Source organism: Sphaeramia orbicularis, chromosome 13 (genome assembly GCF_902148855.1).
Source record: "Sphaeramia orbicularis chromosome 13, fSphaOr1.1, whole genome shotgun sequence".
NCBI lineage: Eukaryota > Metazoa > Chordata > Actinopteri > Kurtiformes > Apogonidae > Sphaeramia > Sphaeramia orbicularis.
Window position 1 is genome coordinate 52,326,075 of NC_043969.1, and position 72,089 is coordinate 52,398,163.

The window sequence follows — 72,089 nt, forward strand, 5'->3', positions numbered from 1 at the left end:
TTTATGCCTACTCTTCTCCAGTCCTTTAGACCCCCCCCCCCCATTTTTATTCGTATTATTTATAAAATTTTTATTATTGCATGTTTTTGTTTTTTTTATTATGTTTTCATAATGTTCTGATGAACTTTTATTGCTGCATGTTTTTTTATTGTAAGTTCTTTGTGTCATGAATGTTCTTATTATCCATTTGTTTATTATTTTATCTGTTTACTTATGTATTCTTTATTTACTGGGGGGGGGGGCTAACCCAGACCCAGACTCTATAGAGGGTATGCATGTGACCTCACAGACACCTAACATCACCATGGTTATGCCCACTGAGTGTCGCTTCAATCCCGTCTAAACTTAAGAACAATATTTAATACGAATGTTGAAGAGCTGTTGTGTACGAACAGGTTTGAAAAGCAGGCGGAGCTTTAACAGCTTTAACCGACACAGAACAGAAGCAGACGGATCCACAAACCCCAGAGAGGAAACCTGTGTCAGAAAACATTCATGTACGCTGCACTTTTACATTCAGTCATATTGTTTTGGCTAACGTTACTTCTTATTAAAGCTGTTGTTAAATTCTTTCATGGTGTTTGTTTTTGTTTGAGTGATTACGAATGTTGACATGAAATAAATAAGAGATAATTATAGAAAAAAATAAGAGAAAAATATAGAAATAAACAAGATAAATAAAGAAATAGATAAATATAGAAATAAGAGAAATGTAAAAGTAAATAAAAGATATGTATAGAAAAAAAACTGTAATTACATGAAAAAAGTGTGTGTGTGTGTGTGTGTGTGTGTGTGTGTGTGTGTGTGTGTGTGTGTGTGTCACAGACAGAGCTAGTGTCAGTGTTCAGATCTATCGTACATCGTCGGTAAACATCGTTGGTCTTCTCACCGTCTCTTTCACCTGAACCTGAACTGATCCAAACTGGACTGTACTGATGGAGGAGGGTCTGCAGTCTGTTCCTTCCAGGTTCACATCAGATTTGTTGTTTTTTTTTAAATCTTATATCAGCTGTTATTTCATATTTCGGGTCAATGTGCGCTCCTTCGATATGTCCGTGTGGAACTTCCGCAGATTTAAAGTTCTGCATCAAAAGACATCTTTTGTTCCTTTTTCTTTTTCTCAACATACTGTGTTTCAGTACAGCTGTGCACAGAACCGAACAGGTGTGAACTGAAACGATTCGATTCGGTATGTGGACCGTTACAGGCCCAGTTTAAACCATTTTTTTAATCAGTCATCAACATGTTCCAAAAACTCTTTTTTTAGTAAGACTATAGTAAGACCACCAAAAATGGACATTTAGGACAGGATTCCAAAACTGTTTAAACTGTGATTTAGTACGATCCAAACCCATAAATAAAGACTTGCTAGGGTTTTTCAGGTTTATTTAAACCATTTTTTGATCGTCAGCAACATTTTTCGAAAAAATGTGTTTTTTTAGTAAGACTATAGTAAGACCACCAAAAATGGACGTTTTGGACATGATTCCAAAACTGTTTAAATTGTGATTTAGGACGTTCCAATGTCAAAAATAAACACTCCCTTGGGATTTTCAGGTTGATTGAAACTATATTTTTGATCTTCAGCAACATTTTCCAAACATGTTTTGTTTTAGTAAGACTATAGTAAGACCTCCAAAAATGGACATTTAGGACATGATTCCAAAAATGTTTAAAGTGTGATTTAGGACATTCTAACGTCAAAAATATAGACTCCCTAGGGATTTTCAGGTTGATTTAAACCATATTTTTGATCATCACAACATGTTCCAAAATTTTTTTTAGTAAGACTATAGTAAGACCACCAAAAATGGACATTTAGGACATGATTCCAAAACTGTTTAAATTGTGACTTAGTACGATCCAAACCCATAAATAAAGACTTGCTAGGGTTTTTCAAGTTGATTTAAACCATATTTTTGATCGTCAGCAAAATTTTCCAAAAAAAATTTATGTTTTGGTAAGACTATAGTAAGACCACCAAAAATGGACATTTAGGACATGATTCCAGAATTGGTTAAATTGTGATTGAGGAAATTCCAAAGACATAAATAAAGACTTGCTGGGGTTTTACAGGTTTATTTAAACCATTTTTTTATCGTCACCAACATTTTTCGAAAAAATGTGTTTTTTTTAGTAAGACTATAGTAAGACCTCCAAAAATGGACATTTAGGACATGATTCCAAAACTGTTGAAATTGTGATTTAGTACGTTCCAACGTCAAAAAAAGAGACTCCCTAGGGATTTTCAGGTTGATTGAAACCATATTTTTGAACGTCAGCAATATTTTCCAAACATGTTTTTTTTTTTTTTAGTAAGACTTTAGTAAGACGACCAAAAATGGACATTTTGGACATGATTCCAGAACTGTTTAAATTGTGATTTAGGACATTCCAAAGCCTTAAATAAAGACTTGCTAGGGTTTTTCAGGTTTATTTAAACCATTTTTTGAACGTCAGCAACATTTTCCAAACATGTTTTTTTTTTTTAGTAAGACTATAATAAGACCACCAAAAAAGGACATTTAGGACATGATTCCAAAAATGGTTAAACTGTGATTAAGGACATTCTAACGTCAAAAATATAGACTCCCTAGGGATTTTCACGTTGATTTAAACCATATTTTTGATCGTCAGCAACATTTTCCAAAAATGTTTTGTTTTAGTAAGACTATATAGTAAGACCTCCAAAAATGGACATTTAGGACATGATTCCAGAACTGTTTAAATTGTGATTTAGTACGTTCCAACGTCAAAAATAAAGACTCCCTAGGATTTTCAGGTTGATTGAAACCATATTTTTGAACGTCAGCAACATTTTCCAAACATGTTTTTTTTTTATTTTTTAGTAAGACTATATAGTAAGACGACCAAAAATGGACATTTAGGACATGATTCCAAAAATGTTTAAATTGTGATTTAGGATGTTCCAATGTCAAAAATAAAGACTCCCTTGGGATTTTCAGGTTGATTGAAACTATATTTTTGATCGTCAGCAACATTTTCCAAAAATGTTTTGTTTTAGTAAGACTATAGTAAGACCTCCAAAAATGGACATTTAGGACATGATTCCAAAAATGTTGAAACTGTGATTCAGGACATTCTAACGTCAAAAATATTGACTTCCTAGGGATTTTCAGGTTGATTTAAACCATATTTTTGATCGTCACAACATGTTCCAAAATTTTTTTTTAGTAAGACTATAGTAAGACCACCAAAAATTGACATTTAGGACAGGATTCCAAAACTGTTTAAATTGTGATTTAGGATATTCCAAAGCCATAAATAAAGACTTGCTGGGGTTTTTCAAGTTGATTTAAACCATATTTTTGATCATCAGCAACATTTTCAAAAAACAATTTATGTTTTAGTAAGACTATAGTAAGACCACCAAAAATGGACATTTAGGACATAAAGTAAAGTAAAGTAAAGTAAATTTTATTTATAGAGCACTTTTCACAGACAGAGTCACAAAGTGCTTTATCAATTCAAATCAGAATCAAATTAAGTTTACAGTTTTTAGACCCAACAGAATCCTTCAGGAGCAAACACTTGTGATTGGTGACAGTGGAAGGAAAAACTTCCCTTTAACAGCAGAAACCTGGAGCAGACCCAGACTCCTGAAGGATGGACGACTGACAGGACCAGTTGGGGTTAAAGAGAGAGAGAGAGAGTAAAGGAGGACAAAAGAGAGAGCGATAGAGATATAGAGAGACTGGGGGAGGGGGATGACACATGGAGTACGTTATGATGAATACATAGAGTGTAGTCAGTCTGTGGTGGTCCTGGGTCAGGTGGGAGACTAAAAAGCCTTTTTGAACAGGAGGGTTTTGAGGTTTTTCTTAAAGCTCTGTACAGAGTCCATGGACCGTAGGTGTAGAGGCAGGTCATTCCATAGACGTGGTGCCACAGCTTTAAAAGACCTGTCACCGCGTGTGCTAAAACAGGTGTGTGGAACCATCAGCAGGTGCTGTCCTGAAGACCTCAAGCTACGAGTCGAGCTGTAGGGCTGGATCAGGGAAGCAATGTGTGCAGGGGCCTGGCCATGTAGAGCCCGGAAAGTTAGCACAAGAATTTTGAAATGAAGACGATATAGAACAGGAGCCAGTGGAGAGATTTAAGGATGGGAGTGATGTGGGTTCTCCTGTTTGTGCGGGTCAGGAGCCTGGCAGCAGAGTTCTGGACAAACTGTAGACGTAAACAACTGTAAACTGTAGACATGATTCCAAAACTGTTTAAATTGTGATTTAGGACATTCCGAAGCCCTAAATAAAGACTTGCTAGGGTTTTTCAGGTTGATTTAAACCATTTTTTGATCATCACCAAAATTTTTGGAAAAATGTTTTTTTTTAGTAAGACTATAGTAAGACCACCAAAAATGGACATTTAGGACATGATTCCAAAACTGTTTAAATTGTGATTTAGTATGTTCCAACGTCAAAAAAAAAGACTCCCTAGGGATTTTCAGGTTGATTGAAACCATATTTTTGAACGTCAGCAATATTTTCCAAACATTTTTTTTTTTTTTTAGTAAGACTTTAGTAAGACGACCAAAAATGGAAATTTTGGACATGATTCCAGAACTGTTTAAATTGTGATTTTGGACATTCCAAAGCCATAAATGAAGACTTGCTGGGGTTTTTCAGGTTTATTTAAACCATTTTTTGATCATCAGAAACATTTTCCAAACATTTTTTTTTTTTAGTAAGACTATAGTAAGACGACCAAAAATGGACATTTAGGACATGATTCCAAAAATGTTTAAACTGTGATTTAGGACATTCTAACGTCAAAAATATAGACTCCCTAGGGATTTTCAGGTTGATTTAAACCATATTTTTGATCATCACAACATGTTCCAAAAAATTTTTTTTAGTAAGACTGTAGTAAGACCACCAAAAATGGACATTTAGGACATGATTCCAAAACTGTTTAAACTGTGATGTAGGATGATCCAAACCCATAAATAAAGACTTGCTAGGGTTTTTCAAGTTTATTTAAACCATATTTTTGATCATCAGCAACATTTTCCAAAAAAAATTTAGGTTTTAGTAAGACTATAGTAAGACCACCAAAAATGGACATTTAGGACATGATTCCAGAACTGTTTAAATTGTGATTTAGGAAATTCTAACGTCAAAAATAAAGACTCCCTAGGGATTTTCAGGTTGATTTAAACCATATTTTTGATCATCACAACATGTTCCATAAAATTTTTTTTAGTAAGACTGTAGTAAGACCTCCAAAAATGGACATTTAGGAAGAGATTCTAAAACTGTTTAAATTCTGATTTAGGACATTCCAAAGCCATAAATAAAGACTTGCTGGGGTTTTTCAGGTTTATTTAAACCATTTTTTGATCATCAGCAACATTTTCCAAACATTTTTTTTTTTAGTAAGACTATAGAAAGACGACCAAAAATGGACATTTAGGACATGATTCCAAAAATGTTTAAACTGTGATTTAGGACATTCTAACGTCAAAAATATAGACTCCCTAGGGATTTTCAGGTTGATTTAAACCATATTTTTGATCATCACAACATGTTCCAAAAAATTTTTTTTAGTAAGACTGTAGTAAGACCACCAAAAATGGACATTTAGGACATGATTCCAAAACTGTTTAAACTGTGATTTAGGACGATCCAAACCCATAAATAAAGACTTGCTAGGGTTTTTCAAGTTTATTTAAACCATATTTTTGATCATCAGCAACATTTTCCAAAAAAAATTTATGTTTTAGTAAGACTATAGTAAGACCACCAAAAATGGACATTTAGGACATGATTCCAAAAATGTTTAAATTGTGATTTAGTACGTTCCAACGTCAAAAAAAAAGACTCCCTAGGGATTTTCAGGTTGATTGAAACCATATTTTTGAACGTCAGCAACATTTTCCAAACATGTTTTTTTTTTTTTAGTAAGACTTTAGTAAGACGACCAAAAATGGACATTTTGGACATGATTCCAGAACTGTTTAAATTGTGATTTAGGACGATCCAAACCCATAAATAAAGACTTGCTAGGGTTTTTCAAGTTTATTTAAACCATATTTTTGATCATCAGCAACATTTTCCAAAAAAAATTTATGTTTTAGTAAGACTATAGTAAGACCACCAAAAATGGACATTTTGGACATGATTCCAAAACTGTTTAAATTGTGATTTAGTACGTTCCAACGTCAAAAAAAAAGACTCCCTAGGGATTTTCAGGTTGATTGAAACCATATTTTTGAACGCCAGCAATATTTTCCAAACATTTTTTTTTTTTTTTTAAGTAAGACTTTAGTAAGACGACCAAAAATGGACATTTTGGACATGATTCCAGAACTGTTTAAATTCTGATTTAGGACATTCCAAAGCCATAAATAAAGACTTGCTGGGGTTTTTCAGGTTTATTTAAACCATTTTTTGATCATCAGCAACATTTTCCAAACTTTTTTTTTTTTTAGTAAGACTATAGTAAGACGACCAAAAATGGACATTTAGGACATGATTCCAAAAATGTTTAAACTGTGATTTAGGACATTCTAACGTCAAAAATATAGACTCCCTAGGGATTTTCAGGTTGATTTAAACCATATTTTTGATCATCACAACATGTTCCAAAAAATTTTTTTTAGTAAGACTGTAGTAAGACCTCCAAAAATGGACATTTAGGACATGATTCCAAAACTGTTTAAACTGTGATTTAGGACGATCCAAACCCATAAATAAAGACTTGCTAGGGTTTTTCAAGTTTATTTAAACCATATTTTTGATCATCAGCAACATTTTCCAAAAAAAATTTATGTTTTAGTAAGACTATAGTAAGACCACCAAAAATGGACATTTAGGACATGATTCCAAAACTGTTTAAATTGTGATTTAGGACATTCCAAAGCCATAAATAAAGACTTGCTAGGGTTTTTCAGGTTGATTTAAACCATTTTTTGATCGTCATCAAAATTTTTGGAAAAAGGTTTTTTTTTAGTAAGACTATAGTAAGACCACCAAAAATGGAAATTAAGGACATGATTCCAAAAATGTTTAAACTGTGATTTAGGACGTTCCAACGTCAAAAAGAAAGACTCCCTAGGGATTTTCGGGTTGATTTAAACCATATTTTTGATCATCAGCAACATTTTCAAAAAACAATTTATGTTTTAGTAAGACTATAGTAAGACCACCAAAAATGGACATTTAGGACATGATTCCAAAAATGTTTAAACTGTGATTTAGTACGTTCCAACGTCAAAAATAAAGACTCCCTAGGATTTTCAGGTTGATTGAAACCATATTTTTGAACGTCAGCAACATTTTCCAAACATGTTTTTTTTTTATTTTTTAGTAAGACTATATAGTAAGACGACCAAAAATGGACATTTAGGACATGATTCCAAAAATGTTTAAATTGTGATTTAGGATGTTCCAATGTCAAAAATAAAGACTCCCTTGGGATTTTCAGGTTGATTGAAACTATATTTTTGATCGTCAGCAACATTTTCCAAAAATGTTTTGTTTTAGTAAGACTATAGTAAGACGACCAAAAATGGACATTTAGGACATGATTCCAAAAATGTTGAAACTGTGATTCAGGACATTCTAACGTCAAAAATATTGACTTCCTAGGGATTTTCAGGTTGATTTAAACCATATTTTTGATTGTCACAACATGTTCCAAAATTTATGTTTTAGTAAGACTATAGTAAGACCACCAAAAATGGACATTTAGGACATGATTCCAAAACTGTTTAAATTGTGATTTAGTACGTTCCAACGTCAAAAAAAAAGACTCCCTAGGGATTTTCAGGTTGATTGAAACCATATTTTTGATCATCAGAAACATTTTCCAAACATTTTTTTTTTTTTAGTAAGACTATAGTAAGACGACCAAAAATGGACATTTTGGACATGATTCCAGAACTGTTTAAATTGTGATTTTGGACATTCCAAAGCCATAAATGAAGACTTGCTGGGGTTTTTCAGGTTTATTTAAACCATTTTTTGATCATCAGAAACATTTTCCAAACATTTTTTTTTTTTAGTAAGACTATAGTAAGACGACCAAAAATGGACATTTAGGACATGATTCCAAAAATGTTTAAACTGTGATTTAGGACATTCTAACGTCAAAAATATAGACTCCCTAGGGATTTTCAGGTTGATTTAAACCATATTTTTGATCATCACAACATGTTCCAAAAAATTTTTTTTAGTAAGACTGTAGTAAGACCACCAAAAATGGACATTTAGGACATGATTCCAAAACTGTTTAAACTGTGATTTAGGATGATCCAAACCCATAAATAAAGACTTGCTAGGGTTTTTCAAGTTTATTTAAACCATATTTTTGATCATCAGCAACATTTTCCAAAAAAAATTTAGGTTTTAGTAAGACTATAGTAAGACCACCAAAAATGGACATTTAGGACATGATTCCAGAACTGTTTAAATTGTGATTTAGGAAATTCTAACGTCAAAAATATAGACTCCCTAGGGATTTTCAGGTTGATTTAAACCATATTTTTGATCATCACAACATGTTCCAAAAAATTTTTTTTAGTAAGACTATAGTAAGACCACAAAAAATGGACATTTAGGACATGATTCCAAAAATGTTTAAATTGTGATTTAGTACGTTCCAACGTCAAAAAAAAAGACTCCCTAGGGATTTTCAGGTTGATTGAAACCATATTTTTGAACGCCAGCAATATTTTCCAAACATTTTTTTTTTTTTTAGTAAGACTTTAGTAAGACAACCAAAAATGGACATTTTGGACATGATTCCAGAACTGTTTAAATTCTGATTTAGGACATTCCAAAGCCATAAATAAAGACTTGCTGGGGTTTTTCAGGTTTATTTAAACCATTTTTTAATCATCAGCAACATTTTCCAAACATTTTTTTTTTTTTTTAGTAAGACTATAGAAAGACGACCAAAAATGGACATTTAGGACATGATTCCAAAAATGTTTAAACTGTGATTTAGGACATTCTAACGTCAAAAATATAGACTCCCTAGGGATTTTCAGGTTGATTTAAACCATATTTTTGATCATCACAACATGTTCCAAAAAATTTTTTTTAGTAAGACTGTAGTAAGACCACCAAAAATGGACATTTAGGACATGATTCCAAAACTGTTTAAACTGTGATTTAGGACGATCCAAACCCAAAAATAAAGACTTGCTAGGGTTTTTCAAGTTTATTTAAACCATATTTTTGATCATCAGCAACATTTTCCAAAAAAAATTTATGTTTTAGTAAGACTATAGTAAGACCACCAAAAATGGACATTTAGGACATGATTCCAAAAATGTTTAAATTGTGATTTAGTACGTTCCAACGTAAAAAAAAAGACTCCCTAGGGATTTTCAGGTTGATTGAAACCATATTTTTGAACGCCAGCAATATTTTCCAAACATTTTTTTTTTTTTAGTAAGACTTTAGTAAGACGACCAAAAATGGACATTTTGGACATGATTCCAGAACTGTTTAAATTCTGATTTAGGACATTCCAAAGCCATAAATAAAGACTTGCTGGGGTTTTTCAGGTTTATTTAAACCATTTTTTGATCATCAGCAACATTTTCCAAACTTTTTTTTTTTTTAGTAAGACTATAGTAAGACGACCAAAAATGGACATTTAGGACATGATTCCAAAAATGTTTAAACTGTGATTTAGGACATTCTAACGTCAAAAATATAGACTCCCTAGGGATTTTCAGGTTGATTTAAACCATATTTTTTATCATCACAACATGTTCCAAAAAATTTTTTTTAGTAAGACTGTAGTAAGACCACCAAAAATGGACATTTAGTACATGATTCCAAGACTGTTTAAACTGTGATTTAGGACGATCCAAACCCATAAATAAAGACTTGCTAGGGTTTTTCAAGTTTATTTAAACCATATTTTTGATCATCAGCAACATTTTCCAAAAAAAATTTATGTTTTAGTAAGACTATAGTAAGACCACCAAAAATGGACATTTTGGACATGATTCCAGAATTGGTTAAATTGTGAATGAGGAAATTCCAAAGACGTAAATAAAGACTTGCTGGGGTTTTTCAGGTTGATTTAAATCATTTTTTGATCGTCACCAAAATTTTTTGAAAAAATGTGTTTTTTTAGTAAGACTATATAGTAAGACCTCAAAAAATGGACATTTAGGACATGATTCCAAAACTGTTTAAATTGTGATTTAGTACGTTCCAACATCAAAAATAAAGACTCCCTAGGGATTTTCAGGTTGATTGAAACCATATTTTTGAACGTCAGCAACATTTTCCAAACATGTTTTTTTTTTTTTTAGTAAGACTTTAGTAAGACGACCAAAAATGGACATTTTGGACATGATTCCAGAACTGTTTAAATTGTGATTTAGGACGATCCAAACCCATAAATAAAGACTTGCTAGGGTTTTTCAGGTTGATTTAAACCATTTTTTGATCGTCATCAAAATTTTTGGAAAAAGGTTTTTTTTTAGTAAGACTATAGTAAGACGACCAAAAATGGAAATTAAGGACATGATTCCAAAAATGTTTAAACTGTGATTTAGGACGTTCCAACGTCAAAAATAAAGACTCCCTATGGATTTTCAGGTTGATTGAAACTATATTTTTGATCGTCAGCAACATTTTCCAAACATGTTGTGTTTTAGTAAGACTGTAGTAAGACCTCCAAAAAAGGACATTTAGGACATGATTCCAAAAATGTTTAAACTGTGATTTAGGACGTTCCAACGTCAAAAAGAAAGACTCCCTAGGGATTTTCGGGTTGATTTAAACCATATTTTTGATCGTCACAACATGTTCCAAAATTTTTTTTTAGTAAGACTATACTAAGACCACCAAAAATGGACATTTAGGACATGATTCCAAAACTGTTTAAACTGTGATTTAGGACGATCCAAACCCATAAATAAAGACTTGCTAGGGTTTTTCATGTTGATTTAAACCATATTTTTGATCGTCAGCAACATTTTCAAAAAAAATGTATGTTTTAGTAAGACCACCAAAAATGGACATTTAGGACATGATTCCAAAACTGTTTAAATTGTGATTTAGTACGTTCCAACGTCAAAAATAAAGACTCCCAAGGGATTTTCGGGTTGATTTAAACCATATTTTTTATCGTTACATGTTCCAAAATATTTTTTTTAGTAAGACTATAGTAAGACCACCAAAAATGGAAATTTTGGACATGATTCCAAAACTGTTTAAATTGTGATTTAGTACGTTCCAATGTAAAAAAAAAAAAAAAGACTCCCTAGGGATTTTCAGGTTGATTGAAACCATATTTTTGAACGTCAGCCACATTTTCCAAACATGTTTTTTTTGTTTTAGTAAGACTTTAGTAAGACCACAAAAAATGGACATTTTGGACATGATTCCAGAACTGTTTAAATTGTGACTTAGTACGATCCAAACCCATAAATAAAGACTTGCTAGGGTTTTTCAAGTTGATTTAAACCATATTTTTGATCGTCAGCAACATTTTCCAAAAAAAATTTATGTTTTAGTAAGATCACCAAAAATGGACTTTCAGGACAAGATTCCAAAACTGTTTAAATTGTGATTTAGTACGTTCGAGTGTCAAAAATAAAGAATCCCTAGGGATTTTCAGGTTGATTGAAACCACATTTTTGAATGTCAGCAACATGTTCCAAAATTTATTTATTTTTTTTTAGTAAGACTATAGTAAGACGACCAAAAATGGACATTTATGACATGATTTCAAAAATGTTTAAACTGTGATTTAGGATGTTCCAACGTCAAAAATAAAGACTTGCTAGGGTTTTTCAAGTTGATTTAAACCATATTTTTGATCGTCAGCAACATTTTCTGAAAAAAAATTATGTTTTAGTAAAAGTATAGTAATAACACCAAAAATGGACATTTTGGACAAGATTCCAAAACTATTTAAATTTTGATTTAGGACGTTCCAACGTCAAAAATAAAGACTCCCTAGGGATTTTCAGATTAATATAAACCATATTTTTGATCGTCAGCAACATTTTCCAAAAATTTTTTTTTTTTTTTTTAGTAAGACTATGAGCCTATTTTTTTAGTAAGACTATATATATATATATATATATATATATATATATATATATATATATATATATATATGTATAAGACTATAAGATCACCAAAAATGGACATTTTGGACATGATTCCAAACCTTTTTAAATTCTGATTTAGGACATTCCAAAGCCATAAATAAAGATTTGCTAGGGTTTTTCACGTTGATTTAAACCATCTTTTTTGATGGTAACCGACATTTTTCAAAAAAAAAATTTTTTTTAGTAAGACTATAGTAAGACCACCAAAAATGGACAATTTGGGCATAAATCCAAAACTGTTTAAATTGTGATTTAGGACGTTCCAAAGCCATAAATAAAGACTCCCTATGGTTTTTCAGGTTGATTTAAACCATATTCTTGATCGTCTGCAACATTTTCCACAAAAATTTAATTTTTTAGTAAGACTATAGGAAGACCACCAAAAATGGTCATTTAGGACATGATTCCAAAAAATGTTTAAATAGTGATTCAGGACATTCCAAAGCCATAAATAAAGACTTCGTTTGGTTTTTCAGGTTGATTTCAACCATTTTTTTGATAATCACAACATGTTCCAAAAATGTTTTTTAGTAAGACAATAGTAAAACTGCCAAAAATGGACATTTAGGACATGATTCCAAAACTATTTAAATTGTGATTTCGGACATTCCAAAGCCATAAATAAAGACTCTCTGGGGTTTTTCAGGTTGATTTAAACCATATTTTGATCGTCAGCAACATTTTCCAAAAAATGTTTTTTTTTTTTTAGTAAGTCTGTAGTAAGACCACCAAAAATGGACATTGTGGACATAATTCCAAAACTGTTTAAACTGTGATTTGGGACGTTCCAACGCCATAAATAAAGACTCGTTCGGGTTTTTCAGATTGATATATATTTTTAAAAAACCTGATGATTACAATTAAATACATGTAATACACAGATAATCCACCAGGGGGAGGAGTTCGTTCAGCAGAGGCCTTTCCAGTGGCACTACAAGTCTTTCATTCATGAGGAAGGAGGAAGAACTTTGTCCATTTAGAAAAGGAATTAACAGTTTGTTCGACATGTTTGTGTTATGTTATGGGTTTTTTTGTCAGAAAGAATAATTTTTGAGCATTGAGACCAGATGGATCAAATATGGTACAAACATCAAACTCATTCATTTTGGGTTTTTCCAAAGGACCGATAAAGGCTCCAGTTTGAAAGAACTGGAATTTTCTGTCAGTGATTTAATGGTTAAAGTTTGAATGTGAGGAGTCGTCCCGTCGTCAGAGGACGGCGCTGATCCAATCTGAAACTCCAGACCATGCGGACGTCGTATGTGTTTGAAGGCCTGTCAGACCAGTGGCTCCGCCTTCAGTTTGTCATTTTCAGAACTCTGATGATCCTGCCCGTTCCATCACGCTGATTAAACCCCGCCCTCTGCTTCTATTTCCCAGAATCCCCGGTGGAGCATGTCAACCTGGGCGCCATCGACCTCACGCCCCTCGTCAATACCTTCATAAATTCAAGCCAGTCAGGTACATGGTCATCATATCCGTCGTGTTGGTCGATCGGGCTGTAAATGTTTGATTTGATTAAAGCTGCAGAGGTCAAAGGTCACCGTTAACGAGATGATGAACTCCGTTGACTGACACGTGAGCTTTATTCCACTGGAGTTTGATTTTAATATATAAACTGTGCACAGTTATTCTGCAGAGTCACTTTTATTGTCCAAGAAATTCCATCAAATCATGAACGTTCACCAAAAGAAACACAAGGTTTGAGCTAAATTTTTAGGCAACTGTGGATGAATACGATAACAATGCGGGTAGATGGACACACTAAATAATAATAATTCAAAAAACAAAACAATAAAAAAATGATAATGTGAAAAAACAGCCAAGTAATAGAGTCAAAATGAAGCACAAAAGAATAGAGTAAGCAACAACATGAATAAAAACAGCCAAAGTGATTAATAAAAGTCACTCAAATTACTACAAAATTACAAAATAATAAATAAAATTGAAAAAATAAGCAAAAAAGTTACTAAATTAAATTTTAAAAAATGATTAAAATATGCAACAGCATGAATAGAAATATCCAAAATCATCAAAAAAAGAGACTCAATTGATTTTAAAAAATTAACAAATAATTAAAAAATAACTAAAATGAAACACAAGAATAAAATGAGCAAAAAAAATATCAAAAACAGCCAAAGTGATTAATAAATTAACAAAAAATTACCAAAAAAAAAAATTACAAGATTAAAAATAACATGAAAAAAATAAGCAAAAAATTTACTAAATTAAGTAAAAAAAAAAATTGAAATTGAAATTAGCAACAACATGAATAAAAACAGCCAAAATCATCAATAAAATGAAAAATTGAATAAAAGAAATGTATAAATTAATAAATAATTTTTTTTTTTTAAATTAACAGAAAATTTGCCAAAATTAAATAGAAATAAATAAAATAAGCAACAAAATGAATAAGACAGCCAAAGTGATCAATAAAATTAACAAAATATTTGTTTAAAAAAATGAACAAATACTTTTTTGAAAAATTAACCAAAAAATTAATTAAAATGAAATATAAAATAACAACATAATAAATTTAAAAAAAACATAAGATAAAGTGATCCATAAAATTAAGAAAAAAATTTGAAACAAAGAAAGACAGAAAGAAAAAAAACTAAACTAAACTAAGTTTAAAAAAAAAAAAAAGGAACATTAAAATAACAACATGGGTTAATGTGTGTGTGTGTGTGTGTGTGTGTGTGTAGGTGTGTATGTATGTCTGTGTATGCCTGTGTGTGTGTGTGTGTGTGTGTGTGTCATTATAGTGGTATTACCATAATCCCTCAGATTTGACAGTAGGACATTATGCTGCCGATTTCAACTGACAGGAGAGAATTATCACCACTGGACTGGACAGACATGTGGGATTATTCCTGTTCGTGTCCAATATGAGGACCGTGGACCGTCTGTGGGACACACACAGGGTCCACCGGGTCCACCTGGTCCACCGGGTCCACCTCTTCCATTCTGAACTTGTTCTAATATTCTCGGCCTCTTTTACTCCAAAGCTTCCACGAAATCATCGCAACTCCTAACCTGTATCCACTGCCCCCCCCCCCGGAATACTGGGCCATTAATTTGTCATGTTTGTTCTGTAGGAAAAAAAAAAAACAGGAAAAGTTTAGTGGGAAAAAAACTTGGAAAATAATTAGTGGGGAAGAAATACCAGGAAAAATTTTTTAGTGGAGGAAAAGAACAGGAAAAAATTTAGTGAGCCCCCCCCCCCCCCCCCCCCCCCCCCTAAAAAAAAGGAAAAAATTCACTGGGGAAAAAACTGGACAAAAATTTAGTGTTAAAGAAAAATACCAGAAAAAAGGAAGTGGGGAAAAAAAACTAGAAAAAAATTTAGTTGGGAAGAAATACCAGGAAAAAAATTTAGTGGAGAAAATACTGGAAAAAATGTAGTGACTCTGAAGTTTCACCAAAATTATCAGAACTTCTAACCTGTATCCATTGAGCCCCCCCCCCCCCCCCCCCACACACACACACACACACACACTGGGACAACTGGACCCATGATTCTGTCATGCCCCCCACCCCCACAGCATTTTGCTCATTGTTGTTAATTATTTTGATCATTTTTGTTCATTATTTTGGTCATTTTTGCTAATTATTTGGATCTTTTTTGTTAATTATTTTGATCATTTTCATTAATTATTTTGGTCATTTTTGTTCATTATTTTGGTCATTTTTGTTAATTATTTTAGATCATTTTCATTAATTATTTGGATCATTTTTGTTAATTATTTTGGTCATTTTTGTTAATTATTTTGATCTTTTTTGTTGATTATTTTGATCATTTTCATTAATTATTTTGGTCATTTTTGTTGATTATTTTGGTCATTTTCATTGATTATTTTGGTCATTTTCATTAATTATTTTGGTCATTTTTGTTAATTATTTTGATCTTTTTTTGTTGATTATTTTGATCATTTTCATTAATTATTTTGGTCATTTTTGTTGATTATTTTGGTCATTTTCATTGATTATTTTGGTCATTTTCATTGATTATTTTGGTCATTTTTGTTGATTATTTTGGTCATTTTCATTGATTATTTTGGTCATTTTCATTGATTATTTTGGTCATTTTCATTGATTATTTTGGTCCTTTTTATTGATTATTTTGGTCCTTTTTATTGATTATTTTGGTCATTTTTGTTGATTATTTTGGTCATTTTCATTGATTATTTTGGTCATTTTCATTAATTATTTTGGTCATTTTTGTTGATTATTTTGGTCATTTTCATTGATTATTTTGGTCATTTTCATTGATTATTTTGGTCCTTTTCATTGATTATTTTGGTCCTTTTCACACAAACCCTGTGTCTGTCCCCCATCAGTATGAGATGCACTCAGACACTGGAGGACAGTCCTTTGGACACATGGACATATGGACATGAAACAGCAGATAATATACACATGCACTTTAATACAAACAAATCTTGTATTATTCCACTATTACGTAAAGGGATGAGATTATCAATACACAGATTAATGAACGTCCAATCAGGTTCCAGCTCAAAGCCCCGCCCACTCCCCCCCCCCCACCTGTCTCCACACAGATTAATGAGCGCCGGCTGATGTCCCATTGCCAAAAGCCCCGCCCACTCACCTGTTTCCATGGGAACCCCTCCATCATCCAGATCAAATAAAGACGCTGTGACTCAGTTTAGTTGTTAGATTTTAGTCTTTATTGTACTATTTATTCTTGACAATTTTCTAGAGGACATGTGAAAACTTGGACCAACAAAACATCATTATTATTATTATTTTATTTTTTTTAATTACAGCATATCATCAGACTGCGGTAACAGTGAGAAGATGTGTTTTTAAAAAATAAAACAGGAAAGACAAAAAAAAAAAAATCCAAAGCAAACAGGAGAAAGAAAAAAAAAATATTTTGACTTGTAGTATTTGATGGTGATTCAACTTCTTTTTCAATTTTTATCTTTTTTTTGTCTTTTTCTTTTTTTTTTTTTTTACTCCTGTACACAATATAACAGTCTAAAAACATTAAACACACACAGCTGAAGACATTGCAGTATTGGTTGGGAAGTGGCAGTCCTCAGGGCAGTTTATATACTGGAGCTGTACTGTCAAAGATCTACTGGGACGGACGGACGGACAGGGGGCGGGGCCGGGGGCGGGGCGAAGCGGGTCAGGGGGCGGGGTTACTACAAACCAAAAATGGCAGTTGATAGAAAACTAACAGTCCCCCCCCCCCCCCCCCCCCGTTTTTTTGTTCTTTTTTTGTTCTTCAAATCCACCAATAAGGAGTCGGCAGAGACAGAGAGAAGAAGAAGAAGAAGAAGAAGAAATAAAAAAAATAAATAAAAATTAAAAAAAATAAAATTAAAAATTAACAAAAATTAAAAAAAAAGAAGAAGGAGAAGGAGAAGAAGATGTTTTGTTGTTTTTTGTTTTTTTTTTTTACATTTCTGCCTTTACTTTTCTGTCATAGACAATATAAAATCTCACAGACAAGCAAAGAAAATAATAAAAACTAAACCACTGAATGTTGTCATGTGTGCATGTGTTGGACGGAGGTGGATGAAGGGATGATTAGATGAAATATGAAAAACAGGGCCTTGAATTATTGCTTTCTGAGTAATTATTATTATTATTCTCGTCTACATAAATTGCATCTCTTTCTCTCTTTCTTTCTCTCTCACCGTGGTGATCTGATAACATGTGATTACTCTGTTTATTCAGGAGGAGGAGGAGGAATGAAGGGAGGAAGAGGAGGAGGAGGAGTTGGAGGAGGAGTTAGGGGAGGGCTCAGAGCTCCTTGCTCAGCGAATCCCGGGCAGTTCTAATCCTCTTTGTGTGGCCTCACACGTTTTCCGCCTTTTTGTCTGGTAAATGATAACAGAAAAAATGTATTAAAAAATATGTCTTAGAAAAAGGATGATGATAATAATAATAATAATAATAATAATAATAATAATAATAATAATAATAATAATAATAACAGTCATATAAAAGGGTTACTGTATGTGTGTTTAGTGGTTTAGTCATGTTTGTCTCTGAATTATTGAATTCTTACTAGATGAGTTAGTACATTAATTTGTGTTAAGGATGAACACAAAGCAAACAACAACAACAACAACAACAACAACAACAAAACATTTCCATAATAAATATTCACTAAATGTCCATCAGTCTGTGGACCCGTTGAATCCAGGTGTTTGTGTTCTAACAGGGCTCCGGGATCCAAAACTATAAGGACTAATGTCAGAATAGAGTTTTAGATTATGGGATGGATATCAGTGCATTAGTTCGTTTGGGTTCAATTATTACCTCCACCAGGAGGTACTGTGATCACTTTGCTTTTTGTGTTTGTGTCCGTGTTTGTTTGTTAGTTAGTTAGCAAGATAACTGAAAAAGTTATGGATGGATTTTCATGAAATTTTCAGAAATGTTGATACTGGCACAAGGTAGAAATTATTAAATTTTGGTGGCGATCGGGGGGGGGGGGTCCTGTCTTGGCAGAGGTCTGCACTGTCCGAGTGCTTTTCTTATCTTTGTTTCTAAAATGACTCACAAATGGTTTGGACTGAATTTATTTTCACTCTGACTCTGATTTTCACTGTTCTTCCTCTAAATGTCTCTAGTATTTTTCCTGTTCTGACTGTAAATAATCATTTCCATCGACTGTCATCACATCTGACTGAGGAAGAAACATCTACCATTAAACTCCAGTCAAATACTGATGTTTCTGAACTCTGTGGACATAAATCTGTGGACACATCATGTCTCCAGCTGTTAGATGTCCTGTTCATGAGGATCACACACACAAACATCAATATTAATAATCAATAGGATATCTATCCCATAATATAAAACTCTATTCTGACATTAGTCCTTATAGTTTTGGATCCCAGACCCTGTTAGAACACAAACACCTGGACTCAACGGGTCCACAGACTGATGGACACAGAGTAAATCAGTATGTGTCATCACATTGTATAGGATTTTATTATTATTTCAGTATTTCATCCCATCCCACACGTGAGTGTTTGTGCCTTTTGTTTCCTGTGTGACATTGAATATCGTAGCCCCGCCCTCCATCCTGGCCCCTCCCACACACACCTGTACAGGATGTCATTTGTCATGTACTTTTCTACCTGTGGGTTTTTTCTTTTCCCAGAGTAGAGTCATAGACTCATAGAGACTAGTTAATCTGGTCCAGGACCAGGACCAGGACCAGGGACTCTTTGATTTTAACACTAATCCACTGACGTCAGCTAAACCGTCTTTCCTCTCCTACAGTGAAAACAAAGCTAGCTATGTCATCTCAGCTGGTGAGAGGCAGCGGTGAGGCCAGAAAGGTCAAAGGTCACAATCACAAGTTGAATGTGAAGGTAAAGCTCACCTGTTACAATCACCATCCAACCAAATGAAACCAATATTCAATAGAAAGGAAAGGCTTCAAAAAGTTAATGAACAAAATGAATAAAAATGACCAGAATAATCAACAAAATCAACCAAAAATTATCAAAATAATCGACAAAATCAACCAAAACAACCAAAATACTCAGTAAAATCATCCAAACTGACCAAAATAATCAACAATATCAACCAAAACAACTAAAACGATCAAAGTAACTGACAAAATCAACATAAATGACATTTCCATAACAAGCTCCTTTTTCTTTATTTCCCTGAGGTAAGTCCCCATTTGGAAGACATTGTTGTTCTATTGCTACTAAAATCAAATCAGCGTCTTTTGTATATTTACATGATTTCAATCTAATGTCCAGAATAGTTTTGATTTCCAAGGGTCAAAATCAAACAGAAGACATTTGTGACACGTCTATGTCCAATAAACCACTGAAGGGTCTGTGTCCCATGTGCTTTGACCTCAAAGATCATGGACAGGAAGTGGACAGACACTGACCTACGGTGTCTTTGAAAGGACAACACTGACCTACGGTGTCTTTGAAGGGACACAATACTGACCTACGGTGTCTTTGAAGGGACACAATACTGACCTACGGTGTCTTTGAAAGGACACAACACTGACCTACGGTGTCTTTGAAGGGACACAATACTGACCTACGGTGTCTTTGAAGGGACACAATACTGACCTACGGTGTCTTTGAAAGGACACAACACTGACCTACGGTGTCTTTGAAGGGACAACACTGACCTACGGTGTCTTTGAAGGGACAACACTGACCTACGGTGTCTTTGAAGGGACAACACTGACCTACGGTGTCTTTGAAGGGACAACACTGACCTACAGTGTCTTTGAAGGGACAACACTGACCTACGGTGTCTTTGAAGGGACAACACTGACCTACAGTGTCTTTGAAGGGACAACACTGACCTACGGTGTCTTTGAAGGGACAACACTGACCTACAGTGTCTTTGAAGGGACACAACACTGACCTACGGTGTCTTTGAAGGGACAACACTGACCTACAGTGTCTTTGAAGGGACACAACACTGACCTACGGTGTCTTTGAAGGGACAACACTGACCTACGGTGTCTTTGAAGGGACACAACACTGACCTACGGTGTCTTTGAAGGGACAACACTGACCTACAGTGTCTTTGAAGGGACACAACACTGACCTACGGTGTCTTTGAAGGGACAACACTGACCTACGGTGTCTTTGAAGGGACAACACTGACCTACAGTGTCTTTGAAGGGACACAACACTGACCTACAGTGTCTTTGAAGGGACACAATACTGACCTACGGTGTCTTTGAAGGGACACAACACTGACCTACGGTGTCTTTGAAGGGACAACACTGACCTACAGTGTCTTTGAAGGGACACAATACTGACCTACGGTGTCTTTGAAGGGACACAACACTGACCTACGGTGTCTTTGAAGGGACAACACTGACCTACGGTGTCTTTGAAGGGACAACACTGACCTACGGTGTCTTTGAAGGGACACAACACTGACCTACGGTGTCTTTGAAGGGACAACACTGACCTACAGTGTCTTTGAAGGGACACAACACTGACCTACGGTGTCTTTGAAGGGACAACACTGACCTACGGTGTCTTTGAAGGGACACAACACTGACCTACGGTGTCTTTGAAGGGACAACACTGACCTACAGTGTCTTTGAAGGGACACAACACTGACCTACGGTGTCTTTGAAGGGACAACACTGACCTACGGTGTCTTTGAAGGGACAACACTGACCTACAGTGTCTTTGAAGGGACACAACACTGACCTACAGTGTCTTTGAAGGGACACAATACTGACCTACGGTGTCTTTGAAGGGACACAACACTGACCTACGGTGTCTTTGAAGGGACAACACTGACCTCTGTCCAACCTACATGCAGTAAACCATCTTAAGTTTGTTATTCTAACGTGTATTTTACTTTGTTCTTAACATTTGGTTCAAAAAGACACAACATGTGCCAGAAAACACCATGAGTCCAACAGCAGCTCCTGTCCTCATTGTCCAGTAACTGTCCAGTGTCCGTCCAGACCAGGTTCATGTCATCGCACAAACAAAACCAGTGTCACATGACTGTTGCTGTCCACCCATACAGGCCCTAGTAACCACCTACAGCCCATAATATGCACAGGAACCGACTGACGTCAACACGGTTTTCATACAGTTTGGTTAAAACTTTTTTCTTTTTCTATTTCATCAACTTGATCCATAAACAAAAATACCAAATATTAAATAACTGTCATATTTTAACCCTTTAAAGTACATGTTTGTAACAGAAACAAACTGTATTTTTTGATGCAACCCCCCCCCCCCAATATTTTCATATAAATTGTATTTATTATTTGTTTATTAGTTCCTCCTGTCATCTGTCAGTGATTCCCACCAACACTGGTTCATATTATTATTATTTTTGGTTCTAGGTCAAATGTTAAATGTGTCAGTGTGTATTTTGTACTCACTTGGTAGAAGGGAGTTAGTGTAGGAATTTAACACTGTTTATTATGGGATGGATTTAGTGGATGGATCAGAATTTAAACCAGTGGTGTCAAACTCATTTTCTTCTGGGGGGGGGGGGGGGGGGGGGGGGGGGTGGTGTACATTCAGTCCAGTCCAATTTAATCTGAAGTGGGCTGGACCAGTACAATAATAGCATAACAGCCAATAAATAATGACAACTTCAAATTGTTTTAGTGGAAAAAGTAACATTCATTTATGCCAATATTTACATTTACAAAGTATCCAAACAAAAAGGATGTGAATAACCTGAAAAAAAAAAACCATTAAGACATATAAGTACAATTTTGTCAATATTATACCTCGACTTATCATTTATAGGCTACATGTGCACTGCAGATCAGATCTACGATGGCACAAAACATTTAGTAACAGGCAAAATATTGTTAAAATTGTACTTAATTTTCTGTAGACATTTCAGGTTGTTCATATTTGTTCAGGTTATTCACATTTTATTGTTAAAGGATAGTTTCTTAATGTAAATATTTTCATAATTTAATGTTTTTGCACTAAATCAAAGAGGAAAAAAATGGTGTTGTCATTATTTATAGGTTATTATGATATTTTTGAGTTTGATGCCCTAACTTGCACTTTGTAAATTCATCCCAGGGGCCAGATTGGAACCTTTGGCTTAGGCCCCAACATGGGCTGCATGTTTAACACCTGTGGTTTAAACATTCAGACAAAAAAACTGTTGAATTAAAATAATGTGAGCTTTAATAACAGGAAGTGGAAAGTGTGTTTGATATTTTCACCTGGACACCGGAGCGGTTAAAAACACATTTAAACAGTATTTTTGTGTCATTTCTGAGGACAGTTCAGGTGGACATCTTTGGAAGCGTGTGTGTGTGTGTGTGTGTGTGTGTGTGTCTGTGTGTGTGTGTGTGTCTGTGTGTGTGTGTGTACATCTGGTCCATATTTCTGTTTGTGCTCAGTATCTCAGATCACTGTCATCACACCCGTTCACTCCGTTGTCAAAGCTCAGCTCTCTCTCTAATTGGTCAGTCGCTGCTGACATCACATTCTGAACGATGGCCACCGCTGCCTCACGGAGATCCCTCTTCCTCATTTCCTCCTCCTCCTCCTCCTCCTCCTCCTCCTCCCAATTGCCCTTGTTGGATGACTCCTCATGACATCCTCCATTATTTGGAGACTCCTCCCCCTCCTCCCTGCTAACTGCTAATGCTAACTCAGTTTCTTGGCAGCTGCTGTTAGTTTCGTTCCTATTATTGTTTGTTAGTTCTGTTGCTGGTTGTTTACTGTTAGCATCTCCTTGTTGTTGTCTACTGTTAGCATCTCCTTGTTGTTGTCTACTGTTAGCATCTCCTTGTTGTTGTCTACTGTTAGCATCTCCTTGTTGTTGTCTACTGTTAGCATCTCCTTCTTTGCTGCTGCTGTGTTGACGCTGCTCAGAGTCCTGGTTGGGATGATGTAACTCACCGCTGTTCACTGTTGCCGTGGTGTTGATGATCTTAGCGTTGGCCTCCTCTTTGGCTCCTCCCCCCTCCTTGCTCTTCTTCACAGGGCTGCTCCCCGTCGTCTTCTCCTCCTCCTTGTGATTGTGTGTGGTGTTCTCCTCCACTGTGCCATTGGTGCAGCCGTTCTCGCCGTTGGTCACCGGGGCGTCGGCCGGCGTCTTCTCCGTCTTCTTCTCCGCCTCCTCTCCGCCCTCCTCCGATGCGGGAGTCTTCTCCTCGGTGCCTTTATCGTTGGTCTCACCAGTCGTCGTGGCGGTTTCGCCGTCGGCGGCGCCTTCCTCTGCAGCATCTCCGGCTCCTTCGCCCTCCGCTGGCTCCTCCTCCTCCTTGGCGCCCTCGCCCATGTCCACGCTGGTGGACTTGCCCTTTCGCAGGATGAAGTTTTTCAGGGAAACTGCCCGACCAAAATGTGAGCGCTTGGCCTTGGCGGATTTCCCATCCTTGCCTTCGTCAGCTGTTCCCTCCTCACCTGATGAACACAAGAAGGTTTCAGATTTTAATCACAGATCAAACACACATGGACCACAGTCTGTGGACCTGTTGAATCCAGGTGTTTCTTTTCTAACAGGGCTCTGGGATCCAAAACAACAAGGACTAATGTCAGACTAGAGTTTTATGTTATGGGATAAATATCAGTGCATTGGTTGGTTTGGGTTCAATTATTCTCTTTGTTTCTAAAATGACTCACAGATGGCTTGGACTGAATTTACATCAACACTCTTTTTTTAGCCATGACTAAATGTTCTTCCTCTAAATGTCTACAATATTTTTTGGGCTCTGACTGTAAATAATAATTTACAAGTTGTTTGTCATTTTCATTTGACCAAATTTGACCGAACCCTAAAACAGTGGAGGTCCAGGTGTGAAGGCCACCGGACGCTGAACCTCTCATTACCTTCCATGTGTTGCTCTCACCTGCAGTTGCGTCCTCCTCACCACTGGGGGCACACTCTGTGTTGGCGCGTTTGGACTTGGGGATGACGCGTTTCTTGAAGGAGGTCCAGATCTCATTGGCGTGTTGCGTCACCGTCCCACCTCCCGCCGCTGTCTTTTCATCCTCCGCTCCCTCAGTCTTCTCCTTTTCCTCCCCGGTCTCCGTCTTGGCCTCTTCTGCTCCGCCCTCCTTCGCCTCTTCCCCGCCCTCGGCTCCTCCTCCCTCCACCTCCTCCGGTTTGGAGGTGTCCGCTGACTCCTTTTCGGAGCTCTTAGTCTTGCCGCTGATGCCGACCATGGACGGGTCCCTCTTCAGGCCCTGGAAAGTCCAGGAACGTTTCAGCTTCCACCTCTTCTGCCCCGACTCCTTGGAGTCTAATGTGGACGAGTCTCCTCCTCCTCCTTCTCCCTCCTCCTCCTTCCCATCCTCTCCTCCTCCACTGCTCCTCTTGTGGGCCTTTTGAGCCATGAGCTTCTTGAAGGAGTGCCAGCGCTTCATGTGTTTGGTAGCTGCTGAGGAGGACGAGGCCTTCTGTTCACCTTCTGCACCTCCTTCTGCACCTCCCTCTGCTCCTCCCTCTGCTACAGTGGAGTCTGCGGTGGTGTTAAGTGCTTCGGGATCTTCCAACCGGTCCAGGGACTTGGACCGGACCTTGACCTGTTTCTGGGGTTCTGCGCCGGTACCGTCCTTCTTGTCGGTGCTGCGATGGGAGAAGATCCTGGCCACCGGTTTCCGGATCAGGTCCCTGACGGTGTTCTTGGCCTCCGCCGCTTTGCCCTTCTTCTCCTCCTCCTTCTCTCCATTCTCAGGGGCTTTCTCAATGGCTGCATCTCCTTCTGCGCCTCCTTCTGCTCCTCCTCCTTCAGCTCCAGGAGCCTCCTCTCCTCCTTTTTCGCCCTCCTTCTCTCCTCCGTCTGCTGCTCCCTCCTCTCCTCCTCCTTTCTTCTTCCTCCCTCCCATCACCTTCCCCAGGCCACTTTTGTTGAGGAAGGAGTCCAGAAACGAGGTCTTGGGCTCAGCAGTGGCGGCGTTTTCAGAGCTCTGAGGAGGCGGCGCCGCCTCCCCACTCGCTGCTCCTCCCTCTCCTTCCTCTGCCGCCGCTGTGTCGTTATTGACAGTCTCTTTGTTATCCACAACCTCGCTGTTAACGGCCGTACCGTCTTTATCCACGACCTCGCTGTTGACGGCTGTACCGTCTTTATCCATGACCTCGCTATTGACAGTCTCTGAGTTGGCGTTATTGGCCGACTGCTCTGATTCCGACGCCTTGTTCTCGGGGGTTTTCCCATCTTCCTGGACCACCGGCGCTGCACAGGCCTCTGTCGCCGCCATTTTGGAAAGGGAAACCAAATATCAACAAAAATAAAAGTAGAGTCCTTCTGTCCTTCCCTGGCCTTCTGCCCTCCTCTTCCTCTTGGGTTTGTCGTTCCTCCTGCTGTGGTGAAACTCTCAGGTCATTGAGAGCAGAGCGAAGAACGGTGGCGAGGACGAAAGACACTCAGCATCCTACTAGTCCTGTGGACTCCTGCAAACGGGAGGAGAGAGGGTAAAGACAGAGGGAGGAGAAACAGATGGTTAATAGTCTGAACCCACACCACAGATGCTCAATTAGTCCGGTCTAGACTGGAGACTGAACGGACACTCAAGTGGAACGGAATTGAGAAAACCAGTGGGAAAGGTTCTGCAGTCAGGAGGGTTCTGAATACGCTGCAGATCCGAACCCTGATCACATGTTCAACCTTCTGCACCGGAGATCTGGTGGTGATTCAGTCATCAACAGTAAAACCATTTGAGACCTAAATCTGCAACTAATCGACAACTTGACGTATACTGATGAAAATTCACATTTTCTTCAGTTTTCTGTGTTTTTAATAAAATAACCTTTGAATTTAGTTTGAGCTTTCATGAACATCCACATGATCAGTGAATAAATATAGAAAATACAGGATTTACACTGAAAAGGATACTGAGGATAATATTATGATAAATGATGATAAATGACTTAAGAAAGGTTAGATTTGGAGAAAAAAGAGTGGATGTGATGGATGTGTATGTGATGGACGTGTATCTGCTTCTACTTGCGTCCGTCTGCCTCCTTCAGTCTGACTCAACTTCATGAACATGTGACTGCGATCACTAAATCCTCACATCAACCTGTGACCCACCCATTCACCTGTTCACTTATTCACCCAAACACACACGTACACGCGCACTCACACACACACTGAACCAGCAGTGTTTCAAATATCAGATTTAAAGGAACATACCCATAATTCCCAGGACAGTTGACCTCAGTCTGAGTCCTACTGTGACCTACAGGTCTGTGGTAACCATGGTAACCATGTTCCCTCATTGAACATCAAAACCCAAACAGACGCAAAATACAACCAGCAGGTGCAGAGGGACCAAAAAACAAGTGAAAAATGAAATATAAAGAAAAAAAAAAGAATCTGGTATTTGTGTCAATATTTATATAAATGTAGCTTTAAATATTATTTACAAATCTACATAGATTTTTATTTGAGTCTCATTTTATTCATGTGTTTTTAACCCATAAAAACCCAGAACTATTTTATGGGGCTGTAATAATAAGTAATAAGTAATCAAAGTATTTAAGTACTGACAGCTCCAGTACACTCATAACTGAACTGTCTACTTCATATTTATATTTTATTTTTTCAGGTCAGAGCCAATGATGCAAATGAATCAGCAGTTTTAGGAGAATACACTCACACAGATAAGACAGTTGGACCCAAAATATGACTCAGGTCATTATACCATGCAGAGGTGATTTCTGTCAGACTGCAGTGGAAGTTCAGCTTCCCCTAAAATTACAAAAATTAAATGCTCAAATCTGTTTGGTTGCGTTGACATTTCATTGACTCCAAATGTGTTGGAACACGTTCATCTCACAGACCAGTTGGTTCAGAATCAGTTTTATCTCAAATCAGTGGACTGGATGTTGTTCACTTCTCCTCCATTCTCGTGTCTCTGTTTTCTCCTCCATCTCTGCTCAGTGCATTTGTCCGTAGATGCTCAGCGTCCATGCACTTCAATGGGACTGAGTGGAACTGGTTTGTTCATTGCCTCAAAACTGGACGGTAATTGGATAAATGACACCATATTGTCCCGCCCCCGGACGCTCAGCTTCCACGTGCTGACTGGAGGATTGGTCGAAAGGCTGACTCCTGTTTGATTGACAGCTAGTTTGAGATCTCCTCCTTCACTGACACAGTTCAGTTTAATACCGTCGCACATTCTGCTGTGAAATGGAGAGAGAAACCACTACGAAATTACTTGTTCATTTCTTGCACTGTAAATAAAACACTCATTGTACTTCCTTGTTTCAATTTAACATAATTTCAATGTTTTCTTGTTTCAGTTCCATAATTTAATCATTTCTTGTTCGTGTTAAATATCGTTTTGTAGATAGTTAAATCAATCATACTGTTGGCTAGGTCAGAGTGAACTAGCTATCTAGCAAGAAGCACATGATGGCAGACAATGCTAATGGAACAGAGGGCTGAATTTATGTTTAAATAACTTGACAATTTTTTTGATGTTAGCTGACAATGAGCTTCCCCTGTCTGACAGAAGAACAGCCACCACTGACATGATGAAGATAATAATATGGAGATTTACAATTTCAAAACTCTGACAATCTGATTAAAGCCAAACCCCAACCCTAACCCCATTTATGGCTGAGGTCAAAATACAAAAAAAAAGGAAATGAAAAAAAAAAAGGATGTAAACATTGTGACATCACTATGACACGGTGCAGATTATACGCTTTAGGTGATTAAAGGCATCTATGGGCGGATACCAGAGGGATCAGCCACATTACAAATACCCTCTAACTGTTTTTAAAGCCCTTATCCCACATAAACACACTTATGTTTGAATCAGCTAATTATCACTTTGAACAGCTGTTAAAACAGGAAGTATCAGTCAAATGGTCACATGACATCAAACAACACAGCAATACACACAGAAATAGAAATAGAAATAGAAATATAACAAAATACAAAAAATATGGACCCAAACGTCCGCCTTTAACCCTTAAAGACCCAAACGTCCGCCTTTAACCCTTAAAGACCCAAACGTCCACCTTTAACCCTTAAAGACCCAAATGTCCGCCTTTAACCCTCAAAGACCCAAACGTCCGCCTTTAACCCTCAAAGACCCAAATGTCCGCCTTTAACCCTCAAAGACCCAAACGTCCGCCTTTAACCCTCAAAGACCCAAACGTCCGCCTTTAACCCTCAAAGACCCAAACGTCCGCCTTTAACCCTCAAAGACCCAAACGTCCGCCTTTAACCCTCAAAGACCCAAACGTCCGCCTTTAACTCTTAAAGACCCAAACGTCCGCCTTTAACCCTCAAAGACCCAAACGTCCGCCTTTAACCCTCAAAGACCCAAACGTCCACCTTTAACCCTCAAAGACCCAAACGTCCGCCTTTAACCCTCAAAGACCCAAACGTCCGCCTTTAACCCTCAAAGACCCAAACGTCCGCCTTTAACCCTCAAAGACCCAAACGTCCACCTTTAACCCTCAAAGACCCAAACGTCCGCCTTTAACCCTCAAAGACCCAAACGTCCGCCTTTAACCCTCAAAGACCCAAACGTCCGCCTTTAACCCTCAAAGACCCAAACGTCCGCCTTTAACCCTTACAGACCCAAACGTCCACCTTTAACCCTTAAAGACCCAAACGTCCACCTTTAACCCTTAAAGACCCAAACGTCCGCCTTTAACCCTTACAGACCCAAACGTCCACCTTTAACCCTTAAAGACCCAAACGTCCACCTTTAACCCTTAAAGACCCAAACGTCCACCTTTAACCCTTAAAGACCCAGACGTTAGGTCAGGGTTTGCCATTGTTACCCTTCTTCGTTTGTACAAATCTTATTTTAGTTAAAGTTGATCCAGACTGAACTCAACACAAATGTTACAAACGCCTACAACCTTTAGTTTCATCCCTGAAAAACTAACTCTTGGCTCTAACCCTAACCCTAACCCTAACCCTCTAACCCTCCAACCCTAACCCAGTCCCTGTGAATATCTAAACAATAGTTCTGTGGCTCCAGACCCGACTGTCAGCCTGGTTTATGGAGACACATTGAAATGGGTTTGACAAAATCCTGCACAGAACCCTAACCCTGACCCCAGGGTTTTGTAACCTTTTTTGAACCACGCCCCACTTACGGCCCATCAGTGTACTAGTGCCCCCCCCCCCAAATGCCCCAGACACGTACATAATTCAACAAGTAACGTGACAGACCTGTTTGTGGAGGACATGGTGGGTGACAGTTCTGTAGGTAAAGATGTGAGAAAGAAGTGAAAGTGAGCTCCCCTCCCCTTATCTGACTACCTGCTGCCGAAAACTAATTTGCATCGGGGGGGGGGCTGGATGGATGATATGACCCCCAACACACACATGATGGACCTCAATCCATCTATTAATCAGCTGATCAAACAGTTAATTTTCTATGTGTTCTAATGCCTGTGAATTTTTAGTTATTTATTTTTCTGTTGTTTCTGTGTTTTGGGTGAATCCCCAGAGTGAGGCTGATGGTCCTGGTGTGACCGTCTTCTGTCAGATAAGCAGCTGTTGTTGTTGTTGTTGTTGTGGATTAAAGGCTGGTGTTTGTGCAGCAGATTGAACCAGAACAGCCTTTTAGTGTAAAGGTATTAAAGCCAGGTCTAATCCACATCCAGGACTTCAGCCAATTCACACTGGATCCAACACATCCCTCTGTCCGTCTGAGCATGTGCTGCGTTCATCCACGTCCACGTCACATTAAACAGACCTGACGGGAACGGAACACAGGATCTGGACTGAGGAGGTTCTGTTTATTCACATCTGCACATCCAACCAAACAGAACCAAACAGAACCGACAAACAAGTCCAGCACAGTCGAACATGAGTCCAAACCAAGTTACATGAACAAAAGAGGACACACACTGAAGCAAAAATAATAAAAATAGGCATCAAACTGTACAGGAACAGATAAAATAATAAAAAAAGAATAGAAATGAATAAAATATATAAAAATTAACAAAATACCATCGTAGACACTGGGTTTATGTTCAGGTATGGATCCATTTTGCTGAAAAAGTCACTTTTTCTTGCGATTTAGATGTAGTTGAGTTTGTACGAAAGTCATATTCTGAATAAATGTCATCAGATCAGTACTTTAGTGGCTTTTACAGATTCAATCAATTAAAAAATAATAATAATAATAATGACCTAAACTGCTGTTTTTAGTATTTTGGTTTCATATTAAATGCAGTTGATCCGTCTGTGATTGGATGGATCATGCAGCTTTAATTAAAACATGTTTTTAGATCCAGGTCAGAGTTCAGTCATAACTGGTTTAAGTGTCATTTCTGCTGCGCAATTTGTACAATTAGTTCCCAGAGCTGAAAGACAGTGATTAAATTTAGTCATTTGAGACTGACTGCAGCGCTGGAGGACATCCAACAAAAAAAGACTCAGGAAAATCAAACACACTCATATATATATATACAGGGGTTGGACAAAATAATGGAAACACCTTCACCTCAAGATGATAATGCCCCAATCCATACAGCTAGAATTGTTAAAGAATGGCATGAGGAACATTCTAATGAAGTTGAGCATCTCGTATGGCCGGCACAGTCCCCAGACCTCAACATTATTGAGCATTTATGGTCAGTTTTAGAGATTCAAGTAAGACGTTGATTTCCACCGCCATCGTCTCTAAAAGAGTTGGAGGGTATTCTAACTGAAGAATGGCTGAAAATTCCTTTGGAAACAATTCACAAGTTGTATGAATCAATACCTCGGAGAACTGAGGCTGTAATTGCCGCAAAAGGCGGACCTACACCATATTAAATTATATTTTGTTGATTTTTTTAAGGTGTTTCCATTATTTTGTCCAACCCCTGTATATATATATATATATATATATATATATATATATATACATACACACACACATATATATGAGTGTGTGTGTCAAAAATCATTTATATATAGCAATAAAATCACATAATTTATATTTATGTAAAAAATAATTTCAAATTTTCTATTAAAATGATGAAATAAAGCCTGTCTCAGTACAAATCCACCTCAGACAGAAACACTTTATAGTCACAGGGTTTTACAGTTTATTTTTTCTTAACTCAGCCTAACCTTATCTTAACTCATCGTATCTTATCTTATTTTATTTGGTCTCATCTTAATCTGACACCGCTGTCTAATATTCAAATAAATCAACAATAAAGGGTGAAATATGCAAAATATACAGGAACTACAAACTGTAAAAATGTTTTTTTTTGTGTCTAACTATGACTTGAATTTAAAGTGTTTTTGAGACAAATTATTAAACATTAATTTAATCCTTAGGTGCATAAATGGGTCAATATGACCTGGTCAGGTGGTTTAGTCTAACATGTGTCGAATGAAAAGTTATTATTTCATATTCCAGGTTTTCCTCAAAACCAAAGGACTCACTAAATGAATGTGGACATTGTTCTATTTCTGTTACGTATTATCTGTTATATACTATATATAAGTTGCTTTTCAAAATGTCAAAATATACTAAAAAATAAACTTTTAAAAATGATTAAAAATGTTTAAAAATACAGAAAAAAATAAAATAAAATATTTCAAACATGAACTCATTCTTTTATGGACCAAAGTATTATATAAATGTTGATTCTAAACCCAGAGGTTTGAAGTGGACTCATGTGGACTCATCTGGACTCATGTGGACTCATGTGGACTCACTTAGACTCACTTATGTCACAGACGTTGTTTGAAATGGCATCAGACGTCATTTTTTCCTGTGATTGGACTGAGTTAAACCTGTTAATGTGTGTGGATTCCATTTTGAATCCCCATGTTTGGGCTGTTTAAGCCCCTCCCCCTCTTGTCTGACTGTCTGTTCTTTTATTGGCTACTGTGTCCTCGTTACATACAGACCTATATTTGTCTAATTATCGCTGCTACTGTGGTTTTGTCAGGACGGCTGTGGGCCGAATGATCTGGAACGAATGTTAGGGTACTTTCAGGCTGTTAGGGTTAAGGTATCCCCCACCCCAAAATAAATAAATAAAGATAGCAAGCCAGATGTGTGTGTGACTGAACAACTGCATGAGTCCCTGATTCTTCTAACAAAGACAAAAGGACAGAGCTTTGAATTTAAGGTGGATTTTTAAAGAGTGTTTTCATCAAGAACACTGAGGGTCAGTATGATGTCATCAAACACAGGTCAGTATGATGTCATCAAACACAGGTCAGTATGATGTCATCAAACACAGCTCAGTATGATGTCATCAAACACAGCTCAGTATGATGTCATCAAACACAGCTCAGTATGATGTCATCAAACACAGCTCAGTATGATGTCATCAAACACAGGTCAGTCATTTTCTTTTTATACCCATTATTCCACACCTTCTATTCTAACCATATTCTAGGTGTTTAGAGGTTCTAAGTATTCAGAACCAGAACCAGAACCAGAACTGGTCTGAGTTAACCTGATGCCTTCAGTCACTTCAGTCGCTTTATTCACTAGGATTGGACAAAAACCTATTGAAGAACTAACCTATAGCAGATAAGCCACTCCCACACACAGATAAACTCCTCCCATACTGCAGATAAACCCCTCCCACACAGCAGATAAACCCCTCCCACACAACAGATAAACCCCTCCCATAAAGCAGATAAACCCCTCCCACACAACAGATAAACCCCCCCCCACACACAGCAGATAAACCCCTCCCATAAAACAGATAAACCCCTCCCATACAGCAAATAAACCCCTCCCATACAACAGATAAACCACTCCCACACAGCAGATAACCCCCTCCCACACAGCAAATAAACCCCTCCCATTCAACAGATAAACCACTCCCATACAGGGTGGGGAAGCAAAATGTACACTGAACATTTAGTTGTTTTTTCTCAGCAGACACTACGTCAGTTGTTTTGAACCCAAACATATACTGATGTCATAATCATACCTAACACTATTATCCATACCTTTTCACAAACTTTTGCCCATATGAGTAATCAGGAAAGCAAACGTCAAAGAGTGTGTGATTTGCTGAATGCACTCGTCACACCAAAGGAGATTTCAAAAATAGTTGGAGTGTCCATAAAGACTGTTTATAATGGAAAGAAGAGAATGAGCAAAACTATTACCAGAAAGTCTGGAAGATACTATTAAAGAAGAATGGGAGAAGTTGTCACCCCAATATTTGAGGAACACTTGCACAAGTTTCAGGAAGCGTGTGAAGGCAGTTATTGAGAAAGAAGGAGGACACATAGAATAAAAACATTTTCTATTATGGACATTTTCTTGTGGCAAATAAATTCTCATGACTTTCAATAAACTAATTGGTCATACACTGTCTTTCAATCCCTGCCTCAAAATATTGTACATTTTGCTTCCCCACCCTGTACAGCAGATAGACTCCTCCCAAAAATAGATAAACCCCTCCCATAAAACAGATAAACCCCTCCCACACAGCATATAAACCCCTCCCACACAGGTCAATTTAAAGCCCCTCAAACACACAGTGTCCCCCAGTGTCCTCCAGTGTCCCAGTGTCCCAGTGTCCCCCAGTGTCCTCCAGTGTCCCAGTGTCCCCCAGTGTCCCAGTGTCCCCCAGTGTCCTCCAGTGTCCCAGTGTCCCCCAGTGTCCCCCAGTGTCCCCCAGTGTCCTCCAGTGTCCCCCAGTGTCCCCCAGTGTCCTCCAGTGTCCCAGTGTCCCCCAGTGTCCCCCAGTGTCCTCCAGTGTCCCCCAGTGTCCCCCAGTGTCCCAGTGTCCCAGTGGAGTTCAGACAATATACTTCTTCTGTTTTTACACACACTGTGTTTTGGATCCCAGCTGTAAAACTACAGGATTATGTCAAACTAGTGCGTCATATAAACACAGACGTCTGCACAGACTGAGGTTAGGAACTGTGGTGTTCCTGTTTTTAACTTCATTTCCCATCATGCAGTGTGGTACTGCACTTCCTGTCAACTGAGCAACGTCATTGTAAGGCTATTGGATTCAAAAGGACTGACATCAGCCAAAATATTCTAATCTGATCAACGGACAGAGAAATTTAATGTGGAGACAGAACTACGGAAGTAAATCTGTCTGATCAGATTTTAAATGATAAAAGCCACTGAATTTCAAGCACTGACATTTTTTTGCACTGAAATTAAGTATCTGAATTTTTTGTCTCTGAATTCACCTATGTTCAGAAATTTGAAGAAAAAAAAGTTCAGATGCAAAAAAATTCAGCTGCAAAACATTCAGATCACACATCTGTGCTGTCTGTCTTCCTGCATCGGTGTCACATGACCAACCTAACATAACTTGATTGGTTGGCTGTCGGTTTGACTTGAGATGGAACTGATTACTTATCCTTGGTGTCCCCGATGTGTGTCTGAATTTTCTGTCGGAATTTTTTGCGTCCAGACATTTTTTGCATCTAAATTTTTTGCTTCTGAATTTTTTGAGTCTGAATTTTTTGCTTCCTAATTTTTTTGCGTCTCAATTTCTTGCCTCTGATTTTTTTTAATTCAAAATTTATGAACATAGATTGAGAGACAAAAAATTCAGATACTTAATTTCAGTGCAAAAAAAAAATCAATTGCTTTTATAATTCAAAATCTGATGAGACAGATTTACTTCCACATGGAACTATTCAACAACTGTAGGAACCGAACTGGACAGATTCTTCTTCTTCTTCTTCTCCTTCTCCTTCTTCTTCTTCTTCTTCTTCTTCTCCTTCTCCTTCTTCTTCTTCAGAGGTAACAGTGCTGTGATACTACTGTGGATATTTGTGAGGGCAGTCGTCCTAAGCGTGTCAGCAGTTTGTCTCTAACTCACACAGTCGTTCTTTGAACAGATCCTCTACGATCCTTAAGTCGCTGTCGTTTATTAGGTTCAGTCTCTGCTCTGCTGACAGTACTCCATTACTCCTCCTCTGAACTGTGAACGTCACACTGCTGTCAGTGGTATCAGAGTACTTTTACGAGTACAAGTACACACGCTGAGTATCGGACCCTAAGTGGAATATTCCAGAACAGAAGTGGAAAAGGGGGCGTGTGTTGGACCTGACAGCTGATGGAACCTGTTCAGTGTGTCAGAGGGATCCGGATCAGACGAACAGGAAACATACAGTTTATATGAACCATCCCATAATAAACAGTGTTAAATTCCTACACTAACACCCTTCTACCAAGTGAGTACAAAATACACACTGACACATTTAACATTTGACCTAGAACCAAAAATAATAATAATATGAACCAGTGTTGGTGGGAATCACTGACTGATGACAGGAGGAACGAATAAACCCATTTTAAAAATGATGGTAAATATTGGGGAAAAAAAAAAAGGTTTTTGTGTTTTTCTTGTATCAAAAATACAGTTTGTTTTCTATTCTAAACGTGTCATTTATAGGGTTAAATATGACAGTTATTGAATAGTTGGTATTTATGTTTATGGATCAAGTTGATGAAATAGAAAATAATGTAAAAAAAAAAATAAAATAAATAAAAACAATCAATCAAATGCTATTTATATTATCTTATTTTACCTTACCTTATTTTATCCTATGTTATTTTATCTTACTTTATCCTATTTGACCTTACCTGATCTTATTTTACCTTATCTTATTTGTTCTTACTTTATCTTATTTTATTTTACCTTATCTTACCTTACTTTATTTTACCTTATCTTATTTGTTCTTACTTTATCTTATTTTATTTTACCTTATCTTACCTTACTTTATTTTACCTTATCTTATTTGTTCTTACTTTATCTTATTTTATTTTACCTTATCTTACCTTACTTTATTTTACCTTATCTTACCTTACTTTATTTTACCTTATCTTATTTGTTCTTACTTTATCGTACCTCATTAGATTTTTCTCACTTTATCTTATTTTACTTTACCTTATCTTACCTCACCTTATCTTTTTTTTTTTTTTTTTACTTTACCTTACCTTAATTTACCTTACCTTATTTTATCTTACCTTGTTATATTTTTTCTTACTTTATCTTATTTTATTTTACCTTATCTTATTTGTTCTTACTTTATTGTACCTCATTAGATTTTTCTCACTTTATCTTATTTTACTTTACCTTATCTTACCTCACCTTATCTTTTTTTTTTTTTACTTTACCTTACCTTATCTTAATTTACCTTACCTTATTTTATCTTACCTTGTTATATTTTTTCTTACTTTATCTTATTTTATTTTACCCTATCTTACCTTACCTTATTTTACCCTATCTTACCTTATCTTACCTTGCCTTATTTTTTTTTTTTCTTTTACCTCATCTTACCTTACCTTATTTTACCTTATCTGATTTTACCCTATCTTACCTTACCTTATTTTATTTTACCTCATCTTACCTTATCTTATTTTACCTTATCTTACCTTATCTTAGCCCTTATATTTGACATAAATCATGGATGCTAAATGGGGGTTTGGACTTAGATTTAGGATGACATTAGACCTCTTGTTTCATCCAATCACACAACAGCTCATCCACCTCCACTGAACTACATCACCCCCCCCCCCCCCCCCCCCCCCCAGTCTATAGAGGCATCATTATAAGAGCCTATTATGGCATTACAGATGCCGACTCACAGACTCAATGCCTTGTTCCTGTCGTCCATGGAGCCTCTATAGAGCAGCCAGTCCCTCCTTCAACAGAGAGGCCCCTTCATCAGCCCCCCCAGAACCCTCCCCTGCCCACCCCCCCCCCTCAGATCCCCCCCACCACCACCACCACCACCTCCTCCTCTCTCTTCTCCCTCAGACACAGACAAACCTTTATCTGCCATCATGTGCTTGTGTGCTCGTTCTCTTTTTTCTGTGCTGACCCTGTTTTCCACAGACGCTGTTTTACTGCTGACGATTTAAGGGAAACATGTTCACATTCATGCACCGCCCTCAGGATTTAAGGGAAACATGTTCACATTCATGCACCGCCCTCAGGATTTAAGGGAAACATGTTCACATTCATGCACCGCCCTCAGGATTTAAGGGAAACATGTTCACATTCATGCACCGCCCTCAGGATTTAAGGGAAACATGTTCACATTCATGCACCGCCCTCAGGATTTAAGGGAAACATGTTCACATTCATGCACCGCCCTCAGGATTTAAGGGAAACATGTTCACATTCATGCACCGCCCTCAGGATTTAAGGGAAACACGTTCACATTCATGCACCGCCCTCAGGATTTAAGGGAAACACGTTCACATTCATGCACCGCCCTCAGGATTTAAGGGAAACACGTTCACATTCATGCACCGCCCTCAGGATTTAAGGGAAACACGTTCACATTCATGCACCGCCCTCAGGATTTAAGGGAAACGTGTTCACATTCATGCACCGCCCTCAGGATTTAAGGGAAACGTGTTCACATTCATGCACCGCCCTCAGGATTTAAGGGAAACGTGTTCACATTCATGCACCGCCCTCAGGATTTAAGGGAAACGTGTTCACATTCATGCACCGCCCTCAGGATTTAAGGGAAACGTGTTCACATTCATGCACCGCCCTCAGGATTTAAGGGAAACGTGTTCACATTCATGCACCGCCCTCAGGATTTAAGGGAAACGTGTTCACATTCATGCACCGCCCTCAGGATTTAAGGGAAACGTGTTCACATTCATGCACCGCCCTCAGGATTTAAGGGAAACATGTTCACATTCATGCACCGCCCTCAGGATTTAAGGGAAACGTGTTCACATTCATGCACCGCCCTCAGGATTTAAGGGAAACGTGTTCACATTCATGCACCGCCCTCAGGATTTAAGGGAAACGTGTTCACATTCATGCACCGCCCTCAGGATTTAAGGGAAACGTGTTCACATTCATGCACCGCCCTCAGGATTTAAGGGAAACGTGTTCACATTCATGCACCGCCCTCAGGATTTAAGGGAAACGTGTTCACATTCATGCACCGCCCTCAGGATTTAAGGGAAACGTGTTCACATTCATGCACCGCCCTCAGGATTTAAGGGAAACATGTTCACATTCATGCACCGCCCTCAGGATTTAAGGGAAACGTGTTCACATTCATGCACCGCCCTCAGGATTTAAGGGAAACATGTTCACATTCATGCACCGTCAATGCAAAAGGCTGATTTGGAAAAGCCTGATCAACATCTGATCCACTGCTGCTGCTGCGCTTAATACTGATTCGACATGATCTACTTAGGATCTGTCATTCCTTCTGTGTTGTTTTCTGCTCAGATCATAGATTTGTTGTTTGGTTTCAAAGCGTGCGCTGCATCGTCCTGCGTGTTGTGTCTGGGTTTTTTTTTTAGATGGAATTGATGTTAAACAATGACCTGTTTTTATTTCTGTTCATAAAATAGTAATAGTAATAATAATAATAATAATAATAATAATAATAATAATAATAATAATGGGTTATTGGTACGATACTACATTTCATGTCCCTGTGCTTTGGATAAATGTATAAATATTACTACTAGAAAACATATTTACATGTCACTTGTATTTTTTTGAAGACTGGAGTCAAACTTTTTTTGTTTTATATATATATAAATTATACATAATTTTACATAAACCTGTACTTAGACATAAGGAACCACACAGACACAATAGAAAAAAAAGAAATTATACAACAAACCTACAGACCTATTAAACACAAAAAAAGAGAATACCAGCTCCTCTTTACGACGCTCAGGGCTGGAGTCGAACATTTTTGGTTTAAATGAGTATTTGTGTTGGGATTGTAAAAATGTGACTTAAATATATTTTCCTCCATGACATCAAACTTATGTTTGTTATTTTTTTTTGTAAAACTGATCCATGATCCAACTAATTAAACACATTTTCAACCTTTTATCTTTTGGGTTAAAAACACAGGTGTTTTTGTTCTTTTTCTTCCTTTTGCAGATGCATATTTGAATATTTAACAAAGTTTATAAGTAACATCTGAATGTTCATCCCCTCAATATTTGAAACATGAAGTGTTTATTTAACCCTAAAAAACATTTAAAACCATCATTAACCCTCTCGTGTCTTTTCATCTTTTCAAACATTTACATTCTTTGACTTGATGTTCATGACAGTAAATTAAAACAAGGGAAAAGAACAAAACAATAACCCCAGGTTTTTATGAACTTCTTCAACTTCCACTCAAGAATAAAACGTATTCATTGGTTGTTTATTGAGGCGATTCTGAGGATCAGCTGATGAGAAGGAATGTTTATCATGAAGATGGATTTGGTCGTATCGCCCTGGCAACGGGAAATTATGTGAAGTCTAATTAATACAATAACACACACACCTGTATGTTTACTACTATCTTTAATGCGTGTGTGTGTGTGTATGTGTGTGTGTGTGTGGGGGGGGCAGGTCCGCAGGGGACGTTCATGGGTCACCTGTGACCAGGGACCGGGTAAGTGGAACCAGACCATAGAGACCTCGTTAGTGTGTGTGGAGTCTGGATTCAGATCCACTGAAGTGAAACATAAAATAAAATAAAATGACATAAAATAAAATAAAATAAATAATAAAAAAAGACCCACTGAAGTCAGGTCCATCTGATCAGAGTCAGTGCAGAAAGGTTAGTGGGTGGGGTGGGGGGGTCCAGAGGGGGACGTTAACATCTGGATACAGCATCTCCGATCTGATTTATTATAGATACATGTGTAGGGGTGTAAGAAAATATCAGTTCTGCAATATATCACAGTATTTCATTTCACGATACTGTGTGGATATTAAAAAGTACTGTATGGATATTTTTTAGGTAGTTGTTCAAATGCAGATATGGAGGAGGTTCATTTTTGTTTTTTCTTTTATATATATATATATATATATATATATATATATATATTTATTTATTTATTTATTTAATTTTATTTTTTTATTTATTATTATTTAACACTGTTTTATTAAATTATTTCAATCATCCTAAAAGCACTTTTTACTGTCTGAGAGGCAGATGGGAGTTCCTTTGGAAACTAGGAGAATTAGTAAATATTTTGTGATATAACATTAGATCCTGTTTTGATCTTTTTTACTTATTTATTTATTTAAAAATAAAATAAAAATAACAATAAATAAATAAATAAATAAAAATTTAAAAAAGATCCTGTTGTGATCAGATAAAGTGTTTAGTATTTGTGCAGATTTCTGGTGTAATTCAGTTCTTCCAGGAAATAATCTTAAAACAAACAAACAAACAAACAAAAAATTTCCTTTTTAACAGTATCATGACATATCGTGATATATCATATCGTGATCCTAGTTTTGTGATTTGTATCGTATCGCCAGATTGTTGCCGATACACAGCCCTGTACATGTGTAATGTTTCATGATGTGATACGATTCAAACCCAAATCCTGATACAGAGCGATTAAACACTCTCATGCAGTAAAAAACAGACAGTGGAATTCAGTGAGTTTGATTATTTATTTATCAAATAAACCATGACTTTTTCCAAAGTGTGTTTAGTTCCGTTTCAGAACATGTGCCTCACATTCAGTCAGTGAAAAAGTTCAGACTGTTTCCAAAGTCGTTTTCTTTGTTTCTAAAACTCAACTTCTTCCTCCTTCACTGAGTCCATTTGTAATTTAATGTATTTGTAATAAAACAGAAAAAGGTTCTGTCACTTTAAAACATACCTGCACAAGGTATTATGGGATGTGCTCTTAGATGTGCATGTGACTGTTTAAGGAAGTATCTGTGGTCTGTACTGCAGTATCTGTGGTCTGTACTGCAGTATCTGTGGTCTGTACTGCAGTATTCAGTACAGCTGATCTAGTAAAAGTACACGTTCGTAAACAACATGTGTTCTCCTCCTTCTGTGTCTGTCACATTCACATACACACAGTACAGGATTTATGGGCGGAGCATGTGCCCAGTGTATGGGCGGAGCTCATTCTGTTAGTGCACACATCTGTGAATCCATGGCGCATGTTAACGTGGGTCTGAAGAAAAAAAAAACTTAACTCAAATAAACAGAAACACTTTTAAATGTAAGTACAAATAAATTCTATTGAACAGATCAAATTTTATTGATACAAACATTCGATAATCGATGCATCGCGATATCAGTCCAAACTTTTCATTCACTGTCAGCTTCTCTGTCGGTGCACTGGGATCGTACACGTACACGTATGGATACGTATCCAATCATCTTCCATCCCTAGGGGAAACATCTGTGGTCCTGCCCTGAAATGGTTCTAGTCCTACACTGAGGACGGGACGGACTTTGTCCAAATCAGAAACTGTGTGTCAGACCAAACTGCAGTGACCTGTGGGGTCCCCCAGGGTTCCATCCTGGGAACCTTCTGGTTCAATATTTACATGGTGCCCCTCGGCCAATTAATACACAGTAATAATGTGTTCTACCACAACTATGCAGATGACACTGAGATTTACACCTCAGCAGGAGAACATGGGCCCTGACCCTGACCCTGACCCCCTACCAGACCACTGTGTGAATGCTTAACTCCTTTCTCCATCTAACCTCAGTCCAGACTGAAGTCCTATTCTCTGACCCACATAAATCCACATACAGTATCCTCAGTTATCTGGAACCTCTTCCTTTAAAAGTTGATATCAGGTTCTGAATCTGGGGGTTGGGGCTGCATGATTAATCCGTTTTAAATCCAAACTGGATTTTTAAATTTAGACGATTTTTAAAAAAGGGAAATCGTCAAATCGAATTCAGCTCTCCAGGCCACACCTCCAACCTACGGTAGGCTCCTCCTCCTATCTGTGACAGCGGTCTTTCACAGAAGTCCATGTAACGGACCTTAAATCTGTGATGGACCTACAGTAGTGACACCAACGTAAGCTGTGGATTCAAGCACTGATCCACCAGTTCAACTAGAACCACACACACACACACACACACACACACACACACACACACACACATATCACAGATCTGAGGTAGGTCCACTGGTTTGTACTGTGGACTTCTCATGGAAACAACAAACTGACTTCTGTTGTCTTTTGGAGTTTTACCCAAAAACTGAAATCAAAAATCAAGTTTTTAGAGAAAAAAATCTGTGTTTTAGTTTTGGCCCAAATGGTGCAGCTGCACTGATACTGGAGTCAGATCTGAACTGGAACAGACCCATCAGATCTGAACTGGAACAGACCCATCAGATCTGAACTGGAACAGACCCATCAGATCTGAACTGGAACAGACCCATCAGATCTGAACTGGAACAGACCCATCAGATCCATCCTCATCCTTTGACCAAACACTGGCAGAACCACAGGTTTAACCAGACTTTGCATTTATCTGGACCAGGTTAGACTACTGGAACGTTCTTCTGACTGGACTCTAAACCAGCTGGAAGACAGCTGCAGAACATCCAGAACACTGCTGCTCAGGTCCAGACTAGAACCAGGAGGGACCACCATATTAGTCCTGGTCCAGGTCTGTGCCCTGGCCTCCTGTGGCTCAGAGAATAGACTTTAAAACAGCTGTGGTTCTGTAGAAGTCTGTCCATGGTCTAGAACCAAAGTCCATCTGGGACATGTTGGTCCCACAGGAACCATCTGGGACCTGAGTACCTCAGGGACTGGTCATATGAACCATCTGGGACCCTGAGAACCTCAGGAACTGGTCTTCTGCTGGAGCCCAGAGTCAGAGCTAAACACAGTGAAGCTGAGTTTGGGTTCCATGAGCTGAACTGTGGAACAGTGAGACAAAGGGTTCTATCTGACCTCTGACCACAGAATGACTGAAAGGGTTCCGTGACCTCTGACCTCAGATCAACTGAAAGGGTTCTATCTGACCTCTGACCTTAGAAGAACTGAAGCACTGCAGACAGAACACATTGGAACATCACAACCACTGAGGATTGAACCCATCAGAACATCAGAACCATTGAGGACAGAACACACCAGAACATCAAAACCACTGAGGGTAGAGCCCATTTAGAACATCAGAACCACTGATGATGGAACACATGGGAATATTAGAACCACTGAGGATAGAACTGAGGACAGAACACACCAGAACATCAGAACCATTGAGGATAGAACCCATTAGAACATCAGAACCACTGAGGACAGAACCCATCGGAACATCAGAACCACTGAAGACAGAACACATTGGAACATCAGAACCACTGAGGATGGAACCCATCAAAACATCCAAACCACTGAGGACGGAACACATTGAAACATCGGAACCACTGAGGACAGAACACATCTGAACATCAGAACTACTGAGGATGGAACCCATCAGAACATCAGAATCACTGAGGACAGAACTGAGGACAAAACACAACAGAACACATCAGAACCACTGAGGATGGAACTGAGGACAGAACACATTAGAACCACTGAGGATAGAATCCATTGGAACATCAGAACCACTGAAGACGGAGCACATTGGAACATCAGAACCACTGAGGACAGAACACATCATAACCACTGAGGATGAAACCCATCAGAACCACTAAGGAAAGAACCCATCAGAACATCAGAACCACTGAGGAGAAAACACATCAGAACCACTGAGGATGGAACCCATCAGAAAATCAGAACCACTGACAATGGAACACATTGGAACATTAGAACCACTGAGGACAGAACGCACCAGAACATCAGAAGTACTGAGGATGGAACCCATCAGAACCACTAAGGAAAGAACCAATCATAACCTCTGAGGATGGAACACATTGGAACATCAGAACCACTGAGGATGGAACCCATCAGAATATCAGAACCACTGAGGAAGGAACACATTGGAACATCAGAACCACTGAAGACAGAACACATCAGAACCACTGAGGACAAAACCCATCAGAACCACTAAAGAAAGAATCCATCAGAACATCCAATCCACTGAGGACAGAACCCATCAGAACATCAGAATCACTGAGGACAGAACTGAGGACAAAACACAACAGAACACATCAGAACCACTGAGGATGGAACTGAGGAGAGAACACATCAGAACCACTGAGGATGGAACACATCAAAACATCAGAACCAGTGAGGACAGAACTGAGGACAGAACACAACAGAACATCAGAACCACTGAGGACGGAACTGAGGACAGAACACATTAGAACCACTGAGGATAGAACCCATTGGAACATCAGAGCCACTGAGGACAGAACCATTAAAGAAAGAACCCATCACAACCTCCCAGGATGGAACACATCAGAACATCAGAATCACTGAGGACAGAACCCATCAGAATATCAGAACCACTGAGGATGGAACTGAGAACAGAACCCATCAGGATGTCTTTCACCCTTTTATTTGCGCTGAACCTGTTCAATTATAACTGATCCATTCACTGCTGATTATTATTGATCACAATAAACTACAGTCGGACTGAAGATAATAAATAACTCAATAGAACTTCTTCACACTTGTCGTAACTACGTAATTATTACTGAAAACGACTTCCTGCCGAGTGTCAACACAGTGAGACCAAATGGACCCGAGTGGACACAACCTGTCTGAGACATTTACCAAATATGACATTTGTCCATGTTGCAAAGTTCATTGAAGAAAACTCCAAAACCAAAAACTGTGTCATTTATGTCTAATGTCCAGCTGACCTTATAAAGCATCAAAGTCTGTTTAGGGTTGTCCAAGTGGACGTATTCCATGGAGCCACAGTAATGTTAGCCTAAAGCTAGCATCAGCCCCAGGTTTCAGGCCAACAGTGTTTCCCAGCTCATCACCTTCAGACGTTAAATGTCTGATTTTGAACCAGTCATGTTTAGTTGTTAGTTTTATTGTAAATTATTTGTTTTGAAGGTCAGCTGACGTACCGCAGCAGCTACCAAGGACTGGGCACTGACGGAAGTTACGAAGTTTTAAATCCTTCGTACGTTTCAGCCAACGAGGTCATTGATGTTGTATCTATTTGATGCACGTACTGAGAATTTGAAATTAAGAATATGTTGTGCACATTTGCTTATTGTGTGTGTTTACAGTGTTTTGTCAAATGTATATATAGTTTAGTTTTGACGGCGGATCTGAAGGACACGCCTCCATTAAACTTGTTCCACCAAATCCACCTGTGTCCACTTGTGCCCATCTGTGTCCACCTGTACAACTACCACCCTTTGGAATCCCACACTTTGGTTCCTCCTCCCACCGGATCGACCGAATCCACTTGGACCGAACCTCACTGTCTACATGAAAAGACTGAAAGACAGATATGACTGCTTTGAACAGAACCAGAACCGCCTGGAACCAAACGACTGCTTTGGACGAAACCAGAACCACCTGGAACCATACAAAAACTATTGTTCTTCACTTGTGTCACAGTTGACCTGATAGAGGAGGAAGTAGAATTCTGCAACGACTGCGTATTTATGGTCAAAAATATGGAAGGTGTGAAAAAGGTCGATACATTTTAAAACCTGTTCTCATCCACAGTTTGTTTATTTTGGTCTAGAACTGAATCCATCCAAACACTGAGTCCATTCCATGTTTCCTCAGTGGAACCACTGCTGTTAAACATTGGTTCCACTGTTGTGTTTCACACGGACCCTTATTGTGACGCACATGAGTCCAGGTCCAACCCCCAGGTGGACGTTAGGTCCATGTTCAGTTGAATCCAAATGTGTTTCAGACTGAGCTGACAGATTAGAGGGTAGAGATGGAACTGGACTAGACTGGACTGGACCAGAACCACATCTACACACATTTAGAGACACACTGAACACTGATGGGACTGGGGTTAGTATTTATATATACACAGATATGTTTGTATATACTTTTACTTTTATACTTTTTGTGGTTGTTGTTTCAGGTGTTTGTCATTTTCATGTGTCTGTTTCACATATTTCATCATTTTATTCCTTTAAAAAGTTACAAAATAACACTTTTCCTGTTAGATAATCTTTTAATCAAATCGCAGAAAATAATCAATAGATGAATCAGTTACAAAACTAATCTATGGCTGTAGTTCTAGTTTGGTGAACACATCCATATTTATGGGTCAATTACTGTGACATTGATTTCTATTCAAATCCTATGTATGTATGTATGTATGTATGTATGTATGTATGTGTGTATGCATGTATGTATGTATGTATGTATGTATGCATGTATGTATGTGTGTATGCATGTATGTATGTATGTATGTATGTATGTATGTATGCATGTATGTATGTGTGTATGCATGTATGTATGTATGTATGTATGTATGCATGTATGTATGTGTGTATGCATGTATGTATGTATGTATGTATGTATGCATGTATGTATGTGTGTATGCATGTATGTATGTGTGTATGCATGTATGTATGTATGTATGTATGTATGCATGTATGTATGTATGTATGTATGTATGTATGCATGTATGTATGTATGTATGTATGTATGTATGTGTGTATGCATGTATGTATGTATGTATGTATGTATGTATGTATGTATGTATGTATGTATGTATGCATGTATGTATGTATGTATGTATGTATGTATGTATGTATGTATGTATGTATGTATGTATGTATGTATGTATGTATGTGTGTATGCATGTATGTATGTATGTATGTATGTATGCATGTATGTATGTGTGTATGCATGTATGTATGTGTGTATGCATGCATGTATGTATGTATGTATGTATGTATGTATGTATGTATGTATGTATGCATGTATGTATGTATGTATTTATTCCTTTACTTCTGCTCAGTTCAACAGTTTCTAATGGGTTCAGTTCAAGTTAACCTGAACCCTGTGGACCTGAACCCTGTGGACCTGAACCCTGTGGACCTGAACCCTGTGGACTAGAACCCTGTGGACCCAAACCTGAATCCTGTGGACCTGAACCCTGTGGACTAGAACCCTGTGGACCTGAACCCTGTGGACCCAAACCTGAATCCTGTGGACCTGAACCCTCACCTGGGGCTGGTACCTACTCATTAACTGAGTCCAAAACATAAATATTAAGTATTAAAAACAATCCACTTCATCTGTTTATCATCTTTTTGGGGAAATAAAGAAATAATTCAATGTTCAAATGTTTTTGACTAAAACAAACAAAACAAAACAGAAAAACAAGAAAAAAAAACAGTAAAACTGAAAATGAAATGTTACAAAACTATAGAATCTGTTCAAGTATGTGTGTCCAAGGCCTCTAAAGGTCTTTATTTGGTCCATGTTTGATGTATTATTGTATTTTATTTGTTGTTTAATCTTAGACTCCTCCTCCTCCTTTTGTTTGGCTAAAGCTGCTGCTGCTGCGCGCGGCGCACACACAGTTTCAGAGAGAAGACGGGAGCTCGCGCTCTTCCTCTGCTTCTTCTTTTATCCGTCAAAGCTTCGACGTCGTGCGCGCGCCATAGAAATAGAACATAATTCTAATGAGCAAGAGGATGGAAGGAGGCGCGCTCACGAGGAAGCCAGTCAGCCATCCAGCAGCGAGCGCGCGCATGCTCGAGACAGCAGGTGCGCGAGCCCCGATGAAGGAAAAAAAAAGCTCATTTGCATTGGTAATGAGCTCCTGTGAGCCTCCTCCCCCTCCATTTTGGGGGGCAAAAAACCTAATATGGCGACATGTTTTTATTCCTGTTCGCTCTCTTTTCCCTCAGAAAAAAATAAATAAATAAATAAAATACATAAAAGAAATAAATGTAGCCTATATTAGAATAACACACAGCTTTGTCTCATTCAAGCAGTGATTCTACAACTGGATCCACAGATAGAAGTCACTGTTAACCCACATAAAGTCACCAAATGACATAAAAATACCAAATATAACATTTCTAAGAACATTTATATCTTAAACCTCATTATTTATGACGCGGCTGATTCCGGTTCATGTTGGAACAATAGACTGTCAGAGTCCTACACGTGCATCCAAGCCACATGAAGTGATAATCAGGAGAAAAACACATAATGAGTGATGTGATAAAAGAGCATCAGGGTGGGGGGGAGGGGGGGTTCAGGGGGGGAGGGGGTGATCAGAGAGGGGCTCGCGCTCAATTCTTCATTGAGCAAAACAAGTGAAGCGCCAAATTCCCAACAAACACCCCCTTGTCTATTGTGGTGGAGAAAGAAGAAGCTGCCCCCCCCCCTCACACACACACACACACACACACTCACAGTTCCAACCCCCCCCCCCGCACACTAAACAACATTCCAGCCAACAACAATAATAACTACAGTAAAAACAGTCCCAAATATCCCATCGTTTTCCTTTCAGTGCGCGTGACCTCCTTTCCTCCACATGGACGAACCGTCTGACTGGATGAGTTCCGTCTGTCTGTTCACATGTGCGTGCGTTTTTACACGCGCTTCATCGAAAAAAAATGGCAGAGACCCTCACCCCCGCCCCCCTCTTCAGTGTCTCTGCCTCTGCGCGCGCATTGTATAATATCTTAGGTTTTATTGCACTGTTGTTGTTGTTGTTGTTATTGTTATTGTTGACGCGAATAAACAACTTGGTGCGTCTGCAGACGCTCACACGCACGCATGACCGCGCGCACACATGAACAGATGACAGTCACACATGTCAGATGCACAGCCAGATTTAACATTTGACTGTAACCCCCCCCCCCCCCACCCCCCGCAGCATCATGGGTATAGTCTTGTAACACAGTCCATCCACAGCCGTTAATGTCAGAATTACAGATTTCCCAGAGTTCCCTGTTGAGCGCCACATGAGCATTTGGACTCATTTGAAATGATTCGTCCCCCCCCCCCCCCCCCCCCGACCACCAGGAACCCACGGAGCAGCCTGTGATTGATCCAGCCTCTGTTGTGATTGATCTGAGCCATGTGATTGACCTCAGCCATTTAACTGCAAAACACACACTTCACTGTTCCTTTAACTTAGAGGCTTCATGCACAGGCAGCCGGATCAGCGGCTTTTTACCGCTGATTTGATTTATTTATTTATTTATTTTGGGGGGGGGGCATGCACCGCGCTCAGCGTCGCCAAACAACAGCCCCTCACATTGTCCCCCTCCGCCGCCACTCCGTCTCCGTCTCCTCGCACACACCGGAGACCATCCGACCCACACAAAAAGCAGCCCGTATTTGCACGCGGACCCCCGGCAGACCGACCCCCCCCCCCCCAAACCTCCGCGGCTCCAACTCGCGCTGCTACCTGCTCCATCTGACTGTTAACGGCTAATTACCCGCCAGCTAATCGCCATTAAACGCATTCCTACGACCTGTAGCCTCCGCTGCACCGAATAAAAGGCGTCATTTCAAAGGTGAGAGTCCGAGTGGGGGTCCACGGGTGGATCCGCATCCCCACGGACACACACAGGTGCACAAATCACACAACACACAAAGAAATCAAACTCACAAACCTCCGTTCGTGTGCGTAAATCCGTTTCCAAGCGCGTGGAGAGAAAGGTAATAAGCTTGTGTTGGACGTGAAAAGACGGTGGCAGAGCTAAATCCGACCAGCATCCTCCCTCTACCTCCCTCTCTCTCTCTCTCTCTCTCTCTCTCTCTCTCTCTCTCTCTCTCTCCTTCTGTCTGTATCTAGGTCTCTCTCTCACTGTCTGTCTCGCTCTCTCGTGCGTCTGCGTCTGTGTCTCTCCCTCTCTTCCCCTCTCTCAATATGTCTCCCCATCTCTCTCTCTCTCTCTCTCTCTCTCTCTCTTAACCAATTGAATGAGATAGAATTGGCGCGAGGGGTCGCGCAGCGGGACATTGCGCACACACACGCGCGCGCGCACACACACACACACCTATACACACACACACACCTATACACACACACACACACACACACACACACACACACACACACACACACACACACACACACACACACACACAGATATGCTAAACACAAACGCACGAGACGCCTCCAAACTGGCTTACTCCTTTATGGTTGCCATTGACAACCATGAAGCCTCCCCCCTCCCCCCGTAACTACCTGCTTGAACCCCCCCGCCCCCCCCGCCCCAGCTCAGACCGTCTACACATATAATGATCTACTTCGGAGGTTAATTTACTCGTGGCTGCGGATGCGCGCGAACGTTCATTCATAGGGTTTAAAACGGAAGGAGATGGGCGCGAGACAAAGACACAGGACTGGACTGGACTGGTGTGTGTGTGTGTGTGGTGTGTGTGTGTGTGTGTGTGTGTGTGGTGTGTGTGTGTGTGTGTGTGTGTGTGTGCGTGTGTGCGTGTGTGCACACACACGCGCGCGTGTGGAGGCTGGAGAACAATAGCGCAGGGTGGATGACCCCCCCCCCCCTCCTAAAATATCATTAATTCAGAATGAACTTGAAGGTGATGCTGTTCCTTCCTGCTCTGGTTCTGGTTCTGGTTCTGGTTCATGTTCAAACAAGAGCAGCAGCTATTGATTATTAGCTATTTGTAATCAATGTATGGATTATTTTCTTCAATTTGATTGGATCAACCCTCTGGTGTCCCGTCCATAGAGGTCCTCAAACCACCTACAGCCCATAATATGCGCAGCCTCTGACCAGTGTCACAATCTGTTTCAGTTTGTTTTTGTTTTGTTTTTTACATTTTTTTCTATTTCATCAACTTGATCCATAAACAAAAATACCAAATATTCAATAACTGTTTTATTTTAACCCTTTATATGACAGGTTTATAACAGAAACAAACTGTAGTTTTGATGCAAAAAACTTTTTTCTCCAATATTCTTCATAATAAATGTATTATTTATTTATTTATTTGTTTATCAGTTCCTCCTGTCATCTGTCAGTGATTCCCACCAACACTGGTTCATATTATTATTAGTTTTGGTTCCAGGTCAAATGTTAAATGTGTCAGTGTGTATTTTTATTCACTTGGTAAAAGGTGCTAGTGCAGGAATTTAACACTGATGATGGACATGAACACTGCAGACTGGGGGGCTGCTGCAATTATTGGGGGGAGGGGGGGGGTATGGAAATTCACCACAGACATAACATACAGGTTGATATTGACACTTGTACAGACTAACACCCCCCATTTTGGTGTCAGCCCCCCCCCCCCTCAGATTTCTTGTTCCATATGCCCCCCCAACGGTATCCCAATGCCCTTGGGGGGGGGGGGGGGGGGGGGGGGGGGGGGGCAGTCCCACCCCCACTGACAAACACTGCTGTACATAATTCTGTCCGTTTTCCAGGAGCTTGTTCTGACCCAGACTAGAATACGTAGCAGAACCAGTGGGAACCACAGGGGGCAGTGTGAGCATTTGAACAGAAGGACTTCCATAAACTGCAGTATTTTCAAAGAGTGACTGAGTAAAAAAACTACCCACATGTTTACGACAACTACCGACATATTTATGAAGACTACTGACATATTTACCACAACTATCCTTCTGAATATCCACATTAGTAAAACCACCTGTTTGCGCCATGTTTGTTCTTCTTCTCCTTCTCCTTCTCCTAAATCTTTACTCTTCTTCAGGAGAAAAACTATAAACGTGACTAAAACTAATAAAGACTGAAATGCAAGTTTGGCACAAAGACTAAAACTAAAAGTAAAACAGGCTGAAAAAACAACACTAGTTGAAAATGAAAGGGTAGGGCTAAGGGGGAGGGGCCAAGGGGTGAAATGGGACTGGACCAGTAGTGGCTTTTCAGTGGTTTTGTTCCGCCCCTGTCCTGGGGAAGACTGAAGGAGGCGTGGCTGCCAGTTCACACCAAGCAGCCCCTCCCACCACTGAACATTCACATGTATTCATACACCAGTGTGAGTGACACTGGAGGCAGGAGGTGAAGGGCACATGAGTGGGACTGGAACCGCCAACCCTTTGGTTATGGGCTGAACCTCCTGTTCCAGACCTGGACACGGGTCAGTCCTTTAGTGGACCCTCTGCAGATCCGTCCCATTTGGAGTGAGTCCACAGTGTCCCTGTGCTCAGAGGACACTGTCGCAGAAAAAAAACGTAAAAATTAATCATCCGTTTAGTTTGACTTTTACGGCGCAGAAGATGACATGAGGTCCTTTTTCTGCCCAGGAGAAAAAAAAAAAGCATTAATCTGAAGAAGTTTTAGTGTTTTTATCTAAAAGTGTGTCCCAGTAGAATCCAAAAACCCCTGGATGTAATTCAGACAGAAGAGCTGAGTCAGACTGATCTGAGGTCCACATCAGCAGAAGACCGTTGGACCAGCAGTCCATATGTCCACACAATGAGAATGGGACACACACACACATACACACACACACACACGCACACACACACACACACACACACACACACACACATACACACACACACACACACACACACTTAATGGTGTTAATGTTTTTTTCCCCTTAAATATAATCTTTATTCATATGATCTGTTACCAACTGCGTCTATAAAACCAGTTAACCAGTAAATAGTCTGGTCCCCTTCTGACTGGGGAAACGTTTCCTTCTTCGCTAAATAAACATTAAAACTGAACTTGGAGTTGAAAGAAATTAAGAATAAATAATAAAGCACAGATGAATTGTTTTCTGAAAGGATTTTAAACAATGGAAAATTTAAATAATGCTGAAAAAATGCAGCAATTGTTAATTACTGTTGGAAAGTGGAAAAAGAAAAGGTCATCTATGTCATCAAGTTCCAAACCCACAACAAACACAAGATAATTTTTAGATTTTTTTTATACATACGGTTCTGTCCAGAGGATGTCCACGTTGGACACAGGACAGGTTTCCAGTTTTTCCACCATATCCGTCTGCAGTTCATACATCCTGTTCCCTCCTTTTACTAGAAGTCTGGGAAAAACTAAAACCTCGAAGGTACAATTTTTAGGTGGAGTTCAATAATTATATTTGTTGAATTATCTTGGCGGAGGTCTGCGCTCTCTTAATGCTTTTCTTGTTATCTTTGTCATCTGCATCGTTGTCGTCTCTGTCATCATCTTTGTTATCGTCTTTGTCGTCATCTTCATCGTTGCCGTCTTCATCGTCTTCGTCATCGTCTTTGTTGTGGTCATCTTCATCGTTGTCGTTGTCTTCGTCTCTGTCTTCAGTCCTGTCCTGTTGTCTTCACCCACATAAATGGGTTCGTCTGTTTCAAAGGACGTAAACGTCCCTGCCTTTATACGGGGGGTCTTCTCATAGAAAAACATATATCTATAGCTGTAGCCCCACCCCCACTGCCCCCAGTCCATCATGTTTGTGGTGGTTGTCCTGTTGTGTTTGTCCTCTGGGGACAGCAGTGAGTCCATGAGACAGCCAATGGACAGACGGAGGAGAAGGACAAAGAAAAACAACAGACAGAAGGGACAAGAAGAAAAAGAAGAGATGAGAAGAAGAGAGAAGAAGAAGGAGAGACAAGAAGAAGAAGAAGAGTGAAGAAGAAAAAGAGAAGAAGAAGAGACAAAAGGACAGGAAGACCTGAAAACAAAGAGACAGAGTTTGTCTGGGGACAGAGTGTCCAATCTTGGCCCAGGGGCTGATGGGTAATAAATAAGAGTCATTGGTCTGTCAGACAGACACACATCCACCCATGAAGGGGTAATCTATTACAGTAAATAAGTAATCTATTACAGCAGAGCTGTAATCCATTACAGCAAAGAAGTAATCTAGTAAAGACATAATCCATTACAGCAAAGAAGTAAACTATTACAGTAGAGACATAAACTATTACAGCAATGAGGTAATCTATTACAGTAGAGACATAATCCATTACAGTAAAGAAGTAATCTGATAGAGATGTAATCCATTACAGCAAGGAAGTAATCTACAACAGTAAAGACATACTCCATTACAACAAAGAAGTAAACTATTAATGTAGAGACAATCTATTACAGCAAAAGAAGTAATCTATTACAAATGAGATGTAATCCATTACAGTAAAGAAGTAATCTGATAGAGACATAATCTATTACAGCAACGAAGTAACCTATTACAGTAGAGACATAATCCAATACAGTTGAAAAGTGATGTAACATATTAAAGAAGCAATCTATTAGAGTAAAGAAGTAATCTATTATGGTAGAGAAGGAATCTATTACAGAAAGAAGTATTCTAATATAGTAAAGAAATAATTTGTTGGAGTAGAAAAGTAATCCATTACAGTAAATTTTACACCATTATTATTTCTATATAGATATCTTTATATATGCTTACAGTATATACTGTTGTTGTTATTTATAGATTTTTTTTTTGTTTTTGGTTCAGTTGTTTGAATTTTCACATTTTTACTATTTTTTTAACAGATTCAAATAATAATTGAATGGAACTGAATGGAAAAGAATCAACAGATGAATGGATAATCAGTGTGGCTGTAGTTCAGACTGTTTCAGCTGTTCATAATCATAATGTTTATATAAACTGGAGTATATTCAGTAGATATATAATAATAGGTACAGCTATGTTCAGTTCATGTTCCTGTACATTCACATACATGCTTCTGTTCCCATGATGCATTTGTACAAACTGTAGCCTATGTATATGACAAAGGATAATGTAGCAGAGAGTGTGTGTGTGTGTGTGTGTATCTGTGTGTGTTACCTGTCAAATTCATTCCCACTCGCACATCTTCACTCGTTTGTTTTCAGACGTGTGTTGTGCACGTGAAGCTGCATGCTGAATGGACGCCCAATCAGGACGCAGGTTTACATCCACCATCGACAGTAAGCTGCACTGTGATTGGCTGAAGGTAAAAGGCTATAAGAAGAGGAGTTTAGCCAGGATTAACTTCAATATGTAATCAATGTTGACTGGTGGAATAACAGAGGGAGGAGGAGAAGGAGGAGGAGAAGGGGGTGAAGAAGGAGGAGAAGGAGGAAAAGGAGGAAAAGGAAGAGTAGAAAAAGGAGTAGAAGGAGTAAAAGGAATAGAAGGAGGAGAAGGAGAAGGAAAAAGAGGAGTTGGAGTAAAAGGAGGAGAAGGAGGAGAAGGAGAAGGTGGAGAAGGAAGAGTAGAAAAAGAAGGAGTAGGAGTAGGAGAAGAGGGAAGAAAAAGAGGAGTAGAAGGAGTAAAAGGAGTAGGAGGAGAAGGAAGAGTAGAAAAAGGAGTAGAAGGAGTGTGTGTGTATGTGTGTGTGTGTGTGTGTGTGTGTGTTAACAGTATGACAGTTGAAGTGTAAACAGTCTGTTTGACTGTTGTTGTTGTTGTTGTTTACTCTTATCAGCTGTTAATGAGTCTGATGACACAAACAAACAGTTGGATGTTCTGTACTTCAGACTCCTGGACCTCTGGCCTGGGGGGGGGGGGGGGGGGGGGGGGGGGGTCCATGATGGTGGATCTGCTGGCCCACACACAGAGTCCACCTCCGTCCTGTAGACTGTGTCATGGTCTGGAAGCAGGAGGGGACAGTTCTGTGGCTGAGGCAGTGGACACTGGAGGGGACATTTAAGTTGACTGTCCTCCATCTTCAGCCGTGGCCGTCCCTCAGATACAGACGTTTCTATAGAAACACCAGTGTTTGTTTAACGTCTGTCCAATGTCCAAATGTAAAGGTTCAATGTCCAACACCTGGGACACGTTTCACTGTTGAATCAGTGATAGGACTCAGTGGACATCACCTCCTGTCTGTCTGTCCTTCTGTCTGTCCTTCTGTCTGTCTGTCTGTCTGTCTGTCCTTCTGTCTGTCCTTCTGTCTGTTCGTCTGTCTGTCCTTCTGTCTGTTCGTCTGTCTGTCTGTCTGTCTGTCCTTCTGTCTGTTCTTCTGTCTGTCCTTCTGTCTGTTCGTCTGTCTGTCTGTCCTTCTGTCTGTCCTTCTGTCTGTCCTTCTGTCTGTCCTTCTGTCCGTCCTTCTGTCTGTTCTTCTGTCTGTCTGTCTGTTCTTCTGTCCGTCCTTCTGTCTGTTCTTCTGTCTGTCTGTCTGTTCTTCTGTCTGTCCTTCTGTCTGTTCTTCTGTCTGTCCTTCTGTCTGTCTGTCTGTCTGTCCTTCTGTCTGTTCTTCTGTCTGTCTGTCCGTCTGTCCTTCTGTCTGTTCTTCTGTCTGTTCTTCTGTCTGTCTGTCCTTCTGTCTGTTCTTCTGTCTGTTCTTCTGTCTGTCTGTCCTTCTGTCTGTTCTTCTGTCTGTTCTTCTGTCTATCTGTTCTTCTGTCTGTTCTTCTGTCTGTCTGTTCTTCTGTCTGTCCTTCTGTCTGTTCTTCTGTCTGTCTGTCCTTCTGTCTGTCTGTCTGTCAGTTCTTCTGTCTGTCCTTCTGTCTGTTCTTCTGTCTGTTCTTCTGTCTGTCTGTCCTTCTGTCTGTCTGTCCTTCTGTCTGTTTGTCTGTCTGTTCTTCTGTCTGTCTGTTCTTCTGTCTGTCTGTCCGTCTGTCCTTCTGTCTGTTCTTCTGTCTGTCCTTCTGTCTGTCCTTCTGTCTGTTCTTCTGTCTGTCCTTCTGTCTGTCTGTCTGTCCTTCTGTCTGTCCTTCTGTCTGTTCTTCTGTCTGTCCTTCTGTCTGTCTGTCTGTTCTTCTGTCTGTCCTTCTGTCTGTCTGTCCTTCTGTCTGTCTGTCTGTTCTTCTGTCTGTCTGTCTGTTCTTCTGTCTGTCCTTCTGTCTGTCTGTCCTTCTGTCTGTCTGTCCTTCTGTCTGTCTGTCTGTCCTGCTGATTCATTCCAGGCTGGAGGCTCTGAAATGACAGTTTGGTAACAGTCATCTACACAGCCATCAGCTGTGTGTGTGTGTGTGTGTGTGTGTGTGTGTGTGTGTGTGTGTGTGTGCTGACTCTCCCTGTTTGCTGTCCTTCTCTTTGGGTCGTGTCCTCAGACTGTCTGTAAACCAGACACACATCAGACAGTGTCTGCTGTTGAATATTGTCCTGATTTTATGAAGTTTTAGTCGTAGTATTAAGACACCTGTCAACAAAGGACTGTCCATATGTCCAGCAGAGGACTGTCCATATGTCCAACAGACGACTGTCCATACGTCCAGCAGAGTACTGTCCATATGTCCAGCAGATGACTGTCCATACGTCCAGCAGAGGACTGTCCATACGTCCAACTGAGGACTGTCCATATGTCCAGCAGAGGACTGTCCATATGTCCAACAGATGACTGTCCATACGTCCAGCAGAGGACTGTCCATATGTCCAGCAGAGGACTGTCCATACGTCCAGCAGAGGACTGTCCATACGTCCAACTGAGGACTGTCCGTATGTCCAGCAGAGGACTGTCCATACGTCCAACTGAGGACTGTCCATATGTCCAACTGAGGACTGTCCATATGTCCAGCAGAGGACTGTCCATACGTCCAGCAGAGGACTGCCCATACGTCCAACTGAGGACTATCTACAGGGGTTGGACAAAATAATGGAAACACCTTAAAAAAATCAACAAAATATAATTTAATATGGTGTAGGTCCGCCTTTTGCGGCAATTACAGCCTCAATTCTCCGAGGTATTGATTCATACAACTTGTGAATTGTTTCCAAAGGAATTTTCAGCCATTCTTCAGTTAGAATACCCTCCAACTCTTTTAGAGACGATGGCGGTGGAAATCGACGTCTTACTTGAATCTCTAAAACTGACCATGAATGCTCAATAATGTTGAGGTCTGGGGACTGTGCCGGCCATACGAGATGCTCAACTTCATTAGAATGTTCCTCATGCCATTCTGTAACAATTCTAGCTGTATGGATTGGGGCATTATCATCTTGAGGTGAAGGTTTTTCCATTATTTTGTCCAACCCCTGTAGGTTTTCGGCAGAGGATTGTCCATATGTCCAGCAGAACGACTGTCCATACGTCCAACTGAGGACTGTCCATATGTCCAATAGTATATATTAATACTATAGAGGACTTTAATAGTATATATTTATACTATAGAGGACTTTAATAGTATATATTTATACTACAGAAGACTTTAATAGTATATATTTATACTATAGAGGACTTTAACAGTATATATTTATACTACAGAAGACTTTAATAGTATATATTTATACTATAGAGGACTTTAATAGTATATATTTATACTACAGAAGACTTTAATAGTATATATTTATACTATAGAGGACTTTAATAGTATATATTTATACTATAGAGGGACTTTAACAGTATATATTTATACAATAGAGGGACTTTAACAGTATATATTTATACTATAGAGGGACTTTAACAGTATATATTTATACTATAGAGGACTTTAATAGTATATATTTATACTATAGAGGACTTTAATAGTATATATTTATACTACAGAAGACTTTAATAGTATATATTTATACTATAGAGGACTTTAATAGTATATATTTATACTATAGAGGACTTTAACAGTATATATTAATACTATAGAGGACTTTAATAGTATATATTTATAGTATAGAGGACTTTAATAGTATATATTAATACTATAGAGGACTTTAACAGTATATATTTATACTATAGAGGACTTTAATAGCATATATTAATACTATAGAGGACTTTAACAGTATATATTTATACTATAGAGGACTTTAATAGTATATATTTATACTATAGAGGACTTTAATCATATATAAAGTAGTATGTGGTTAAATGTGATCATCCAGAACCCATTTGTGGTGGTTTTTTTTTCGTAACCTCAGTGCGACACATTTGCGAGCTGTTCAACATGAACATCGTTACAAAGTGTGGAAACAATGCGAACAGCGAGCTCCAACACAATGACTATTCACTCTCTCTCTGCTGGGACAAAGCCTGGCGGAGCTCGCTCGACCTCACTCCCTCTCTCTGCATAATCCCATTATGTGTAGCAACGACCTGTCACTGTCAATCAGTGTTGTTGTCATGCCAACCTCCCGCCATGGGTTTCCAGCCAATGAAAATCCACCCTGTTGATTAGCCAGCGGTGATCTTGTTATGTGGCCCCGCCCCCTTTCGGGCAGATACCCTGGATGGGGGAGGGGGAGGGTGAAGATGACGGGACACAGAAACAAAGATTTTCTGGTGACGAAACACTTCTGTCGGCCATGTTGGACGTCCTGGTCACGGCTGATATGAACAAAAGACCCGTGATGTTATGAGTGGACAGTCCGGAGAACGGAGTCCATCTGACGGTCAAAGGTCTGAGTTCAGCAAAAAAATATGTCTTTGAAACACCTGAGAAAATTTTAAAAAACAACATTAAAACATACTGAACCACCTCTTAACTCTCTGCTGTCCAGGTGAGTATATTAAACACACTTTAACCCTCTGCTGTCCAGGTGAGTATATTAAACACACTTTAACCCTCTGGTGTCCAGGTGAGTATATTAAACACACTTTAACCCTCCGGTGTCCAGGTGAGTATATTAAACACACTTTAACCCTCCGGTGTCCAGGTGAGTATATTAAACACACTTTAACCCTCCGGTGTCCAGGTGAGTATATTAAACACACTTTAACCCTCCGGTGTCCAGGTGAGTATATTAAACACACTTTAACCCTCTGCTGTCCAGGTGAGTATATTAAACATACTTTAACCCTCTGGTGTCCAGGTGAGTATATTAAACACACATTAACCCTCCGGTGTCCAGGTGAGTATATTAAACACACTTTAACCCTCCGGTGTCCAGGTGAGTATATTAAACACACTTTAACCCTCCGGTGTCCAGGTGAGTATATTAAACACACTTTAACCCTCCGGTGTCCAGGTGAGTATATTAAACACACTTTAACCCTCCGGTGTCCAGGTGAGTATATTAAACACACTCTCCACTTCCTCTCATTAAAGGTCAGATACAGTATCAGATTATAAAGTGTGTCTCTGCCGTTAGCTGTTTGTTTTTTGTTTTCATTTGTTCGTGTATTTTACTTCGTTCTTGAAGGACAGATTCATCGGTCTTTGTTTTTGCTCTTCTGTACTCTGTTTGTGTTCTACTGTTGCTATTCTAAATCTGGAATTTCCCCTTGTGGGACTAATAAAAGAACATCTCAGTGCTTTTACTTTGTGTTGAAGTCATTAATATTTGGGGTTTTTCCACATTTCAGCCCAGATCAGTCCATAATAACGGAGAAAATGGAGTGTCTTCTATGAACAGACGTACACACACGTCCATAAAAACTGACTGAAAATTTATGAATCTGTTTTTTTCATGGTTTACATCCATAGAAAACAGCTGATTTCATGTCAAATGTATGACTTTTACTCATTTTTATCCATGTAACTCCCACTGGGGGACCGTGGAACTATCTGCTGCACAGCTGTTTAAACTGACTCCATATTTGTTTTTATTCAGACATGCACGTGTGAGTCAGTGAAGCATCACATTTTCCACTTCAGCCAAGTGTAAGAACAGTTTCTATATGATTACGTAAGCCTTGTGTTGTTTCCTCAGACATAGATTGGACCTCCACCTGCACCGTCACTGACCCACCTCTGCAGGCTGAACCAGGCTAAATTATCTACTGCGGGTGGTTAACGCTAAACTCCTGTAGTAATGCTAACTTAACCGCTCAACTATGCTTGACCTCTGACCTCTGTCAGTGAAAAGGTCAGCTGATATAATCCAGTGTTCCTTTTGTGCTGCTGTGTTTGGCCTACTTAACCACCTGTCACTGAGTTTAGGACAAGAGTGACTAAAACTGAACTGACGTCTGTTCAGACTTCTAATAAAAGGAGCATGTTTAAGTGGAAACGAAGGATGTGATTAAAGCAGCAACGAAAAGTGTCAACACAAAATAAAACAAAAGAAGGTGAAGGTATGAAGATGAGGTTAGGAAGGAAGGAAGGAAGGAAAGAAGGAAGGATGGAAGGAAGGACTAAAGGACAGAAGGAAGGAAGGAAGGAAGGAAGGAAGGATGGACGGAAGGAAGGAAGGAGGGAAGGAGGGATGGAAGGAGGGATGGAAGGAAGGAAGTAGCGAAGGAAGGACGGAAGGATGGACTAAAAGAAGGACGGAAGGACAAAAGGAAGGAAGGAAGGAAGGACGGATGGACGGAAGGAAGGAAGGAGGGAAGGAGGGATGGAAGGAGGGATGGAAGGAAGGAAGTAGCGAAGGAAGGACGGAAGGATGGACTAAAAGAAGGACGGAAGGACAAAAGGAAGGAAGGAAGGAAGGAAGGACGGATGGAAAGAAGGACGGAAGGAGAAAAGGAAGGATGGAAGGAAGGAAAGAAGGAAGTATGGAAAAAAGTATGGAAGGAAGAAAGGACAGAAGGACAGAAGGAAGGAAGGAAGGAAGGAAGAAAGTATGGAATGAAGTATAGAGAGAAGTATGGAGGGAAGGAAGGAAGGAAGAAGGTCGGCAGGAAGGAAGGAATTAATGAAGGAAGGAAGGAAGGAAAGGAGAAAGAAGGAAGGAAAAAAGAAGGAGGGAAGGAGGGGAGGAAGGATGGAAGGAAGGATAGATGGAAGGAAGAACAATGGCAGGAAGGAAGGTAAGAAAGAAGGAAGGATGAAGGATGGGAGGAAAGAATTTAAGAAAGAAGGAAGGAAGGACGGATGGATGGAAGGACAGAAGGAAAGAAGGATGGCAGGAAGGAAGAAGGACAGAAGGAAGGAAAGAAGGAAGGAAGGACAGTAGGATAGAAAGAAGGAAGGAAGGAAGGATGGCAGGAAGGAAGGATGGAAGGAAGGACAGAAGGAAGTATGCAAGGAAGGAAGGAAGGAAGGACGGACGGATGGATTGATGGATGGATGGAGGGAAAGAAGGATGGCAGAAAGGAAGGATTGAAGGATAAAGGGCCGGAAGGATAAAAGAAAGAAGGAAGGTAGGAAGGATGGAAGGAAGGACGGAAGGACTGAAGGAAGGATGGAAGGAAGGAAGGAAGGATGGATTGATGGATGGAGGGAAAGAGGGATGGCAGAAAGGAAGAGGGATGGAAGGATAAAGGAATGGAAGGATAAAAGGAAAGAAAGAAGGAAGGTATGAAGGAAAGAAGGAAGGAAGGACAGAAAGAAGGAAGGAAGGAAGGAAGGAAGGAAAGAAGGTAAGAAAGAAGGAAGGAAGGAAGGACGGAAAGAAGGACTGAAGGAAGGAAGGAAGGATGGAGGGATAGAAGGATGGAGGGAAAGAAGGATGGAAGGAAAGAAAGAAGGAAGGAAGGAAAGAAGGTAAGAAAGAAGGAAGGAAGGAAGGACGGAAAGAAGGACTGAAGGAAGGAAGGAAGGAAGGATGGAAGGTAAGAAAGAAGGAAGGATGAAGGATGGGAGGAAAGAATTTAAGAAAGAAGGAAGGAAGGAAGGAAAGAGGGTAAGAAAGAAGAAAGGAAGGAAGGAAGGATGGAAGGAAAGAAGGACAAAAGGAAAGAAGGACGGAAGGAAGGACAGATGGATGGAAGGATGGAAGGAAAGAAAGATGGCAGGAAGGAAGAAGGATAGAACAAAGGAAGGTCAGAAAGAAGGAAGAATGGAAGGATGGAAGGAAGGAAGGAAGGAAGGAAGGACAGGAGGAAACAAGGAAGGAAGGAAGGAAAGAAGGGAAGAAAGAAAGAAGGAAGGAAAGATGGAAGGAAGGACGGAAGGATAGAAGGAAGGATCGCAGGAAGGAAGAAAGGAGGGAAGGAAGGAAGGAAGGACAGATGGATGGAAGGAAAGAAGGATGGCTGGAAGGATGGAAGGAAAGAAGAATGGCAGGAAGGAAGAAGGATAGAAGGAAGAATGGAAGGAAATAAGGAAAGAAAGAAGGAAGGAAAAAAGAAGGAAGGAAGGATGGAAGGACGATGGCAGGAAGGAAGAAGGATGGCAAGAAGGAAGGAAGGATGGATGGAGGGAAAGAAGGATGGCACGAAGGAAATATAAAAGGAAAGAAGGAAGGAAAGAAGGTAAGAAAGAAGGAAGGAAGGAAGGACAGAAAGGACAGAAAGAAGGAAGGAAGTATGGAAGGAAGGAAAGAAGGACGGAAGGATGAAAGCACAGAAGGAAGGAAGGAAGGAAGGAAGGAAAGAAGGTAAGACAGAATGAAGGAAGGAAGGAAGGAAGGACGGAAAGAAGGACGGAAGGAAGGACGGAGGGATGGAAGGATGGAGGGAAAGAAGGATGGCAGGAAGGCAGAAGGATGGAAGGAAGGAAGGAAGGACAGAAAGAAGGATGGCAAGAAGAAAGAAAGAAAGAAAGAAAGAGGGTAAGAAAGAAGGAAGGAAGGATAGAAGGAAGGAAGGACAGAAGGTAAGAAAGAAGGAAGGATGAAGAATGGGAGGAAAGAATTTAAGAAAGAAGGAAGGAAGGAAGGAGGATGGTAGGAAGGAACGTACGAAGAAAGAAAAAGAGAAAAAGAAAGAACGAACATATCAGATGGACATGTTTCAGATGTTCCAGATGTTGTGTGCCATCTGAAACATGAAACATGTCCCAGCTTCTGTAAACGGTGCAGACTGGACTGAAGCAGATGTGAGTTCACATTCCATTAATGTTGGAGAATTTCACAGATTTCAGTCTGGATTTGTGAACAGACAGTGTTGTGTATGGGGGGGGGTCATGGGGGGGGGGGGGGGTCATGTGCCTCCAGTTCCTCCTCCTTCTCCAGCTCTGATTGGTGGAATGGCAGCTCACAACCATCCAGACCCGCTCACATGAAGAAGACTGTGAAGTTTAGTTCTGTCATCAACATTTACAGCTGATTTTCAGAATATGAGTTCAAATTTCAAGTGTTTTTTTTTTTTTTTTTTTTTTTTTTTACTATAACAGTATTTCAGGCATTTATTACATAAAAAACGGAAATTATTGAAAAAAGGTTTGAAAGAATTGGAAACAAACCCCTTTTCTGACCCTTCTCTTGTACAAACCACAGAACTAACCCCCAGTGGGAGTCTGAAGTTTACGTGGTTTCTTTACTGACGTCCTTCTAAAGTCAACTACAAGGTTTTACCAGCGACGGGAACATCAACCAATTAATCAACCAATCATTAACGATGTAGTGTCAGTAACAGAAGTTGACTCTGGGTGACTCTTTGCGTTCACAGTTGAAATCGACCCGACTGTGAACGCCTGAATATTCGTTGGACCGGGGGAGTTCAGAGTCTTCCAGCACATTCCGCAGCTAACGCTCAATTATTTGCCTCGAACTGAATCTGAAGCGTTTCCTCAGCCGCGACAAACAATTCTGTCCATTCATGGCCCGCTTTATGTCGGAGCCCTCAGAGTTCGAGTCAAACCCAGGCCTTGTCCTCCGAACACACGCCATCTTTACAGAACAATGCATAGATTTAGCAGCATGTTCCAGTCCACACGCAGCGCAAGAATGCACCAGTGATTACAGACGGACGTGGACGCCAGAGTTCACTTCATTTAAAGCAGCCTCACATTCATCTGAGCAGTTTTCATTAGAAATAGGACACAAGAAAAACACTTGGCTTTCAGTTTTGGGTTTTGTTTCTGTTTTGTGCCAAAAGTTTGAGAAATTCTGCAGAAATGACCAAATATGATCAGATTTACTTTAATTCTATGAAGACATTTTGTTACTATTACTGTTACTATTACTGTTACTGTTTCAATTAAAGTTACTGTTACTATTACTGTTTCTATAACTGTTACTTTTACTATTACTGTTACTATTACTGTTTCAATTAAAGTTACTGTAACTATTACTGTTTCTATAACTGTTACTTTTACTATTACTGTTACTATTATTGTTTCAATTAAAGTTACTGTAACTATTACTGTTTCTATAACTGTTACTTTTACTATTACTATTACTGTTACTATTACTGTTACTTTTACTACTGTTACTATTAATGTTACTATTACTGTTTCTATTACTATTACTGTTACTATTACCGTTACTTTAACTATTACTGTTACTATTGCTGTTACTATTATTATTACTGTTACTTTTTCTATTACTGTTACTGTCACTATTACTATTAATTTTACAGTTATTATTACTGTTACTTTTTACTGTTGTTATTACAGTTACTATTACTGTTACTATTGTTGTTATTGTTAATGTACTTGTGATATTTTAAATGTGTAGTTGGACAGACCTGGATGTGTTCGACTCCACGCCTCTGTAGTCTTCATCCTTTTGGCAGGAGTTCCCTGGTCCAGGTGTGTCCCACATGTCCAGCTGGTCTGGTCCAGGTGTGTCCCACATGTCCAGCTGGTCTGGTCCAGGTGTGTCCCACATGTCCAGCTGGTCTGGTCCAGGTGTGTCCCACATGTCCAGCTGGTCTGGTCCAGGTGTGTCCCACATGTCCAGCTGGTCTGGTCCAGGTGTGTCCCACATGTCCAGCTGGTCTGGTCCAGGTTTGTCCCACATGTCCAGGTGTGTCCCACAGGTCCAGGTGGTCTGGTCCAGGTGTGTCCCACATGTCCAGCTTGTCTTGTCCAGGTTTGTCCCACAGGTCCAGGTGTGTCCCACAGGTCCAGCTGGTCTGGTCCAGGTGTGTCCCACATGCCAAGCTGGTCTGGTCCAGGTTTGTCCCACATGTCCAGGTGTGTCCTACAGGTCCAGGTGTGTCCCACTTGTCCAGCTGGTCTGGTCCAGGTGTGTCCTACATGTCCAGGTGTGTCCCACAGGTCCAATTGGTCTGGTCCAGGTTTGTCCCACATGTCCAGGTGTGTCCCACAGGTCCAGGTGGTCTGGTCCAGGTGTGTCCCACATGTCCAGCTTGTCTTGTCCAGGTTTGTCCCACAGGTCCAGGTGTGTCCCACTTGTCCAGCTGGTCTGGTCCAGGTGTGTCCTACATGTCCAGGTGTGTCCCACAGGTCCAGTTGGTCTGGTCCAGGTGTGTCCCACATACCAAGCTGGTCTGGTCCAGGTGTGTCCCACATGTCCAGGTGTGTCCCACAGGTCCAGCTGGTCTGGTCCAGGTGTGTGCCAAAGGTCCAGGTGGTCCTCAGACTGACCCCAGAGGAACACCAGTATGAGTTCAACACACTGAACAAATACCTTCAGGATCACTTTATGCTTCATCAGTTTTCTCCAACAAATGAAGAAAAATCAGGAAATATGAAGCAAAACAAAAAAAAGTCAACTCTTATTTTTTACAGTGATAAACATTGAATGTGGTCAAATTGAGCCCAGGGATGAGAGGAGGGTTAAATGATCCAACATGTGATAAACGGGTCAACGGTAGAAGGTCCAAATAAGCTGTGTACAGAAGGTCCAGCAGAACAGGTCTGACATTCACTAACATGTCAAACATCCTCTGGACGACTTTCGGGTCCACATTTAATGTTCATTTATTTTAGAATTAGCATGAAAACCAAAAAACAAAAGGATTTTATTAAAGAAAGTCCAACATTTGAAAAGGAGCAGGATGAACTTTAGTGTTTACTGCAGCTTTCTCTGAAACTCTTAAATAATGTCTTTTAAATGAACTTTAAAACCACATTTTATCGCTGATGATTTTAATGTCTATTTTAATTTGAACGGTAATGTTTTTATATTTGAACTTTCATCTTAAATGTATTTTTCTGCCTCTCCTGTGATGCTTTTATGTTCTATGTAAAGCACTTTGAATTGTCCTGTATATGAAACATGTTCTACAAATAAACTTGCACAAAAACACGACATTTTTGTCCATTTTAAGGATAGACTGTCCATTTCACAGAAGCATTCACATTAAAGAAACTCTGTCCTTTTTGTAGCAGTAATAACGCATGTATCAAAAACTAAAACAAACTCTGTCCTTCTCATAACAATAATAAACATATGAAAAACAAAAGTAAACTATCCGTTCCATAACATTAAAACATACACAACAAAAACAAACGGTCCATTTCTTAGCAGTAATATACTTGTTAAAAATAAACTGTCCAATTCATAACAATCATCAAAATTAGTAAAAAATGTATCCAACTAAACACTTATTAAATTATTTGGAAGTTTTCTGTCCTGGTTTCTGGAGTTCCCCAGGGTTCTGTCCTTGGACCACTTCAACACACATGAAAACCTCATATATATATATTAAAGATAAACTGAACCCAAACATGTCCCACGTACAACTGTCTGTTTACTGAAGACGTCCACATTCTAAAACCCTGGAGAGCAGAACCATCGACTGTTAACATGAGGTCCACATGAGTCCATCAAACCCAGACCCACACCCTGGGGTTAGAGCTGAGGTGTGTCTACCCCATAAGGACACAGACGTCCCCTGGTGGACTTCCTGTCCACAGATAAACCCCGCCCACACAGATTGTCCCATGACGCTAATCCTCTCTAAGTGCATTAACGGTGTCACCGATCTCAGTGACTCTGTTCTTCAGACACGTGAGCGCAGCATCAGATCCCACGGACAAATCTGGTGTGGCTGCTAAGACCAACCGTAGAACCTGCTGTCATTCACACACACACACACACACACACACACACACACACACACACACACACACACACACACACCTAACTTTGTGAGGACATCCCACTGACATAATGCATTTCCTTAATCGTGTCGTTAACTCCTAAATACAACATCCTTCCAAACACAGAAATACTAAATTCTAATAAAAACACAAAGATATGAACGACTACTCCAATGTCCTGCCACACATACGACTGTCTATTATTTATTGAAGACGTTCATACACTCTCTAGTGGGGTGGTGGTGGTGGTGGGGGGGGGGTCAAACATACGGTCCGGGGGCCAAAACCGGTCCAATCCAACCCCTGGAAAGGACATCTGAAATACAGAAGATACAGTGGAGACATTAACAATTATTTTAGTGGAGGTCCTCAGTACCTGTGAGTACTGGTCCAGGCCCAGATAAATGAGGAGGGTCGGGGTCAGGGGTCAGGGTCCATACCGAATCGGTCAGGGCCCTGGTAAACAACGGACTCCTCTGATGAAAACATCGCATTATTGGAAGAGAATAATGAACTGTGGCGCCCCCTAAAGGAAAGACCCAAAGGAAAGAAGAAGAGAAGAGTCCAGGTTCCACATTCAGACCCCTATGATCTAAAGTGGATCAGAACCAGTCCAATAAGAACAGAATAAACTGTAAATTAAACTGTCATAGTCAGTGCATATGAGGTCTTTGACAGATAACTTTGGCCCATGTTTTCACTCTTTATAATCTGATACTAGTTGTTTTTCTGCAAAATTGAGGGAGTTATGGTCAAAAACTGGTTATTTTGAAAATCATGACCTTGAGTTTGACCTTTCAAGGTCATCAAAGGTCAACTCAATTGGTACCAAATGAAAACCCATATGTGACTTCCTGTAAGTCGATTATACAAAGTTAGTCAATATCCTTCTGAGATTTAAAGATAGAAGCCGTTTTGTAAATATGCAAATTAGGCGCTGGAGCCCTGGTCACTTCATATATCCATCCATTTTCTTCTGCTTCTTCTGGGGCCGGGTCACGGGGGTAACAGTCTAAGCAGGGATGCCCAGACTTCCCTCTCCCCAGACTCCTCCTCCAGCTCTTCCAGGGGGACCCCGAGGCGTTCCCAGGCCAGCTGAGAGACATAGTCTCTCCAACGTGTCCTGGGTCTTCCCCGAGGTCTCCTCCCGGTGGGACATGCCCGGAACACCTCCCCAGGGAGGAGTCCAGGAGGCATCCGAAACAGATGCCCGAGCCACCTCAGCTGGCCCCTCTCCACGCGGAGGAGCAGCGGCTCTACTTCGAGCTCCTCCCTGGTGACTAAGCTCCTCCCCCTATCCCTAAGGGTGCGCCCAGCCACCCTGCGGAGGAAACTCATTTCGACCGCTTGTATCCGGGATCTGGTCCTTTCGGTCCTGACCCAAAGCTCATGACCATAGGTGAGGGGAGGAACGTAGACTGACCGGTAAATCGAGAGCTTCGCCTCTCGGCTCAGCTCCTTCTTTACCACAACCGACCGGTACCACTTATATATATATATATATATATATATATATATATATATATATATATATATATATATATATATATATATATATATATATATATATGCTGCTGTCACCATAAAACACTTTTTGCTCCGTCACTTGTGGTTTCCAGTCGTCTTCTGGTCCCCACTCTACCTGGAAACATGGAGACTAAAGTTGGGAGAAAGCAGCAGAGTCCTGTCTGGGATTTATTTGAATACGACGACAGAGAAGAAGAGAAAAGATATGAAAAAACTAAAACTAAACTAAAACTAAGCATTTAGAAAATAATGAAAACTAATAAAAACTAGCAAACCTGATCTAAAAACTAATTAAAACTAACTGAATTAGAGAAAAAAAAAAGTCCAAACTAAATAAAACTAAACTAGAATGAAAAATCCAAAACTATTAGAACCTTGGTTTGAAATCACCATGATGAACAAAAGGGAAGTTATTAACGATAAACAAATTTTACATCTGATATCACAGCAACCAGAAGTCACACAGCCTAGAGTTTGTAAATGTGTCATATGTGAAGGAACTGGAACAAAGATGTTACTGTTAAATTTAAGTTTGGTCAGATGAAGATTGGTGATATCACAGACATTTGAAATGCCAGAAACTGGGTTTACTGCCCCCCCCCCCCCCCCCCCCGATATTTACCCTGGGGCACTAACGAGGGCATGGCCTTTATGATGTCATGATGCAAAACCTCAGATGGAGAACAGAAAAATTACAATTTGGCTTTGGTTTGAAGTTGATACGATGATTTGGACTGAAGTCATGTTGAAATATCCATGTGTTGAACTTTGGTCTAATATTGGAAAAAAAAAATGATCAGCTCGATTAAAAAATATGGACAAACAATAGGACAATCAATAATGATAGAAATGAGACCGACAGACAGACAGACAGACAGACAGACAGACAGACAGACAGACAGACAGACAGACAGACAGACAGACCAGTATACTAACCCTCTGGTAACAGACAAATATAACCTTGTATATAATTCTTAGGATCAGAGCTGGTGTGAGTCCTTTTTCAGCCTGGGGGGGTCCTGTCCAGACTGACCCCCTTTAACCACAGAGGAAATGAAACAGCAGTTAACTGGAATAAAAGCCTTTTATTGGGTCTGAGTTCAGCTACATGCTGGTACGTTCGCAGAAAACACTTTAACAATGTGTTGAATTCAAATTTAAATCAGACACAGATTTAGATTAAAAATATGACAAAGATGAAAACATATTTACCTTTGAACAGGAGCAAGAACTTCAAATGAAAATAAATTGAATTTAAAATGTCATTTTTCTTCCCAACACAGAGGTGTTTTATAGGTCAGCAGTGGACGATCCAGAAAAATGAAAGGGGGGGGTATCTGTATTTACATATGTATGTGATATCCTTCTGTGAACTGTCCTATTCCTGTTTACTTTGTTTACAGTAACGGTGAAGGTTGTGTTCAGGTGGGCGGGGCTCTGTTTACATAGGTGAGGGTCCAGCTTGTGTTCAGGTGGGCGGGGCTCCGTTTACGTAGGTGAGGGTCAGGTGGAAGCTAAGGGGCGTCCTGCCCCAGTGGTGGCACGGGGGATCCGGGGGGGTCCAGACTAGGAAGACCAGCAGAACCACAGCAGCCGCTAGGAGGATGCAGAGGAGGGCTGGGGGGGCCAGAGGGCTGGAGGGGGGGGGTACGCTGTGAAGCAAAAGGACATGAAGGGGTTGGTGTTGGACTGGGTTTCATTTGTAACACCTGGGGGAGGGGGGGGGGGGGGGGGGTTGGAGGGAGGGATGGATGGATATTCCCTAAACTCATATTGTATTTGTTCATTTAATTTTCTCCAAATCCTGTTAATTTCAGTTTCAGGTGGTGACTTTTTCTTTTCCAACAGCTGAGTTCAACCAGATAATGACACTGAAAATATGAACAATCCAAAGTGTCAACCTGATTTTAGTTCCAAACTCAAATATTGGACCAATATTCAGTCTGGTATTAAATATTTGTATTTGTAGATCCACTGTATTGGTACATTAGAATGAACATGAAGAAATGATAAACTGAGGCAGAATATTGGTCAAACTGCACTTACTATTATTATTATTAAGATAAGATAAGATATTCCTTTATTGATCCCACAATGGGGAAATTCACAGTGTTGTCAGCAGCAAACATAAACATAAACGTAAAACAAACAGTCATATAAATTTGAATAAAAAAGTGTTTAAAAGGAGAGTGCAAATACAGTTTGATATGAATGTAGTGCAAATGGTTATAAATATAAAAAAATATATAAATATTGATTTGTATATATACAGATTTGGACAGGTGCGGTTTTGGATCATTATTATTATTATCATTATCATCATCATCATTATTATTATTATTATTATTATTATTATTATTATTATTATTATTATTATCATTATTATTATCATCATCATCATCATCATCATTAATATTATTATTATTATTATTATCATTATCATTATCATTATTATTATCATCATCATCATCATTAATATTATTATTATTATTATTATTATTATTATTACTGTTATTATTCTTCTTATTATTAACTTTTTTAAGGATAGTTTGTAGATTTATTTAAATTATATGTATGTGTTTATAAGGTGGATATGGTGAATTGTTCTTATCTATAGGTTCTAATGTTCTTTCACTGGTTCTGTTCAACAGTCCTGAACACAGCGTTAACGGAGGTGGATGCAGGTCCTCAAATGCACCACGAACCTGTTTTGTGTGGGGTTTTTTATATGTTTGTCGTCACAGACTCCACCTCCTCTTAGACATAAACCCTCTTTTGTGTTTCTGTCTGTGTTTCTTACCTTTGTCCACAGACCAGTCCCTCATCTTCACCCTGAAAAAAAAAAAAAACAAACAGAACAGCTGTTAGAGCTCACAGGATTCACTTTCACAGGAAAACAGTGGAAACATAGAACATGACTTAACCCTAACCCTAACTCTAACCCTAGTTTCCACTGAAAAATACAGTATTTTTTGGGACATGAAACATTGAAAATGTCCCATATCAATGAACTTTGCTGAGTTTTTTTTTATTTTTTA

At 39.4% G+C, this 72,089-nt stretch overlaps 2 protein-coding genes and 1 long non-coding RNA gene across 15 annotated transcripts in view; all 3 read right to left on the bottom strand.

Moving 5' to 3' along the window:
- Positions 1-17,541: 17,541 nt before the first annotated feature.
- On the bottom strand, positions 17,542-49,957 carry LOC115431260 (dentin matrix acidic phosphoprotein 1). 4 transcript variants are annotated; one of them, XM_030151511.1, is made up of 5 exons: positions 49,777-49,957; positions 25,678-25,993; positions 24,450-25,641; positions 23,497-24,003; positions 17,542-17,964 (listed from the first exon to the last, which is right to left on the bottom strand). In XM_030151511.1, the coding sequence occupies exons 2-5, from the start codon at positions 25,798-25,800 to the stop codon at positions 17,942-17,944; spliced, it is 1,845 nt and encodes a 614-aa protein (XP_030007371.1). In that variant the 5' UTR covers positions 25,801-25,993; positions 49,777-49,957; the 3' UTR covers positions 17,542-17,941. The 4 variants fall into 4 exon arrangements, with proteins under 4 accessions (XP_030007371.1, XP_030007372.1, XP_030007370.1 ...); XM_030151512.1 differs by having other exon boundaries at positions 24,450-25,605; positions 25,642-25,993; XM_030151510.1 differs by having other exon boundaries at positions 24,450-25,990; positions 49,777-49,956.
- Positions 19,962-21,398, bottom strand: LOC115431279 (uncharacterized). Of its 4 annotated transcripts, XR_003937064.1 has the most exons (4): positions 20,846-21,398; positions 20,690-20,749; positions 20,566-20,657; positions 19,970-20,471 (listed from the first exon to the last, which is right to left on the bottom strand). It is a non-coding gene; the product is annotated as an uncharacterized LOC115431279 (long non-coding RNA). The 4 variants fall into 4 exon arrangements; XR_003937063.1 differs by having other exon boundaries at positions 19,962-20,471; positions 20,504-20,749; XR_003937065.1 differs by having other exon boundaries at positions 19,968-20,471; positions 20,566-20,749; positions 20,940-21,398.
- Positions 49,958-70,122: 20,165 nt separating the features above from the next.
- The window catches only part of LOC115431264 (nesprin-2), a 20,868-nt gene continuing 18,901 nt past the window's right edge, over positions 70,123-72,089 (bottom strand). For all 7 annotated transcript variants that reach the window (XM_030151522.1, XM_030151521.1, XM_030151517.1 and 4 more), the window contains exons 10-11: positions 71,852-71,883; positions 70,123-70,703 (exon numbers count right to left, since the gene is read on the bottom strand). In XM_030151522.1, the coding sequence (XP_030007382.1) occupies positions 70,520-70,703; positions 71,852-71,883 (216 nt within the window). In that variant the 3' untranslated portion in view covers positions 70,123-70,519. The remainder of the gene's footprint in view (positions 70,704-71,851; positions 71,884-72,089) is intronic.

What these genes read in the sequence shown, in the direction of transcription:
- LOC115431260 (XM_030151510.1), bottom strand. Translation starts at nt 25,800, where the DNA reads ATGGCGGCGACAGAGGCCTGTGCAGCGCCGGTGGTCCAGGAAGATGGG. An exon ending in TGAGGAGGACGCAACTGCAG is followed by an intron (nt 24,004 to 24,449) that starts GTGAGAGCAACA and finishes TGTGTTCATCAG; the next exon opens with GTGAGGAGGGAACAGCTGAC. An exon ending in CACGGCAACAGTGAACAGCG is followed by an intron (nt 17,965 to 23,496) that starts GTGAGTTACATC and finishes ATCATTTACCAG; the next exon opens with ACAAAAAGGCGGAAAACGTG.